General features: G+C 48.8%; 3 protein-coding genes and 1 pseudogene across 11 annotated transcripts in view; 2 read left to right on the top strand and 2 right to left on the bottom strand.

The window, feature by feature from the left end:
* The first annotated feature begins 20,963 nt into the window (after nucleotides 1-20,963).
* On the top strand, nucleotides 20,964-37,664 carry RABL2B (RAB, member of RAS oncogene family like 2B). Of its 6 annotated transcripts, none has more exons than XM_029205824.1 (9): nucleotides 20,964-21,019; nucleotides 22,686-22,847; nucleotides 30,051-30,080; nucleotides 31,251-31,330; nucleotides 31,971-32,050; nucleotides 34,220-34,331; nucleotides 34,673-34,770; nucleotides 35,171-35,254; nucleotides 35,439-37,662. In XM_029205824.1, exons 2-9 carry the CDS (start codon nucleotides 22,741-22,743, stop codon nucleotides 35,517-35,519), a joined length of 672 nt encoding a protein of 223 aa, XP_029061657.1. In that variant the 5' UTR covers nucleotides 20,964-21,019; nucleotides 22,686-22,740; the 3' UTR covers nucleotides 35,520-37,662. The 6 variants fall into 6 exon arrangements, with proteins under 6 accessions (XP_029061657.1, XP_029061653.1, XP_029061656.1 ...); XM_029205825.1 differs by lacking the exon at nucleotides 20,964-21,019 and adding an exon at nucleotides 21,312-22,539 and having other exon boundaries at nucleotides 31,944-32,050; nucleotides 34,643-34,770; nucleotides 35,439-37,664; XM_029205820.1 differs by having other exon boundaries at nucleotides 35,171-37,664.
* LOC114886219 lies at nucleotides 36,752-44,142 on the top strand (annotated as a pseudogene).
* A 3,085-nt stretch (nucleotides 44,143-47,227) lies between these two features.
* Nucleotides 47,228-53,192, bottom strand: ACR (acrosin). The gene is made up of 5 exons (XM_029205808.1): nucleotides 53,116-53,192; nucleotides 51,886-52,092; nucleotides 51,399-51,682; nucleotides 48,356-48,501; nucleotides 47,228-47,851 (listed from the first exon to the last, which is right to left on the bottom strand). The coding sequence occupies exons 1-5, from the start codon at nucleotides 53,181-53,183 to the stop codon at nucleotides 47,324-47,326; spliced, it is 1,233 nt and encodes a 410-aa protein (XP_029061641.1). The 5' UTR covers nucleotides 53,184-53,192; the 3' UTR covers nucleotides 47,228-47,323.
* Nucleotides 53,193-59,981: 6,789 nt separating this feature from the next.
* SHANK3 (SH3 and multiple ankyrin repeat domains 3) overlaps nucleotides 59,982-70,118 on the bottom strand; it is a 49,137-nt gene continuing 39,000 nt past the window's right edge. Inside the window, exons 20-22 of one of the 4 annotated variants that reach the window (XM_029205729.1) lie at nucleotides 68,896-70,118; nucleotides 61,910-61,937; nucleotides 60,655-60,805 (exon numbers count right to left, since the gene is read on the bottom strand). The exon at nucleotides 68,896-70,118 is cut by the window's right edge and continues 1,028 nt beyond it. In XM_029205729.1, the coding sequence (XP_029061562.1) occupies nucleotides 60,785-60,805; nucleotides 61,910-61,937; nucleotides 68,896-70,118 (1,272 nt within the window). In that variant the 3' untranslated portion in view covers nucleotides 60,655-60,784. Of the gene's footprint in view, nucleotides 60,806-60,911; nucleotides 67,632-68,895 lie in introns of those variants that run through there. The other 3 variants (XM_029205727.1, XM_029205730.1, XM_029205728.1) reach the window with 3 other exon arrangements.

Raw genomic sequence — 70,118 nt, 5'->3', positions numbered from 1 at the left:
CAGCAAAGAAATTATTTGAGCTAATCAACTAATTAAGCAAAGTTATAGAACAAAATATCAATTCATGAAAATCTGTCTTATATGTATATGCTAGCAAAAAATAATCTGAAAAAGAATTTATGAAAACAATTCCATTTTAAATAATGTCAACATCAATATTTAGGAGTATATTTAATCAAGGTACAAGACTTGTTTTATGCATGTAAAGTTGTATGTTTGAAATTACTGGAAAGTAAATTACTTTTCAAAATATCATGTATGCCAATAGCACGCCAGAAAAGCAGAGAAAACATCAAACTTCCTTATAGAAGCCAAGATTTACCCAGATCCAGTTCACCCAAAGTCCACATGTCATTTAGAGGCACTGTGGGAAGGTTATATTAGGAGTCACTGTCCTCCGTGTTGTGGACGACCTGGATACGGTAGAAACAGTGGGATTTTTGAATTCCAATTTTCCACCTCATTCCACAAAAAAAACTATTAGAACTAATAAATGAATTCAGTAAAGTTGCAAAATCAATACACAGAAATCAGTTGCATTTCTAAACACTAATAATGAACCATCAGAAAGAGAAAGAAAGCAACCCTATTTACAAATGCATCAAAAAGAACAAAATACCTGAGAATAAAGTTAATCAAGGATGTGAAAGACCTGCACACTGAAAACTTTAAGACATTGATGAAGAAATTGAAAAACACAAGAATAAGTGGAAAGACATCCTGTTCTCAGGGAATGGAACAATTAATATTGTTAAAATACCCATTCTACCCAAAGCAATGTACACAGTGAATGCAATCCCTCCCAAAATTCCATTTCCCCCAAAATAGAGCAAATCCCCCTAATATCTGTGTGGAACCACAAAGGACCGCAAATAGCCAAAGCAACCCTGAGAAAAGAGAACAGGCTGGAGGCATATCCCTCCCTGACTTCACACTACATTACGAACCTACAGTCACCAAAACAGTGTGGAAGTGGCTTAACACAGGCACAGGGACCATAGGAACAGGACAGAGAGCCCAGAATTCAACCCACACGGACGGGGTCAGTTAATTTATGACAAAGGGACCAAGGACACACCACGGAGCACGACACTCCCCACAATAAATGGCGCTGGGAAAACTGGACACCCCATAACTCATGCTGGCTACCCTGCACACAAACCTGACCAAAAACCCAGCTTTCCACACCAAGCCCTTCCTCGGTCACATGAAGAGGGACCCCCTCAGCCGTCAGTCGCCCACAGGAATCTTCTCCCCACTTTTCCTCACTGTCTCTTCTCCTTTCCCTCAGGCATCACCTGGGTCCTCAGGAAACGTGTTCCCTAGTCAGCGTGGACGCAGCCCCACTTTGTCCTGAAGTCGAAACCCCAGCGAGTCCTAAGGAGACGGAGACCGAGCTCCACTCAGCAGAGACGCTGATCCGGGCGTCCCCCCGAAGCCCCCGCCCCCGCGCCTGAGGAGGCACAACTCCTCTCAGCTGCGCTCAGAATCGAGTCCACAGGGAACGGGCATACGCTGTGGGTCAGAGAGGGGAGCTTGGCGCCACCATGTGGTCGGTGCAGGAAGTGCAGGCAGCACCTCCCTCACAGGTCACTGGAGACAGCGCCCGCCCCCTACTGACAGAACTGCTGAATTCATTAAACTGGAAATTCAAACTGCAATGGAGTCTCTACCCCAAACGTTTTCTAAAATTAGTTAAGGAACAATTAATTGGAAACCATTTGGAATGAAATGAATGTAGATGCAAACTTTACAACTTATACCAAATTCACTCAAAGTTATTCAGAGGCAAATTTTATTTTATTTTATTATTTATTTTTGACTACGTTGGGTCTTCGTTGCTTCATGGGGGCTTTCTCTAGTTGCGTCGAGCGGGGCTACTCTTCGTTGCGGTGCACGGGCTTCTCATTGCGGTGGCTTCTCTTGTTGGGGAGCACGGGCTCTAGGCGCGCAGGCTTCAGTAATTGTGCCGCGCAGGCTTAGTTGCTCTGCAGCATGTGGGATCTTCCCGGACCAGGGATCGACCCCTTGTTCTCTGCATTGGCAGGCGGACTCTCAACCACTGCGCCACCAGGGAAGTCCCCACAGGCAAATTTTAAATACAAAACTATTCAAAATTATAGAAGAAAATTGACATGAGCTTGGGTTTGCCCGTGTAAATCATGAGCTTTGGAGTTTTAACACACAACACAAAAAGGCAATCTAAAAATGAAAACAAGCAATAACATGGACTTAATTAAAGATTTGTACTCTGTGAATGACCTTACTCAGAAAATCAAAAGACAAGTCACAAACCAGGAGAAAAATATTTGCAAACACATATCTAATAAACGTTTTGTATCAAAACATACAAATAACTCTAACACAAACAACCCAATTAAAATAGGGAAAGATCTGAATGGACACCTGGCCAAAGAAGATACACAGACAGTACACAAAACTATGCCCAGGACTAGGGGGCAGAAAAACAATGGTCCAGCTCAACTCCCTGAGCCATTTGTAACTGGACTAGTCCTGTCCTTCATGGAGGTGTCAGAGACATGGAGAGAGAGGAAGGGGAAGAGGCCCAGTTATGCTTAAACCTAACTCTAACCCTGACCATTCCGGCCACTTTCATTTGACATGGTTTAAGAAGTCCTAGTCATAGTAATTAGATTTTAAAAAAATAAAAATAAAAGAATCTCATGGCAGAAGAAAAAGTAAAACTGTCACTCTTTGTAGATGACATGGTACTCTATACAGAAAATCTTGAAGATGACACCCAAAACCAAATAGAACTCATCAGAAAGCACTGTTAAGTTGCAGCATACAAAATTAATCTACAGAAATCGGTTGCATTTCTATACACTCACAACAAAATGTCAGAATGAGAAATTAAGAAAACAACCCCATGGACAATGACATTAACAAACATAAAATGCCTAGGAATACATCTAACTGAGGAGGTAAAAGACCTATACTCAGAAAACTGGAAGACATTGATGAAAGAAATTGAAGACGACACAAACAAATGGAAAGACGTGCCATGCTTATGGATTAGAAGAATTCGTATTGTTAAAAGGATTCCACACCCCAAGGCTATCTAGAGATTCGATGCCATTTCTAGCAAAATACCAATGGAATTTTTAGGAGAACTAGAAGAAGACATGAAGCCATAAAACCCCTAGAAGAAAACATAAGCAGTACACTCTTTGACATCAGTCTTAGCAATATTTTTTGGACCTCTCACCTCAAGCAAGGGAAACAAGGGCAAAATAAAGCAATGGGACTCCATCCAACTGAAAAGTTTTTCAATGGCAAAGGAAACCATCCACAAAACAAAAAGGCAGCCTACTGAATGTGAGAAATATTTACAAACGATATGTCTGGTAAGTGGTTCATACACAAAATAGACCAAGAACTCACTCACACAAGTCAGCCTCCAAAAAAAAAAACCCCAAATAAAATATTGGCAGAAGACCAAACATGTTTCCAAAGAATATATAGAGTTGACCAAAAGACACATGAAAAGATGGTCAACATCACTCATCATCAGGGAAATGCACATCCAAACCACAGTGAGATTATCACCTCACGCCTCAAAGAATGGCTACCATCTAAAAGACAACAAATAACAAGTATTGCTCAGGATGTGGAGAAAGCGGAACCCTCATGCACTTTTGTTGGGAATGTTCATTGGTACAACCACTATGGAAAACAGTATGGAGGTTCCTCAAGTAATTAAAAATAGACCTACCATATGATGCAGGAATTACACTTGGGGGTATCTTTCTGAAGGAAACCAAAACACATATTCAGAAAGATACATGCACCCTTATGTTCATGGCAGCTTTATTGGCAATAGTCAAGATGTGGAAGCAACCAAAGTGTCCATCAATAGACAATTGGATAAAGAAGTTTTCATATATATGTATGAAAACTGGAAACACACACACACACACACACACACACACACACACACACACACTGGAATATTACTCAGCCATAAAAAGAATGAAATCATATGGCAACATGAATGGACCTAGAGGGTGTTATGCTAAGTGAGATATAGCAGACGGAGAAAGACAATTACCTTACGATATCACTTATATGTAGAATCTACAAAACAAAACAAATGAACAAACACAACAAAACAGAAATGGACTCATAGATGCCAAAAACACGCTGGTGGTTGCCAGATGGGAGGGAGTGGAGGGATGAATGCAATAGTTGAGAAAGATTGAGAAGTTCCAAATTCCAGTTATAAAACAAAAGTCCTGGGGTGTGGTTTACAGCATAGGGAATAGAGTCCATAATACTGTAATAACATTGTATGGTGACAAATTGTAACTAGACTTATCTTGGTGATCATTTTGTAGAGTATAAAAATATCAAGTCACTATGCTGTGTTCCAGAAAACTAATATATAATATTGCCTGTCAAGTATACACCAATTTTAAAAAACAAGAAAAAATACTACCTTAAAAAGAGGAGGGGGTTATAAAGCAGAAACTAACACACCATTGTAAAGCAATTATACTCCAATAAAGATTTTTTTAAAAAAACCTCAGGTATAAAGAGTAAAAAAAAAAAGAGGAGGGGGATCTTCCCTGGTGGCGCAGTGGATAAGACTGTGCTACTAATGCAGGGGGCCGGGTTTTGATCCCTGGTCAGGGAACTAGAACCCACATGCATGCCACAACTAAGAAGCCCACCTGCTGCAACGAAGTAGCCCACATGCTGCAACTAAGGAGCCCGCCTGCCACAACTAAGACCCGTTGCAACCAAATATATAAATAAATATATATTTTTTAAGTGTTGGGGAATTCCCTGGTGGTCCAGTGGTTAGGACTCTGTGCTTTCACTGCTGAGGGTGCAGGTTCAATCCCTGGTCAGGGAACTAACATCCGGCAAGCTGCACGCTGCAGGCAAAAAAAATTTTTTTAATTAAAAATGTGTAAAAAAGAGTGTAGTGAGATAAAGAGCGGGCATCAGATGAAACTTTGAAAGGATGCTGATTGAAAGGCCAAGTGCCTCCTGAAGTTTGACTCTCAAGTGGTCCAGACAAACTGAGGACTTGAAGAGGAGGAGTCATGTGATGCTACTGGAATGTTCATTTGTTTCTTTGTTTAAATGGGGTTTATTATTTTTTTAAAGAAGTTTTGAATTCACAGCAAAATTGGGCAGAGTACAGAGAGGTGCCACATGCCCCTGCTCTGCTGTTACTTCTCTCTCCATCCACCCCCTCTCCGCCACCCACACAGGTGCTCAGAGTTTCCCTCTCCCCAGCTATCCTATCAACATTCTGTGTGTTGGTCACTATCGCTGAATCTACATGGACACACCATGGTCATCAGAGTCCAGAGTTTACACTAGGGTTCACTCCTGGTGTTGTACATTCTATGGGTTTTGACAAATGTATCTCACCATGAATGTATCACAATGAATAGTTTCACTGCGTTGAAAGTCCTCTGTACTTGACCTATTTATCATACCCCACCCCTTAACCCCGCCACAAACCCCTAGCAACCCACCCTTTCTGTGGTTTGCCTTTTCCCAAATGTCATAGGTAGTTGGTACCCTAAGATATGGCACCTTTCCAGATTGGCTTCTTTCAGTGAGTGACATGCAGTTAAGGTGCCCCACCTGTCACCCCGTGGCTCCCTCTCTCTCTCATTTTTCTTTTCAGTGCGAAGAACATTCTGCTGCGTGGATGGAGCCCCATCTATCTGTCCATTCACCTCCCGAAGGACATCTTGGTTGCTTCCAAGTTCTGGCAGTTATGAATAAAGCTGCCGTAAACGTCCAGAAGCAAGTTTCTGTGTAGATGGAAGCATTCGACTCGTTTAGGTCCATCAGTACCAAGGAGTTTGAGGGCTGGATCGTAGAGGAAGAATGCGTTTCATTTTGAAAGACACAGCCCACGTTCACAGAGCTTCTGAAGATGGTCGCTGAGAGCATGTCAGCATGCTGAGGAGTCAAGCCAAGGAAGGAGGTAGAATTCAAAGATGCCGGCAGGGAAGATGTGGCCGAGACCGAATCTGACCTCCACCCTCTTAGAGCTGACGGCTGGTCCTGAGAATTAAATGGGCATGAAACAGACTCACAGGACGGAACCATACACATTTATTTCCCACAAGTTTTACCTGACCCAGGGCGCCCTCCTAAGGAAATGAAGAAAGACCCAGAGAAGTGGCAGAAATTCTTTTCTGTTGGGTTGAACACAGAGAGGCGATTGTGGAAAAGGAACTACACTACGTGAGGAGGCTAAGGAGGTTGAGAATTAGGTTGAACAAGGTCTGTTTGTACAGAATTCTTTCACTCTCCACTGTCTGCCCTTGACGATTGCAATGTCACTCTACTTCCAGCAGAGGGAAGGCGTCTTGCTGGGGGTGGGGCGGGGGGACATGTTATCTGCTGCTTCCAGGAAGGAAGAGGAGAAGGCTCAGAACGCCCTTCTGCACCTGCTGTATTTGGGGGGGGAGTTGTTTTTGCTTTGTTTTTTGTTTGTTTGTTGTTTGTTGTTTTTTTTTCTGCGGTACACGGGCCTCTCACTGTCGTGGCCTCTCCCGCTGCGGAGCACAGGCTCCGGACGCGCAGGCTCTGCGGCCATGGCTCACGGGCCCAGCCGCTCCGCGGCATGTGAGATCTTCCCGGACCGGGGCACGAACCCATGTCCCCTGCATCGGCAGGCGGACTCTCAACCACTGTGACACCAGGGAAGTCCTGCTTTGTTTTTTGAAGTGTCCGTAGCTCAAGACAATATTCTGGTTTCCTTTACATCTAAGTCCTTTCCCTGGGGTTAGACTTCTGACAAGAGGAGGGACACATGTTTCTGACATGACGGGCTGGGCAGGCAAGGAGGGATAAGATGGGTGCAGGCCTGTGCCTGTTCTCTTCTCACGTGTTGGGAAGATGATTCTGCTCTTGCCAAATGGGATCTAACTTCTCCATGAACGATCTAGCAAGATATCAGCTGAAAAGAGGAAGAGTAAAGGTCAGTAAAACATGGAGAAGATTGCTGATAGATGCTGGGGTCTCCTGAGCAATGATTTTATCGGAGACACATGCACATCTCTGGTCTCTGAACCACCATGTTTAAGGCCGATTTGGTGTGTAGGTCATTTTCAATGTACGGTGGTACCATCAGGCCACTTTGGGGTACTGTCTCCGGCTAACCTGAGTGGTGCCGTCGTGCCCACATAAGACGGGGCTCACCCAGGGTTGGCATGGTGCCAGAGAAAGGGAGACAGCGGTATGTCATTGAGCTTAAGGTATTTCTAAGAGAGTGGCTCTCTGGAGAGGTTGAGGTAGAAGGAGGCCAGCTGGATGTCTGTCTGCTTGTTTGTTGGGGATTGGCGGGGGAGGGGTGTGCTGTTTATTTTCTGGATGAGGCGAAAGAACTCTTCAAATAGAGGTGTTTGTACAAGGGGTCTGGCAGGATGGGAGGGTGGGGCTCGGTCCATGTGCCAAGATATCTAGAGAATCTATAGTGGCTCAGACTCAGGCCTTTTCTCATAAACAGGCAGGGAGAGGAGTTGGCTTTGTCATCACAAAGCTAACTAGCACCACAGTAGTCACGACAGAAGGTTCCCAGAATGAACTGATTTGCAGGAGCCAACACACACAAACTGGAAAAGCATTCCTCATAACCAAGGCCGGAGAATACCTGTGGTCCAAAAACCTCTTGAAAATCAACGTTCTAAAAAGAGAGCAAACACATGAAATTCCAGTGAGAGGCCGTGCATATGGCCAGTGTATGTGAGAGATGCTCAACCTCTCAGATGAGGACACATGCAAACATAAATACTGTGGAGACAGCTTTAGTCACCACCACACTGGCAGGTTTCTAGTCTGGTGACCGCCAGCCCAGGGGACAAAGTGAGGAAGAAGAGGCCCCAGCAGATCCCCTAGAGGGACGAGTGACCAGACACTCCTCTCTGGGAGAACAGTGTGCAGGACCCATCAAAGTCCCACAGGTGCGACCCTTTACTAGCAGTGCTGATTCTTAGACTTGATCCCACTAAAATTCTTGCCCAGTTGTTCAGAGATGTCATTTCAAGGGTATCCATCCCAGTACTGGTTGAAATAGTAGGGAATTGGCGACAACATGAATGTTCATGGAGAGGGGATGGGATCCATCATTTCTGGTCCACATGGACGAATGAATGCTTTGCAGCTAGGAAAGTGGGGACAGGGTGTCTACCTCATGAAAGGGGAGACCTCAGGATTCTCTTAGGTGGGAAGCATGAGGACCAACCATCTGCAGCCTGGATCCCATCTGTAAGACCACAAAGAGGTGAAATAAACAGAGATGTCAATAAATCTGCTTGTGTGAGAGACAGAGATAGAGAGAGACAGGAGAGAGACCGAGCCTGAGAGAGATGCACCAAACCATTCATGATGGTCACCTCTGGGGGTGGGAATTGTAAACCTCTTCTCTTCTCCTTTAGGTGGTATTTCAATTCTTTATAATATGTGTATATCACTTTATAATATGTGTATAATTCTAAAAAGATTAAAATCATATGTTAAGTGTGATCCATTTATCACTCATCGTTGGAATAATTAAAATAACATCATTTCATGTTTTAAAGATTTATTACAAGGACAGTAACCACTTATGAGAGTAAAATAATGAATTCTAAAGGAATTAAGAATGAAATAGGGCTTCCCTGGTGGCGCAGTGGTTGAGAATCTGCCTGCCAATGCAAGGGACATGGGTTCGAGCCCTGGTCCAGGAAGACCCCACATGCCGCGGAGCAACTGGACCCGTGAGCCACAATTACTGAGCCTGCGTGTCTGGAGCCTGTGCTCCACAACAAGAGAGGCCGCGATAGTGAGAGGCCCACGCACCGCGATGAAAAGTGGCCCCCGCTTGCCACAAGTAGAGAAAGCCCTCGCACAGAAACGAAGACCCAACACAGCCATAAATTAATTAATTAATTAATTTTAAAAAAAAAGAATCAAGTAAAGAACAAAAGCTATTGGTGACTCAGTTCCAGGCCAGCTAGGCAGCAGTGAATGGCAGGGTTGGGGCCGGTTTCTCCCGGAGGTTGTATATGTTCTGAATCAGCATCCAGTAGAGGTGAGGGAAATGTGTGTAAGACTTGTACACTGAAAACAACAATTGCTTGTTGAAAGAAACTAAGAGAGAGCTAAATTCATGGAAAATAATCCCATATTCATGGATCAGAAGGCTTAGTTCTATTAAGACGGCAATACTCCACAAATAAAGATTCAAGTCAATCCCTACCAAAATTCCAGGTGGTGTTTTGCAGAAATTGACAAGCAGTCTAAAGTTCATGTGGAAAAAGGGCTCAGAATAGATCAAAGAATCTTGAAGAACAAAGTTGGAGGTATGGAGAGCCAGACAGAACCCCATGGTTGGTATAAAGACAATTTAAGCTGAAGATACATGAGATTCAATAGATGCAGGAAAAAAAGAGCTTTCTTGGAGCTTCCCTCATCTGAATAAAAGCAGAAACTTCTGAGAAATGACCACTGCTGTAAATTCCCTCTTCAGGGTGGCTTCTATTCCCAGGAGAGAGACCAAGAGTAAACCCCACCATAAGTCCCTTCTGTGAGGTGTTTTATGACCCTGAAGAAGACGCAAACATTATCACAAACTTTCTCATATCCCATTGTTTTCCAAAGAACCTGTTTGCCTTTCCTGAAGAAACCTCTCTGTTCTTCCCATAGAAGCCAATTCTCCCCTCACCCTTTCCCTGTTCAGTTAGGTTATAAGCCTTTGACTCTCATTATTTAGCATTGAGTGACTTTTTTGGTTGGCTCCTGTGTGCATGGAAACAAACATTTTCTCCTGTTAACCTGTCTTCTGTAAGTTTAATTTACAAGCCCCAGCCACTAATCCTGAGAAAGTTGAGGAAATTGTTTTCTTTTTTCACAGTTTTGGTGAACACAAAGGGAAGGCTGGGGCACACCACTCACTCCAGAGGCTGTGATGGATTCTCAGGATGTCTGAAAGAACAAAGAAAAGGTAATAATTCTGACCAAATCAGCCTCCCAGATATCTGCTCTGACTGGGTCAAATGAGGGCAGTGACAATCTCTCCTTGTCTTCTCCTTTGCTAATCTAGACTGGCATGAGGAAACACTTGGGGGGACCTCTTCTCTGGACGTTGTGATTTTGCATGGCCCTCAGTTCTGGGTCCTCTCAGTGTCCTTTCCCTCCAGGTACAGCATTGCTTTCCCGTTTGCCCCATTTGGTATCCTGGGAGATTGGCCTGGATCCATTGAGAGTGTTCCCTCTGTGTCTTTCCTCCTGCAAGGAACACTGGTTGTATAGCCTGAGTGTACTGGCAGCCAACTGTCACATTTAGGTCCTTAGAATTTGTAGCTGGTTGTCCAGAAATGTGGGTTGCACCCCACTTGAGGCTGATGTGCTACTTAAGGAGGCTGCCAGCTCTCAGGGACTCATGTAGTCTTTATTTCTTTTGGCTGTCTTTGGGAGTGACTCTGTATCACGGCTGCTCTTTTTTCAACCTCTTTAGTGACATCTTTTTGTCCATTGTTAAGCTATAATAAGGCTTATTGGTTTTGAGGCATGTTTAGGAATAAGTATACCTTTGGAAACCGCCTGGGAGGGGAAAAAAAGGGTTCAATACAGGAGAATTTACTGGTTGTCCTGGCCAAACACCTGATAAGATATTTGCAAGGATATTTTTAAAAGGTTCTCACCCCCTAACTGTCCATCGACAGATGAATGGATAAAGAAGATGTGGCACATATATACAATGGACTATTACTCAGCCATAAAAAGGAACGAAATTGAGTTATTTGTAGTAAGGTGGATGGACCTAGAGTCTGTCATATAGAGTGAAGTAAGTCAGAAAGAGAAAAACAAATACCGCATACTAACACATATATATGGAATCTAAAAAACTGATGCTGATCAACCTAGTGGCAGGGCAGGAATAAAGACGCAGATGTACAGAATGGACTTGAGGACACAAGGCTGGAAGGAGAAGCTGGGACGAAGTGAGACAGTAGCATTGACATATATACACTACCAAATGTAAAACAGATAGCTACTAGGAAGCTGCTGCATAGCACAGGGAGATCAGCTCGATGCTTTATGACTACCTAGAGGGGTGGGATAGGGAGGGTGGGAGGGAGGCTCAAGAGGGAGGGGATTTGGGGATACATGTATATATATATATAGCTGATTCACTTTGTTGTACAGCAGAAACTAACACACATTGTAAAGCAATTATACTCCAATAAAGATGTAATAAATAAATAAATGTTCTCACCCTAAAACAAATATCCTATTGAAACCTCTCAGATGATCAAATTTTTTAAAAAGACATAGAAGTATCATAGCGAGCCTAAGATCACTTCCTTAACAAAACAAAAGAACGGAAATCAGATTTCGAGGAAAAATAAAATCCATGTACACAATCAACCATCACCCCCATATATACACACTCTGCTCATGCCACTTTCCAGATGCCCCTGGAGAAAACCCTCTCCGAGACTGCAAATGGCCAGATCCTTGGCCAGAACCTCCTGCTAATTTTCAGAACTTGGCCCCGTTGGAGGCTGCTCTTCAGGCCTGAGAGGAGCGATTTGTGAGGCCTCCTCTGCTAAGACCACTTGGGCTAAAATGGAACCATGCGCTCTGAGCGAGACAGAGCATGCCAAGCCTTTGTGGAAGGATTCGTGAAAACATCCCAAAGGCACACAGCTCTAATCCGCACACAAGAATTCTTTGATTTACATCTTAGTTGGAAATCTTCTTCTTGTTATAAAGAGGCAAATCCAAGATAGTGAAGTTGGATGGACAGTTCAGCCTCTTGAAATGATCACTGAGCAAGATATGCAATTCCTTGAAGAATTAAAAACAACCATCCTTGCTTTACTAATCTCATCTGCACGAAACAGAAATGCAGCTGTAGGAGGAATTCAAAGCCCACCCACCCTTCTTATCGATATGAAAGTCTCCACTTTCTTCTCATGTCTGGGCGTTGGGAAGAGAACTGTCCTACACTCCAGAATGAAGATAAACTTAAATAGTAATTGCCCTACATCTCTGATAACAGGAAATATGCCCCAGAAATTCTTATTTTAAATGCTTCCATCCTTCCTCAGGCCCTTCTCCCAGCAAGAGCTGTGTCTTTAAATGTGAACATCCAAGGAAATAACTCTAACTTGAGGGTGTCTTGCCTTTAATTGTGCTTCTTGTCTCCTGTCATAAAACATGAGACATTTCGAAAATATATCATGGACTTTCCTGGCAGTCCAGTGGTTAAGACTCCGGGCTTCCACTGCAGGGGGCACGCGTTCGACCCCTGGTCGGGGAAACTGCATGCCACTTGGTGCAGCCAAAAAAACAAAAACAAAAATATATTATTATTAAGGATATTTGAACACGATTTACAGTATTCAAGATATTCAACTAGTCTCAAGGTTGATAATGTTTCTTGCAAAAAAATTAGACATTTATTTCTTCACCTCATAAGTGCAATTAACACCCCCTCCCCCCCAAAAAAAAATCCGCAATGCTTTCTTGCCTATCATGCCCAACCATTGAACAGTAACTTACTCCACTAAAATCACTACCTGAGACCAGAAAGGAAAAAGCTAATTGTAGACAAACTAGATATTTTATCCACTCAGATTGATTTAAAAAAAAAAAAACCAAGATGGATACATAGTATTTCCAGAAATTCCATTGTCCAAAATTCAGTCCACAGCCTCCATAAGATTACATATCAGGGCAAATCAAAAATCTTAAAAGTCTTCTCCCCATATATTAGTGAAAAGCTTTAGCTCTCACTAGGCAAGCAATCTTTGTCTTCCCTCTGCCAGAAACACAATTCAGAGTCTACTATTTTACATAAACAGATGATTTTGTATTACTCCGTTTTACTGACTCACGGCCAAAATTTTTGAAATTTCTCTATATGCACTTGTCTGGATGATTATGTATGTCTCTTATTATGGGGGGGTCCTCATCCAAGAACCTAGGAGGGTAGAGGGAAAATTATTCTTCCTCCCATTCATATGTAATGAAATACTATTCAGAAATAGGAAGGAATAAACCATCAACCCATGCACAAAACATAGGTGAATCTTACATGTATATTGCTAAGTGAAAGAATCCAGTCTGAAGAGGCTGCACACTGTATGACCCCATTTGTATGACATTCTGGAGCAGGTAAAACAGAGATGGTAAACAAGTTATGGGGTGGGCATTGAAATATTCCATATGATAATTTAATGTTGGATACCTGCCACTATGCATTAGTTTAAACCCATGGATTTTTACAACCCAACAAGTAAATAATATATAATCAAATTTAGTTATTTAGGATATGGGAGTTTCACAGGATGGAATAGAGAATGTGACAAGGAATCTAACTGATTTAGAAGTATACAAAACTCACTGTTGGTGGGGTGAGGTATGGGGGGGGCAAAAGGTACTTGACCTAATTAACCATGGAAAACAATGGAATCTGTAGAACAAAGGTGAAATGTACCATACATAAATACTGGAGTCTAAGTTCTTTCCCATGGTGATAGAAGCTAACAATACTGAACCTACTAAATCTGTAATCTGGACTGGAACAAGCAATGAATTCAATAAATGACAGAGGTGGAAGCCAGTTATCTTACACTTGGAGTGGGAAGTTACAGATAAGCAAAGGAGGACGGTTACAGTATCCATGTAATAATGGACAGATTATATTTCCTCAATTTTAAAAACTTCTGTGCATCAAAAGGTGATATACAGAGAGGGAAAATACAGCTCACAGAATGGAAGAAAATATTTGCACATCATATATCTGACAAGAGTCTGTTCTTCAGAATATATCAAGAACGTTTACAAATCATCAACAAAAGGACAACCCAATTTTTTTAATGGAAAAGGACTTGAATAGGCACTTCTCTAGACAAGAAATACAAATAGTAAATTCTTAAAAAGATGTCAAACATCAGTAATCATAATGGAAATGCAAGTTAATACCGCAGTGCAATCCCCCTTTACACATACTAGAATGGTTATTAAAAAAAATAGAAAATATCAAATGTTGCCAACAATGTAGAGAAATTGGAACTCTTAAGCATTGCTTGTGGAAATGGAAAATGGTGCAGCCTATGTGTACATTTTTGACATTTCCTCAAAAAGATAAAAATACAGTTACCAGGCTTCCCTGGTGGCGCAGTGGTTAAGAATCTGCCTGCCAATGCAGGGGACACGGGTTCGACCCCTGGTCCGGGAAGATCCCACATGCGGCGGAGCAACTAAGCCCGTGCACCACAACTATTGAGCCTGCGCTCTAGAGCCCTTGAGCCCCAACTACTGAGCCCTCGAGCCACAAATACTGAAGCCCGCGCACCTAGAGCCCGTGCTCCACAACAAGAGAAGCCACTGCAATGAGAAGCCCGCGCACCGAAACAAAGAGTAGCCCCCACTCGCCGCAAGTAGAGAAAGCCCGTGCGCAGCAACGAAGACCCAATGCTGCCAAAAATAAATAAATAAACTTATTAAAAAATATATCTATACAATTACCTTATTACCTTATGGTTCAACAACTCCACTCCTAGATATAGACATCAAAAAATTGAATAATAGGTGTTCAAACTATATATATATATATATATACACGAATATTCATAGCAGCACTGTTCACAAGAGCCAGAAGGTAGAAATGACTGAAATGTCCATCAAAGGGTGAATGGATAAACAAAATGGGTAGATCCGTAAACTATCCTATTATTCTACTATACAAAGAAATTAAGTAAAATGGCGCAGCCGCTGTGGAAAACAATATGGCAGCTCCTCAAACACTTAAGCAGTTAACATACGATCTGTCAATTCCACTTCAGAGAATAGACTCAAGTATTTGAAAGCAGTAAGTAGAACGGTTATTTGTACAACCATATTCATACCAGCATTATTCACAATGGCCAAAAATGTGGAAGCAACCCACGTAACCATCGACTGATGAACAAATAACAAAACGTGGTATATGATATGATTCAGCCTTTAAAACTAAGGTAATTCCCACACATCGCACACATGATGAAACTTGAAGTCACCATGCTAAAAATAAGTTGGTCACAGGACAAGTATTATATGATTCCACTTATATAAGGTATCCAGATAAGTCAAATTCGGAGACAAAGACAATGTGGTTGCCAGGGACTGAGTGGAGTTAGTGTGTAATGGACAGAGAGTTTCACTTGCGGAAAATGAAGAAGTCCCAGAGACGGATGGTGAGAATAATTGCACGACAATGAGAGTCAGCTAATGCCGCAGGACTGTACACTTAAAACGCTTAAATGGTAAATGTCATGTTACACATTTCTAATCACAATGAAAAAAAAAGTTAAGTACTGATATGTATTACAACATGGATGAACACTGAAATCATCCAAAGTAAAAGGCGCCATACAGAAAAGGCCACAAAACACAGACTCGTATCATGTGCTCTAAACCCATGAAGACTGTAAAAATAAGGGGAAATCTCAGTAACGATTCCAGAAAAAGAAAACTGGATCAGGATGCAAAGAGACATTTTCAAACAGCTGGAAAACCTGCTGAAAGTTGAAGTGGGCCTGTGGATTAAATTATAAAGTGGAAACCTTTTGATTTACTCATTTTGGGGTTATATGCTGGCTCCTGGGGAGAATGTCCCTATTTTGGGTAAAATAAACTGGAATATTTCATGTGAAGTGGCAAATGTGAGCACTTTTTACTGTTACTGAAAGTGTTCTGTATGTTTGAAATGACTGGGAAGTAAATTACTTTTTAAAACAACCATGACAATACCATGTCAGAAAAGCAGAGAAGATATTAAACCCTAACTCTGACCCCTAACCCTAACCCAACTAATGGTCCAGTTCAACCTTTCATTCATGAGTGACCCTTAGAGAGTGCTGTCCTCCTAGAGGTCTCAGGGAGATGGGAAAAAAAAGGAGAGAAATGTGGGCCAGTTACCCTTAACGCTAACATAACCCTCAAACCCTAATCCCTAATCTCTATGCCTAAATTCACTACTCCTAACCCTAACTCTAACCCTAACCCTGTAACCCTCTAACTCTAGCCCCTAGACCCTTTCCCTTGGCCCTAGCCCTAGTCCTAAGCCCTAAATCCTAAAACCTAGCTTTTGTCCTAGCCCTAACCCTAGCCCTATCCTGTACTCTAACCCATACCCAAACCCATACCCTAACTAACCCATACTCCAACCCAAACCTGAACCCTAGTCCCTGACTCTTAACCCTTGAACCCTATCTCTAACTTCGGATCCCTGAACCCTATCCTAGATCTTGGACCCCCGACCACTGTCTCAAACCCTGATCCTGACCCTAACTACTAAACCCTAACTTCTCACCATAATCCTAATCTAAGATAATTAAAGAGAATAAGAAACAGCCAGAAAAACAAGAAGGAAACCAAGAGAATGCGGTATCGAAAAAAGCAGTCGAATGCTGCTGAGAGTCTGGTATAGCTAAGCCTGGAATGTACTCACTATATTTGGCACCAGAGATGTCACTGATGACATTGGCATGTGCAATTTCTGTAGTGTTGGGCGTTCAAAGTAGGTTGGAGTGGGCTTGAATGAATGGGAGTGACCAAAGAAGACAGAGGCTCAGCTGTGATGACATGCAACTTCAAAGAGTAGCAAAATTAATAATAATAATAATAATAATCTATTCTGGGGAAAGGGGAGCAAAGATGTTGGTATCAAAGTCCGAAGTGTCTGGCTGTGAACTTCACCAGCCACCAATGAAAATACACCCCCAAAACAGAGTACCTGGTAGCCTTCCAGTTTACAGTCCAGCATGCAAGGAGTTCAGAAGTTGACACTCTGTCCTAACAAGTAAGAAGCTAAACTGAAAAATCACCAGCTATTCTTAGAGAGGTGAGGTCACAGAGCAAACCACTGCCCCCCAAAATGAAGAGAAAGACAGGCAGAGCAGAAACCCACAAGTAGAAACACATCGCAGGAACCAGCATCAGGAAAGGTAAACCTACCTACTGTAATTGACAAGTCACTGAACACTCAGTGTGGACAAATCTGAGAGCTAAAAACTCCAGGGTGGGCCCAGTCTTAGGGGAGCTCCCACACTTTTGTGAGTTTTACCTCCAGGAGAGCTCCAGGTCTTCACAGTGAATATTGGAGAAAAATCCCTCATGCTTCCAGCAGAAGGAAAGGAAAAATAACTACTTTAAAATACACCAGGGCATTCTGTTCTTAACAAGGCCTGCCCTCAGGAGAAACCATTTTGCCAGAGCCTGACCTGTTAGGGTTTTATGAGAGCTCAACCAAACTGACAGAAGAGAAATACTCAACTCCAGCTAGCTCTATCCATCCTGTCCTGCCTTAGGAGGGAAAAAACTGGTGAAGTTCACAGTCCAGGGGCACAGGCTCACCAAAGACTGAGGCCTCGTCACAGGACTACAGAACACTTCTGTTCTCCCACATCTAACATCACATTACTAAGGCCTATTTCCTACAGTTCCTTTTACTTAGTACATGTCCAACTTTCAACAAAAATTACAAGGCATACTCAAAAGCAAAACGCATAGTTTGAAGAGACTGAACAAGCATCAGAACCAGAGTCAGATATGGCAAGAATTTGGAATTATCAGATTGGGAATTTAAAACAATATTTATTAATATGCTAAGGGATTTACTGGAACAAATAAATAACATGGATAATGTAAGAACAGAAATGGAATTTTTAAGAATTAGTTAAAAAGAAATGTTAGAGATCAAAAATACTGTAACAAAAATGAAGAACATTTTCGATGGGCTTATTAGGATATGGGTTGTGGCTGAGGAAAGAATCTCTGAGCTTGAGGATATAAAAACCAGGACAGAATATCCAAGACAAAAGGTGTAACATACACATAATGGAAATACCAGAAAAAAACCCAGAACAGAACAGAAGCACTAAAGCCTGAGAATTTCCACCAAATTAATGTCAGACACAAAAACAGAGACCCAGGAAGCTCAGAGAACACCAGGCAGGATAAACGCCACCAAAAAAAAAAAAAAAACCACCTAAGCATACCATATTCAAACTTCAGAAAAACCAACATACAGAAAAAACCTTGAAAAAAACCACAGGGAAAAAACATCTTACCCATGAAGTAACAAAGGTAAGAATTACATACTTCTCAGAAGCCAGGAATGCAAGAAGAGGGTGGAGTGAAATACTTAACAGTACTGAGAGAAAAAACCACGAAGCTAGAATTCTATGCTCTATGAAAGTACCTTTCAAAAGTGAAGGAGAGGGCTTCCCTGGTGGTGCAGTGGTTGGCAGTCCGCCTGCCGATGCGGGGGGCGCGGGTTCGTGCCCCTGTCCGGGAGGATCCCGCATGCCGCGGAGCGGCTGGGCCCGTGGGCCATGGCCGCTGGGCCTGCGCATCTGGAGCCTGTGCTCCGCGGCGGGAGAGGCCACAGCAGTGAAAGGCCAGTGTACCGCAAAAAAAAAAAAAAAAAAGTGAAGGAGACTTTTTCAGACAAACAAAAATTGACCTGCCTTGCAAGAAATGTTATAAAGAAGTTCTTCAGAGAGAAGGAAAATAATGTAGATCATAAACTTGGATCCACATCTACCATCAGAGGATGAATAAGTGAAGGTAAAACTTTTAATTTAATTTTTCTTTTTCTCAGTTGCTCTAATAGATAACAGTTTATTCAAAATAATAATGTCAACAATGCATTCAGTTATGTGTGCTTATATATAAGTGAGATAAAGGACAGGCGGGAAGAATAGGAGTATTTCATTATTATAAGGCACCTGCACTACCTGTGAAGTGGTATAGTGTTATTAACTGGACTTGAATATTTTATAAATGTACATTTCAAACTCTAGGGCAACCATCAAAAATGTAAAAACAAAATAAGCATGATTGATATGACAGGAGAGGGGAGGAAATGGAATCATATAAAATTAAAATGCTCAATTAAAACCCCAAAAGGCAAAAAAAAAAAAAAAAAGTAGGAAAGACAAAATAGGAAAAAAAGAACAAGGGCAACAAATAGAAACTAGGAACAAATAGGTAGATATTAATCAAATAATATCAATAATCACTTTGAATATCACTTGTCTAAATATACCAATTACAAGACAGATTGTCAGAGTGAATCAAACAAGACCCAGCTATCTGCTGTCTAAAGTAAATGCATGGAGAAAGATATATCATACTAACACCAATTAAAAGAAATCAGGAGTAGCTATCTCAATTTCAGATAGAGAGGACTTCAGACCAAGGAAAGTTATCAGAGATAAAGAGAGGTATTACATAATGATAAAGGGGTCAATATTTCAAGAAGACATGCAGTCCTTAATGTATGTACCAAACAACAGGGTGTCAAACTACTTGAGGCAAAAAGAAGAACAGCAATGAGAAACAGATGATTCCAGTATTATTTTGAGACTTCAACACCCCTCTCTCAGAAATGGACAGAGCCAGCAGGCAGAAAATCAGTGAGGACGTAGGTGAACTCAACAGCACCTTCAATCAACTGGATATAATGGACATCCATACACTACTTCATCCAACAACAGCAGAATACACATTCTTCTCAAGCTCACATGGAACATATACCAAAATAGACCACATTCTGGGCCATGAAACACAACTTAACAAATTTAAAAGAATACAAATCATACAATGACTACTCTAATTCCGTTCCAAAAGGCTCTTTTGCCAGACAGCCTTTGAGTGGGGCCTTTCCCTAGGTTAGCACCTAATTACCCGCTGAAGCCCAGCTCACTTCCCCTGTTGCTTTCTCTCGGCGTCCTGCGCACTTTCTTCAGAGGATTTGTCTGTAATTTTATTACAACAGCTAGTTGATTTACACGTCTGAGCCACTGGAAGTTCAGCTCCAAGATGGCAGCTCTGTTGCTCTCCGCTGTACCCTCAGTCCCCAGGAGGAATGCCTGTCTTAGCCCACAGCTGCCCTCAACAGGTACTTCTTGAATAAATCAGTGAATGCCCCTGAGCCGGCATCTCACTGCCGAGCTGTGTGGCGGGAGAACTAGGTTCCCTGATAAACCTGGCTCAGTCGTGGCTGTCGCAATTCTCGGTTAACAACAATGGAGTAGAAAAATATGCTCATGGGGCTTCCCTAGTGGCGCAGTGGTTAAGGGTCCGCCTGCCAATGCAGGGGATACAGTTTCCATCCCTGGTCCGGGAAGATCCCACATGCCGCAGAGCAACTAAGCCCGTGCGCCACAACTACTGAGCCTGCGCTCTAGAACCCGCGAGCCACAGCTACTGAGCCCTCGTGCCACAACTACGCAAGCCCGTGTGCCTAGAGCCCGTGCTCCGCAACGAGAAGCCACTGCAATGAGAAGCCCGCGCACCGCAACGAAGAGTAGCCCCCTCTCGCTGCAACTAGAGAAAGCCCGCGCGCAGCAACAAAGACCAAAAATAAACTTTTTTTTAAAAAAGAAAGAAAAATATGCTCAGAATCGCCCCAAGAGAGAATTACAACCTTTAGAAATCACCTAGTCTTCTGCCTCCCACACATGAGGCCCCACCCCTCCACTTTCCCCAGCGATGCTCTGCGCCCCTTCCATCACCCCCAAAGAAGCCCCCGCACTCGGGCACCAGCTCCCACACAAGACTCCGGCCCCACACCTATGGTCCACCCACCGCACCTGAGCACCCTGCCCCCGTGCCTGCACCCCGCCCCACACGCCGCAGGCCCCGCCCCCACGCCTCAGGAACGCTTCCCCAGTCGTTCCCCCCGCGGCCGCCCAGTCACTCCCCAAGGCCTACAGCCGCTTGAACCCTGGCTCAGCCCCGGGGCCAAAGCCCACCCCAGACTCCGGCTATTGGAAGCCCCAGGCCGGCCCGGTCCGGGTACTCATTGACCGGCAGTACTCTCGCCCGGCACTGGACTAGCCAGCCAGCCCCCGGCGAGGTCCTTCAGGCCTTTGGCCGGGCAGCCCGCCTAGGGTCCTTGCGCGGTTGCGTAGCATCTGCGAGGACGCGGGCAGCGCTGGAAGCTGAGTGAACCGTGGTGGGACCCGGGCTGACTCGCGGGGTCCGAGACAGGGCAGGGTCCGGGACGGGGCGGGATTCGAGGGGGACTCGGGGCCCTGAGGGCGGCTGGCCGTGGGCGGACCGACCTGCGGCGCTCCTGGTCTCCAGCCCTCGCCCGGGAACGGCCGAGAAGACGAAGTCGCGCGGGTGGCGGCCTCGCATGTGGGGGCCGTCCTCGGGCCCTTGGCCAGTGCGGGGAAGAACGGGACAGTGGGTTCTGGCAACGGGGGGGGGGGGGGGGCGAAGGCAGCCCAGCCTGGCTGCGGGGGTATAAAGTGGTTCTCAGACCTGTTTGGTGCCCGAAAACTACTTGAGTGAAAGAGAACTTATCCACTGGGTGGCGAGGACATCGACACCTATTGAAGGTCTTTGAGAACGGGTTTGGCCGCGTTTGGCTTCCGAACAGGTCGCTCCAGCTACAGGGTGGAGGTAGAAGGGACAGCCCCTCATTATGCTTGTCAGGCATCTGCCACTTCCTAGTCACTGCTTTTGAGGCTGAGGGTACCTATGTAAAGAAGGCTGAGTCCCTACCTGAGCAGAAACAGTAGCATTGCAGTTAGGGAAACTCAGGGGTCCTGTCGGTATTTTCCACCCTTGTGTGCACGTCTATCATAGCTCTTGCCACAGTAGACTTTGCCATCGTGTCTCCTATCCGGGTGCAAGATGTACCCGTGATGAACCCTCAGTAAGTGAGAGCACTGATGCTGCGTTGTCGTTGCATCATTTTTGTGTGCCGAGTTAACTCAGACTGTGGACTACGGCACATTCCCAGTAATGTTTGTGAAGTTATATTTGGGCTTAAGGACATGAGGATAGTGGAATAGAGCTAGAGATTGTTACGCCTCGATGTTGGCATTGGGTGGCTGGTGATGTACAGACAGAGAACGTGAGGAGCGACTTTGGGGTGGGCAGGGCTTAGGTTTCCCAGGTTATTTTTGCCTGTGTGGAATAGTTCGCTATTCAAAATCTGGTAGGCAATTGCATACGTGAGTCTGGCACTGAGGGAAGCGATCTCTGTGGAGATACAGATTTGGCATCATCAGCATTTAGGAGATAGCTGAAACTAGTAGAGGTTGAAATAACCCTAGAGAAGAGGGTCTGGGGAATGCCTAGTTGAGAGAGGAAAAGGCAGCTCCTGATGGCAGTATGATGGAAAATGAAGTGGAAGTGAGAAGCATGAGGTAGAGGATCAGGAATACAGGTTAGCGTTCTTTGGCTGTGTGAGCGGTCATTCAGTGATGAGAATTCAGGCTTACAGAGCCCTGTCTCTTTCTCAGACAGTGTCTCAACTCAATCATGTGATGTGGGCAGTGAGTTTTGTCCCTGCTTTACAAGTGAGAAAACGCTTGTAGGTAAAACTTGTAAAGCTTCAACATGGCTTTAGAATAGTCTCTCCAGGTGGGAGTGGGAGTTGTGGTTCTGAGCATAGCTGAAGTAAAGAGATGACATAGGGTAAACCACTCTCAGAAGATCTGGGTGGGGACAAGATTACAGCCCCATGATTCAGCAAGTGCTAGCCAGGTGAGTGGTGAATAGAGAAGGATGTAAGTGTTTCCTTGGGCCCCTCTCTTGTCAGCTCATTGTCTCCCCTGTCCAGGAAGAGGAAGTGGATTTGGTGGAGGGGACTTCTCATCTCTTTAACAACAGCCTCTTCTTGATCTTCCCAGACGGTGACAAGACCCCCCTCCCCTGAGCTGATCGCCTTTCTACAGCCAGGAGCCAATGGCCGGGGACAGAGCCAAACCCTGTGAGCTGGACCAAGAGAAATACGATGCCGATGACAATGTGAAAATCATCTGCCTGGGGGACAGCGCTGTGGGCAAGTCCAAGTATGTTGGGAGATTAGGGAAGAAATGCCAGGCCCAGAGTGGGTCTGGGTTGTTAGAAAAATCCTCCAGAGGCATAGAGGAGCATAGCTTCTATGGGAGTGGTGAGAGAGTAGTCTTGGCTGGAGCCCAGGTCTGCATGGGGGAAGAAGGGAGCGTCACATCAGCAGCTGTGTGTGTTTGGGGAGGAGGGCGTCCCCAGGGGCAAGTCACGGGACTGAGGAAATTGAGCTTTATCTATGAGTCCTGGCAGAAAGTATGGGACGGGTCACCCTAGAGACTACTGAAGCAGTCCTGGTGAGGTGAGAGCTGGGGTATTCCTGTGTGTGGTATGGGGCTGAGAGACTGCAAGATGCAGACAGTGGGAATGGGGAGAGGAAAGTGTGAGAAGTGTGACTGGCACAACCAGCGACAGGTCGAAGAAAGGTGGTGAAGATACTGTCTTGAAAGAACTCAGAGTTGAGAAGAGTGGATAGAAATGATGCCTGACTATAATCAGCGTAAAGATTTTTTTTTCTTAAAAGATTTAATTTTTATTTATTTTGGGCTGTGTTGGCTCTTGGTTGCTGCGAGCGGGCTTTCTCTAGTTGCAGTGAGCGGGGGCTACTCTGTTGAGGTGAGTGGGCTTCTCACTGCGGTGGCTTCTCTTGTTGCGGAGCGTGGGCTTTAGGCGCGCGGGCTTCAGTAGTTGTGGCACACGGGCTCAGTAGTTGTGGCTCGTGGGCTGTAGAGCACAGGCTCAGTAGTTGTGGCGCATGGGCTTAGTTGCTCTGCGGCATGTGGGATCTTCCTGGACCAGGGATGGAACCCGTGTCCCCTGCATTGGGAGACAGATTCCCATCCACTGCGCCACCAGGGAAGTCCCAGTGTAAAGATTGACTCACTCTTTTAACTGACTTCAGTGCCTCTGTGCACAGGCGTGGAACTCCCCCTGAAGGGAGGCTCTGCAGTGCTGGCAGCTTGTCTCCACAGGGTGTGAGCCTGTTTCTCAGCTGTCTTGGACCAGTGGGGCACACATCCATTTCTGCCTTCGCAGGATGAGGGTAAACTTGCCCCTAACCAGATGCCTAGTTTAGTCTTATACCCAGGTGCCCCAGTTCCACCTTGGTTTCCACTTTTATCTGTTATTAACATATCCTTAGACCCAGGTAGCTGTCAGTAATTCCCTAGGGGCTTTGCTGATTGGGGCAGAGGTCACTAACTTTTCTTAGCCTCAAGTCTGTTTATTTTAAAAGGTGCCCTGGGAAAAGCAAAGCAGGAACTTGTGGCGGGAATCCTAAACTCAGGTCCTCATTTAAATGTCCAGACTTTAGGTGTGAGCAGGATTGTCATGCTGTAAAATGTCTAGGAAGCAACTCACAATAACTGTTTTCTCATCACAGTGCTCTGGCTAGAACTGCCAGTACTGTGTTGAATAGAAGTGGCAAAAGTAGGCATCCTCTTGTTTCTCATTATAAGGGAAAGCTTTCAGTCTTTTGCAATTGAGTATTAACTGTGGGGTTTTCATATATGGCCTTTATCCTAGAGGTAATTACCTTCTATTCCTAGTTTTTGTCATGAGATGGTGTTGGTTTTTGTCAAATGCTTTTTCTGCATTTATTGAGATGAATATGTAGGATTTTTCCTTTGTTCTATTAATATGATATGTTTGATTAATTTTTTTAAGTTGAACCATCCTTATACTCTGAGAATAAATCTCCCTTGGTACTTTTGATGATGTATAATCCTTTTAATATGATTTGGTTTGCCAGTGGATTTTTTTGAGGATTTTTACAACTAAATTCATGAGGAGTATTGGCCTGTAGGTTTCTTTTCTAGTAGTGTCATTGTCTGGCTTTGGAATCAGGGTACCACTGGCCTCATAGAAAGAATTATGAAGTGTTCCCTCCTCCTCAATTTTTGGGAAGAGTTTGAGAAGGATTGGTGTTTGTTCATGAAATGGTTGGTAGAATTCACCAGTGAAGCCATCCAGTCCCGGACTTTTCCTTATGGGAGATTTTTGAATACTGATATAATCTCCTTACTTGGTATAGGTCTACTCAGATTTTCTATTTCGTCTTGAATCTGTTTGGTAGTTTGTGTGTTTCTAGGAATTTGTGCACTTCATCTCAGTTATCCAGCTTGTTCGTTCATCGTATTCTCTTGTAATTCTTTTTGTTTCTGTAAAATTGATGTTACTGTCCCCAGTTTCAGTTCTGATTTTGATCATTTGTGTCCTCTCTCTTTTCTTAGTCTAGCTAAGGTTTGTTGATTTTGTTGATCTTTTCAGAGAACTAATTTCTGGTTACACTGATTTTTGTCTGTTGTCTTTCTATTCTGTATTTTGTTTATCTCCACTCTAATCTTTATTATTTCCTTCCTTCTGCTAGCTTTGAGTTTAGTTTGCTCTTTCATGTCTACTACCTAAAGATGTACAGTTATGTTATTGATTTAATTTGACTAAATCTTCCCTATTTGATTTAATTTCCACCTTTTTGTGAATTTTCTTGTTTTTCTTCTGTTATTAATTTCTAGTTTCATTCCATTTTATTTGAAAAGATACTTTGTATGTTCTAAGTCTTTTAAATTTTATTATGACTTTTTTTGTGGCCTAACTCATGTTCACTTGAGAAGAACATGTATACTACTATTGTTGGGTGGAGTATCCTGTGTATGTCTGTCAGGTCTAATTGGTGGTTAGACCTAGTTAGTGTGGTTCAAGTCCTCTGTTTCATTGTTCTACTCATTATTGAAAATGGGGTATTGAAATCTCAATATATTATTGTGCAACTCTCTATTTCTCCCTTTAGTTGTGTCAGTGTTAGCTTCATATATTGTGTCAGTGTTAGCTTCATATATTTTGGGACCCTGTTGTGCGGTGCATATATGTTTATAACTTTTATATCTTTTTGATAGATTGAACTTTTTATCAATATATAATGTCCTTCTTTGTCTCTTGTAACATTTGTCACTCAAAAGTTTATTTTGTCTGACTGTAGTATAGTCACCCCATTTCTCTTTTGAATACTGTTTGCATGCAATATCTTTATCATCCTTTTGTTTTCCAACTTCTTTGTGACCTTGTATCTAAAGCAAGTGTCTTACAGTTAGGACATACCTGGATCATGTTTTTTTAATATACTCTGCCAATCTCTCACTTTTAATTGGAGAGTTTTATCTATTCTCACTTGCAACAACAATAATTAAAGCTATTACTGATAAAGAAGGATTTACTTCTGCCATTTAGCTATTTGTTTTATGTCTCCAGTTTTTTTTCTTCAAGTACTCCATTACTTTTTCTTTTTTTTTTTTAATTTTTTGTAGTGTACTATTTTGAGTCCCTTCCTGTCTTGTATAATTTCTTTAGTTGTTTATTAATGGTTGCCTTGAAGATTATAATTAATATCTAAAATTTATAGCAGCCTATTTGAATACCAGTTTAGTTATAATAGTATACCAACACTCTGCTCCTATATATTTCTATCCCTCCCCTTGATATTGTTTTGTCACAAATTACAACTTTATACATTGTGATCATTAACATAGATTTACAATTATAGTTTTACATATTTGTCTTTTAAATCATGGGAAAAAAGAGGAGTTACAAACCAAAAATATGAGAATACTGGTTTTTGGGTTTTTTTTTTTTTTTTTGGCTGCGTTGGGTCTTTGTTGCTGCGCACAGGCTTTCTTCTAGTTTCTGCAAATGGGGGCTACTCTTCGTTGTGGTGCACGGGCTTCTCATCACGGTGGCTTCTCTTGTTGCAGAGCACGGGCTCTAGGTGCGTGGGCCTCAGTAATTGTGATACACAGGCTCAGTAGTTGTGGCTCGTGGGCTCTAGAGCGCAGGCTCAGTAGTTGTGGCACACAGGCTTAGTTGCTCTGCAGCATGTGGGATCTTCCTGGACCAGGGTTCGAACCCATGTCCCCTGCATTGGCAGGTGGATTCTTAAGCACTGCGCCACCAGGGGAGCCCAAGAATACTGGTTATTATATTTACCTGTGTAGCTACCTTTACTGAAGATCTTTATTTCTTCATATGGCTTCAAGTTACTGTCTAGTGTCCTTTCATTTCAACCTAAAGGACTTATTGTACCATTTCTTATAGGACAGATCTACTGGTAATAAGCCACATCAGCTTATGTTTATCTGGGAATGTCTTAATTTCTCCTTCATTCTTGAAGGATAGTTTGCTGAACATAGAATTCTTTTTTGACAATTTTTTTTTCAGGACTTTAAATATATCATTCCACTGCCTTCTGATCTCAGTGATGTCTGATGAGAAGTTGGCTGTTTATCTTATTGAGGATTTTGTCTTTGAGTTTTGTCAATTTGCCTATAATGTGGATCTCTGTGAGTTTATCCTGTTTGGAGTTTGTTGAGCTTCCTGGGTGTGTACATTCATATCTTGCATCAGGTTTGGGAAGTTTTTAGCCATTATTTCTTCAACTAGTCTCTCTGCCCCCACCCCTCTTGTATTTATGATGCATGTGTTAGGATGATTTATGTTGTCTGATAGGCTCCTTAGGCACTGGTCATTTTTACTCGTTTTTCTTTCTGCTTCTCAGACTGGATAATTCCAGTTGCCTTATCTTCAAGTTTGCTGATCCTTTCTTCTGCCTTCTCAAGTATGCTGTTGAAACTGTCCAGGGAGTTTTTCATTTGAATTATTGTACTTTTCAGCTCCAGAATATCCGTTTGGTTTCTTTTCATAATTTCTATCTCTTTATTAATACTCTCATTCTGTTTATATGTTGCTTCCTAATTTCCTTTAGTTCTTTGTCCATGGTTTTCTTTAGTTTTTTGAGCATATTTAAGATAATTGATTTAACTTCTTTGACTGGTAATTCCAGGATCTGGATTTCTTCAGGTATTGTTTCTGTTAAATTCTTTTTATCATGAGAATAGGCTATACCTTCCTGTTTCGTTGTATGCTTTGTAATTTTCTGGTTGATAATTAGACATTCTGAGTATTTTGATGTGGTGACTTTGGAACTCAGATATTCCCACTCCTCGGGTATGGCTGATTTCTGCTTGTTTAGAGCTGGAGTATCCACTTGTAACTTTTCCATATACTATTTTTGCCAAGTGTATATTCCTTCTTGTGTGTGGTCACTGATATTTCTATTCCATTATCTGTGATCAGACAGTGACCTGATAAAGATTTCCTTAAATATTTGGCTCCAAAAGGGGAAAGAAACAAAGAGAATAGTATTCCTATCCCTTTACATTTCCAATAGATGCCAGCAGGGGAAGACTCTGGAGCCTGAGAGAGCTGAGATCCGGCTCCTCGGCCAAACTTTTTGAGGAAAGTATCTCTACTGAAGCCAGACATTTGGAACACGGGTCACTGCCTAGCTGCAGTGGGCCTGAGGAGTGGGTGACCATTGCTGGTTTGTGCGTGTTGTTCTTTTGCACAAGACCAGCACTCTCCTTTTATCCAGCACTCTACTGGTCATTGTGTCCAGTCAGGTTCCAGAGTTCTGAAATAGTTGATTCTGATCATTTTTTCCAGTTATTGGTTGTTTCAGTTGAGGGAGTGACCCATAGAACTTCATACTCCACCATTTTAAGTAATGTCCTCAAGTAATGTTCATTTTTTTCCTACATAGATATCCAATTGTTTCCACACCATTTCTTGATAAAACAACCCTTTACCCCGTTGAATTGCAGTAATGCTTTTGTTCTAAATCCAGTGACCATACACGTGGCTTATATATTTTTTAAGTGTGTGTTTACTGTCTGTCTTCACCCACTAGACTGTAAGCTCCATGAAGACAGGAATTTTCCTCTGTTTTGTTAAATGTTATATCATGGCACCTAGCATAGTATCTGGCAAATGGCAAGCACTTAGTAATTATTTTAAATTTTTTTGTACTAAAATATATTTGTCCATTCTTCTGTTGAAGAACAGTTATGAAAGTACAATTTTTATGGTATTAGACACAATACTGCAGTGAATATTTTTATGCCTATCATCTTGGGCACACAGTCTATTAGACTTGGGGTGAAATTGCCCAGTTTTAGGATTAGCTCAAACTTTGACTTATCCCAGTTGCTCTCCAAAGTAGTAGTATATTAAGTTCGCACTCCTACCGGCACAGTACAAGAGTTTCCACAAAATGTGCAACATTTGGTATCATACGACTTTTTCAACTTTGTTAATCTGAAGGATGTGTGTGCTACTTCATTTTATTTTAATTTGCATGAAAATCATTAATTTACATTAAAATCATTCAAGATTGAGCATCTTTTCATATGTTTTTTAGCCATTCTTCTGAATTGCCTGTTCATATTCTTAGGACCCAGGTTGTGTGTGTGTTCTCTTATTCACGTATCAGAGCCGTTCATGATCTCTGTATATTAATTCTTTGTCAGTGATTGGCATTGCACGTAGCTTCTCCCAGTCTGTGTTTTGTTTTGTTTTGTTTATTTCTTAACTTTTCATTTTGAAATAACAGATTTACAGGATGTTGCAAAGAGAATACAGAGAGGGCCTGTGTACCCTTCACCCAGTTTCCCCAGTGGTTATATCTTACATAACTGTAGTACAAGATCAAATTCAGGAAACTGGCATTAGTTCAATGCATATGTATAATTCTGTGTCATTTTGTCACATGTGTAGATTTGTGTAAGCATCACTGGACTCAAGATACAAAACTATTCCATCACTGCAGAGGCCTCGGTCCTGCTGTCCATTTATAGTCACACCCACCCCACTTCACCTCCTACCACCCCTCTTAACCCCTGTAGCCACTAATATTCTCCATCTCTATAATTGTGTCATCCTGGCAACATTGTATAAAAGGAATTATACAACGTGTGACCTTTTTCACTCAGCATGATACCCTTAAGATTTGTTCAAATTGTTGGGTATATCAGTAATTTTTCCCTTGCTATTGCTGAGTAGTAGTCCATATTATGGATGTACCACAGTTTGTTTATTCCCTAAAAGGAGGAAGCTGGGGTCCCTGCCCACAGGGAAAGCATCTGTGGATGCTGGGTCAGCGTTATAGCCGAAGGGTGTCAGGAACTTAAGGGGAGTCAGAAAGAGGGTGGGTGGGTGGTTCCTGGGCATTGTCCTTGAAAGGAAACTGTGTAGCTGTGGAAGGAGTGGGAGTGGGGAAGCCACAGCTGGCTTCCAAGTTTTCAACCCTTGGGTGGTGCAACAGGGGCAGGCAGGAGCGTTGAGGGATGCACCTGACCACTTGCACATTCTCCTTACAGACTTATGGAGAGATTTCTCATGGATGGATTGTATCCTTCAAGTTTTGAAATGCTCCTTGTTCCTGTGGCCCTTTCCACCCTCAGGCCAGCTCAGCCCCACTGCCCACCCCTTTGCTCCAGCGGTCCAGGGAGGAGGGATAAGTGAGTAAATTCGCAGGTTTCGTTTCATGCTGGCTTCTCACCAGCTGACCCACGTGGCATCACATGTAGTTGGTGCTGCATATTTTCAGGCTTACTCACATTTGGATCTGCTTTCTATTAGGAAAGCAGTGGAATGGCTAACAGTAAGTACCTCGTCAAATGCCTGGACTCACACCCCACCTCTTCCTTCTTAGTAGCTCTGGCGCTGGGCAAGTCACTTAACATCTCTGACCTCAGAGCTTGGGCTCTCTAATGTTTAAACATGCTCTGGTATGAGTCAACTTTGTAAAATAGGAACCGCCAGCCCCACCCTCCTTCCGTGAATCGTTGCATTGTGCAGGTTTGGAATGAGACAATTGGGATGGCTTTTAAAAGCTTCCCGAGTGAGTCCGTTGAGAACTGAGGGTGAGAAGAGCCCCAGAGCCCCCTGCTCCCTGCCCGGGGCCCCAGCCCCCCCGTGGTAGACTCTAAGTGTATCTTACTTCACCTTCTACCAAGTTCTCCTTTGCACCCACCCACCTGCATCATCCCAGCTCTGATGGTTAAACCACACAGCATCTTGCAGCTTCAGGAAATGTTATTCCCCAAGCTTTTTGATACGGTTGCAAAAAGCAAACTACAGTTCATAAACAGTTTGTTAGCTGTCTGGCTTATGAAGACTTTTTTTCCCTGGAACTGTCATGTTGCTTCTTATGGCTGGGTTTCCTCTCTGGCCTGCAAGAGCCCCATCCATGGGGAGCTGGGGCATCCCCGCAGTCTCATTGGCCAACTACGTGATGCTGTTTCAAACAGCTGCTCTGTAAAATTCCATTCCATGTTTTCCCTTGGACTTAGGTGGCCAGGACATAATCCCAACCTCTCCCACCCGTCACCTTTCCATGGAGCTTGTGCCTGTGATATTTGAAGTTGATCCTCTGTCTGCAACACTCATTCAATTTAAAATCTAAATAACTTCTTAAAGAAGGAGAGAGAGAGCCCATTCCATCCCCCCAGCAGCCGCCCCCCAGCACCTTGCTTACGTCTCTTTTCATTCATCTTTGCCCCTTAACGTAAGTGCAGTCAGCCCCGGCAGCTGTCCACACACGCCCTGACCCTGTACAAGCACACGGCCACGGTGGACGGCAAGACCGTCCTTGTGGGTGAGCAGCACAGTGCCGAGCCACACCACCTCTCAGGAGGGAGAAGTAGTGGGGGAGAGAATCAAGCAGGGGGATGTGAGACCCCAGGCATGGATGAAGGGTGATAGGTACAACCCAGAGAGCCCGGAAGCCAGGGAGGGTGGGAGGAAGCACGCGGGGTTCTGTTCCGGTGCTCTTCAGCCAGTGTAAAGAAATAACAGGGTTGGTCTGAGTGTCATCTGCCACAAAGGGTTTGGCTTTAAATGTGGTCACAACCTTCCCCTTGGCCAGGCCACACGTCCGGCCTGACTGTGTCCACCCTCTGTGATCAGCACACATGGGAATTGGACCTAGTTGTGACCTTGGAGCGTCCTGCATCTTATAGGTGGGGGAAGGAGGTCACTGACCCTCTCCCTCTTGGGGCTCCCTGTCTGTACTCTCCTTCCCCCTGGCCCTGGGTCTCCCTCTCACCCGCCCCCACGCACGCCCAGGTGCGTTACATCCTGACAACACACCCGCGAGCTGTGTGGTCTCCGTTGCTCCCCATCCTCCCACGGGTGCCTGTGTTTCCGAACACAGACACCGCACAGAGATGCTCAGCGTCTGGGGCTCTCTGCCCTTCATCCCCCATCAGGCAGTCAGAGCTGTGTTCACATTGCAGACTTTTGGGACACAGCAGGCCAAGAGCGGTTCCAGAGCATGCACGCCTCCTACTACCACAAGGCCCACGCCTGCATCATGGTATGAAACCAACTGGAGGGCAAAGGCTCTGGGCAAGTCTGGCCTGAGGGGTGAAGGGATGAAGGGCCCAGCAGGACTGAGCCCTCCTCACCAGGGCTGGGTGCTGGAGGGAAGGATGAGTGCAGGCTTCAGACTGCATGTGCTTCCCAGAGGTTCGGAGTGAGAACACGCCAGAGCCAGCTTCTCTTCCAGGGGTGGGGGGTGGGGGGATGTGTGGAGCCACCATTCCAGCGGGAGGAGCAAGTTCAGGGCCTCATCATCAGGCAGAGCATCTAAGAGTCCAACACAGTCCCTCCCTGATGGAGGCCTCCCTCATCCGCTGCTCTCTAGGGGCAGATGCTGGGGCTGAGCAGGCTCTGGTTCCCAGGGAGCTTTCCCCTCCAAAATGGCCCCCTCCTCCGTCTCAGCCTCTCACTTTGCTGTCTAGAGCACAGCCCTCAGAGGTCCAGCCCAGTAGCCAGTGGGTGACAAGTGCCGCAGGAGAGCCTGACACTCAGCTATGGCAAGGGCCACGAATAGAGAGAGGAACTGTAAACCTGTGTCCTTTAGGACCTCCTGCCCACAAACTCACTGGCTCCTTTCTCAGGCTCTTCTGTCCCTTAAGCACAAGATCTCTTGAAATTTTCCAAAACTTAATGCTAGTACCTATAATGGGACAAAACAAAAGAGGGTAACAGGGTAAGGCAAATGGGGGCAGACTAGTGCCAGCAGTTGTGACCTCTTGCCTCTGACACATCTCCACTAGCTCCTTTTGGGCCCTCTTCTGAGACCTGGGGTGTTCGTCCTGCCAGCCTCCCTGCATACCTGTATGTGCAGGTGCCTACCACCAGCCCCAGCCTGCTGTAGGGGGCCTTGCCGGTAGAAAGCGCTCAGCCTCTCGTGACCACATGGGGACCTGATAGTCCCAGAGGGAGCTGGGGTTCCACCCTCCACCTTGAAACCCCAAAGGGTATGCTTCTCAGCCTAACCAGCTCCTCAGCTCTCAAAACAAGGAAAGGAAGCTCAGGAAACCAGACCTGGACAAAGTGTGACTAACAGTCACCATGGAAGGCAGCCACGGGAGGTGTGAAGCAGATTCCGGAAGTTTCATTACAAGCGTATTTTAAAAGAAGTGTTTATTGGGAATTCAAGACAGAGTAGTCATTTATTGAAATTGGGCCTGGAGAGTACCATAGAAGAGCCTCTCAGGTGGACCTCCTGCTGCCTCAGGTGTGACAGCTGCTGACCAGAGCCCACTGCCATGCAGGGGGAATCCCTGGCCCTGGACATGGTTACTCCCATGAAGGGCTGGGTTGTTTAGAAGTAAGATCTGCCATTCCAGCAGGTTACAGGGTTGTGCATCTCAATCCACTGTTGTGCTGGGGCAGTTTGGACATGTGAGTCTCTTCTGGAGGGTGTCTGGGCAACAGAAAGCTGGCCTTTGAGGAGCTCCTGCGAGGGGCTTGAAGGATCCCTGTAGCAGCAACTTGAAGCATCTTAGGGCTTCTGTCCTCCCCGCCCTAGAGCCAGTCACAGTGCTCATTCTTCTTGCGGGTACTTTTCAATAGGTAAAAACTATAAATTATAGAAAGTTAATAAAATTATGATAAGCTACAAAATAATAAAAGACAAAAGTACTTCTACAAAGTCTAAAATACAAAATTAAAAGTTTATAATTAAAAGTAAATCAAAATAACTGAAAGGAAATTCTAGAAACATTTAAGATTATCATAGAGGAGGTGTTTTGGGTTTTTTTGGCCACACCACGCGTGGCATGTGGGATCTTGGTTCCCCAACCAGGGATGGAACCCACGCTCCCTGCATGGGAAGTGTGGAGTCTTAACCACTGGACCAGCAGGGAAGTCCCATTATAAAGGAGTTCTTAAACAAAGTTTAAGCAGTAGTTAGACTACGAAAAAAACAAAAAGCTTACCATTTGTAACGGACTTATCAATAAGTAAAATGATAAAATCTGGTTAAAATAGGTAAATAAGGTGACAAGATGAAGGTTCTAGAGGGTGAGAAGGGTGGGCAAGGCATAGCCCTTGTGGTTAGAGGGGAGTCCGCTCAGAGTGGTGCGTGGTCCGAGTTGCCAAGCCCGTGTTTGCCTGCTTGTGTGTGTGTCACCTGGGGGTGGCATGCAGAGACACTGATGCACTTGGGCTGTCTTCTTTCCTCTGCTAATTGCAGGTATTTGATGTGCAGAGGAAAATCACCTACAAGAACCTGAGCACCTGGTATACAGAGCTTCGGGAGTTCAGGCCAGAGATTCCATGCATTGTGGTGGCCAATAAAATCGATGGTGAGGCCACCCTACATCTGGGTGCCAGCAATTCATGGGGGGACCCACCATCACACGTTTCCTCTTCCTTTCCTGGGCCAGCGAACCGTCAATGGTCCATTCTTTTTCCCGACACACGGCCCTTGGTTTCTTGCCATCACTGCCCTCCCAGTAAGGATCCAAGTGAGCCAACCTGCCTTCTCGAGACACAGATCCCAGTGAAGTGAACTCTTTCTAAGACACGTCCCCTGGTTGTCCCTGCTCATCCCTCTTCCTAGAATGGGGACCTCCAGTGACCCACCCTGCAAAATTCTCTCCCTTTGCCTTTGTAGACAGGCCCATGTCCTACCTTCTCTCTACAGCAGACATAAAGATGACCCAAAAAAGCTTCAGTTTTGCCAGGAAGTTCTCCCTGCCCCTGTACTTTGTCTCAGCTGCTGATGGTACCAACGTTGTGAAGGTAATGGGAGACTGCAGAGACAGTCTCGTAAGGCCGGGGAAGGCCTGGTGCTGAAGTTACCAGGGAAGCGATGGAGAGAAGGGCTGGCTGCAGGGCTGGTGGAGAGGACGGGCACTGTTTTGGGGGCTGTGCTGAGCATGTGGTGACAGGAAGGGGTCGTGTGAGCATTGACAGTAGGGGCGGTGGTGGGTTGGGCTTGGTGAAGAAAAGGTACGTTGACCATGCATGGGGTCAGGGTGACAAGGAAAAGGTGAATTGAGGAGTGACCTTGCTGATTTTAGGGTGGAGTACTGTGTGGACATATGATGGGAATGGGGCCAGTGGGTACAGGGCAGGCAGAGTCCAGGCCACTGGCCCCACGGCCTTGTTTTCCTTCCCACCACCTTCACCTTACCTCCAGCTCTTCAGCGATGCAATTCGATTAGCTGTGTCTTACAAACAGAACTCCCGGGACTTCATGGATGAGGTTTTGCAGGAGCTTGAGGTAGGTCAGGCCCGGATGTCAGGTGGCGTAGAGGAAGCGGCTTCCCTTCATACGGCTGCAGAGCATAACCCAACAGACCGACTTTGCAGGCCACACGTGCTCGTCGAGGGCACTGCCCCTAGAGGTGTCAGAGCTACAGTTGGGCAAATGCAAGGCCAGGCCTCACCTGCAACCTTGTTCACAGAGCATCAGCTTGGAGCAGAAGGAGGAGGATATGCTGGGCAAAGAGCAGCGTGGCCGCGTCGAGAGCCCGTCTCCCTCCTGAGCCACAGAAGGATGCCTCTCTCCACGGCCGACTTGGGGAGGGGGGGAGTTCAGAATACCCCTCCCTTCGGCAGTCCTTCAGCTCTCACGTGAGACATTCTTCCAGGCCATCCCCTGCTATGCCTCCTACAGACCCAACCATCCCATTTGCTCCCCCACTGCCATGGCCCGTGAGACCTGACCCTTCACAGTTGTTCCCTCCCCTGTAGTCGGGCAGGGAAGGGGTCAGCACCAGCAAGTGCCATCAACAGGTGTAAGGGGTCCACACCAGACCCTGAGGCAGAATTAAGGATGGACCCTCCAGGTTATGTGGGACGGTGAAGAAAATCGGGGAACATTCTGTGTGTGTCTCTTAAATAAAAGGAAATTTAGGCGGTTTTTTTCCCCCTCCCAGAACTGACCTCAGGGCCTATTCGTTGCATTTCTACCAAGGGAATGATTTCTAATTCCTGACTATCCTTTTTCCTCTAGTCTCCCAACGAAACCAACCATTTTAAGAAAATGGTTTTGAGCAGAGAGCTGTTCATTCCGTAAGTTTTTCCAGAGTTCTTCTAGGTACAGCCAGTACATTGATGAACAGCGAGGCCAAGATCACAGGCCCAAGTTTGTTGTTAACATCATGTGAAAGCAGGCGACTGGTCTGGCCATACTTAGTAATACACAAACATCGTAGTTGTAAACATCGAGGGTCAATACAGCCACACCACAAGGCACACCTGTTTGCTTTGTAAAAAATTGACTTTCGGAAAGCTTTCTTTAAAACTCCTATTTCAACAAGGGAGGATTTCCTTCATTTTTCTTGAGGATTAGTGTGGACATTGTACCTCCTTGGGTGGCAAGGGCTGCTGAGAACTCTCATGCTGCCTTTTCCATTTATCTGCAGGACTTGTGGTTCACTAGGATGCTTTTATGATCATCTTGTACATCATTTCCATTTTTAAAATTTATTTTTATTTACGTTGAATAGATGTGCATGCTTTGTGGGCATGGATTTCTCTGAGCAAAGAGTCACAAGAGAACGAGCGGATCATCGGCCACGTTAGTAAGGGGAGTCTGCCGTGACCTGTCATGTTATCTCTAGATTTATTGTCACAGAGACCATTTCTGTGGAATTTAGTGTTTTTAAAAGAATGGGTATTTGTTTGGGAGTCAAGAACAAGCATTTTTACCCCTTAGATTACTGATGCTTACAATTTCACTTCACAGATTTAACCCGACCAGGAAATTTCAGGAATGCGTTACCCTGGTGAGATGTACTTTTAAAAACAACAACAGAAACAACCCTTTAGTTATTATAAATGATTAATAAGTGTTTTTTAAATATAATGGCTTCACTGAGATATAATTCAAAAACCATATAATTCACCATCAGTATTGGCTTTACGTAACCATTTTGCATCAGGTTCCCTGGAAGCAAAGCCTGAGAAGGCAACTCTTGTTCAGATGACTCATTGTGGCAGTTTTCCGTCTCTGCTGGGGACCAGCTTCAGTCTCCCCCTTCCTAGGGAAGCTCTGGAGGACAAACTGCCCTACAAGGACGGTCCCACTTTGAGACCAGGGCCCTTTTTGTGCCAGTTGGCCAAGTGTGTGAGGAGGAGGTGGAAGGGGTGACTCGTAGTGTCCAGGGCAAAAGGGCTCCTGTTTTAGCAAGGACAGTTCCCTGGGGAAAGGGCAGCTGTGAGTTCCAACACTCAAAGTAGGTAGGGGATAAGTGCTCAGGCAGGGTGCCAGCAATATCCATGGCCACCTACCCATACATTGCTCAAATCCACCTGCTTCTTAAAGCAGCATGTCATCCTGACATACAGGAACACCACCCCTGCGTCTTTTTTAAATAATTCATTGAGGTGAAATTACAGAACATAAAGTACACAACGCAGTGCCATTTAGTACAGTTACAGTGTTGTGCAACTGTCACCTCTATCTAGTTCTAAAACATCTCCATCGCTCTGAAGTAAAACCCCTTACTTGTTAAGTAGTTTCTCCAACACTCCCTCCCCTCAGCCCCTTTGAAACACTGATCCACGTTCTTTCTGCCTCTATGGATTTATCGACTCTGGATATTTCATATAAATGAAATAAAACGATATGTGACCTTTTGTGTCTTTCACTCAGCATGTTTTCAAGATTCACACATATATCATGTACTTCATTCCTCTCTATGGCTAAATAATGTTCCATTGTATTAAATAACACAAGTTGTCTATCCGTTCATCCATTGATGGATGTTTGGATCCATCTTTCAGCTATTGCGAATAGTGCTGCTATGAACATGCTTACACATGTGCTTATATGAGCAGTTTTCAACTCTTTTGGGTGTCAGAGTCTGCTCAGGCTGCTGTAACAGACCACTGACTGGGTGGCTTACAACAGGTATTTATTTCTCACAGCTCTGGAGGCCGGGAAGTCTAAGATCAAGGTGCTGGCAAGGTAGGTTTCATTCTGAAGCCTCTTTTGGCTTGTAGGCAGCTGCCATCTCACTGTGTGCCCACATGACCTCTTTGTGCTCAGGTAGATTCCTCTTAAAAGACTATGTCCTGGGACTTAGCTGGTGGCGCAGTGGTTAAGAATCCGCTTGCCAGTGCCGGGGCCCGGGTTTGAGCCCGGGTCCAGGAAGATCCCACGTGCCACGGAGCAACTAAGCCCATGCTCCACAACTACTGAGCCTGTGCTCTAGAGCCTGTGCCCCGCAACGAGAAGCCAACGCAGTGAGAAACCCGCGCACCGCAACAAAGAGTAGCCCCCGCTCAGCAACAAAGACTCAACGCAGCCAAAAAATAAAGTTTTTTTAAAAAGACTATATCCTGTGACCCCCCCATAATGACATCCTAATTAGGGCCCCACCCTTATGACCTCATTTAACCTTAATTACTTCCTGAAGACCATGTCTCCAAATACAATCACATGAGGGTAAGGGCTTCAACATTTAAATTGGGGGGTGGGGGAGGAGGGCATAGCACAGTGATCTAGGAGTGGAATTACAAGATCATATAGTGGGACTTTCCTGGTGGCGCAGTGGTTAAGAATCCTCCTGCCAGTGCAGGGGACACAGATTCCGTCCCTGGTCCGGGAAGATCCTGCATGCCACGGAGCAACTAAGCCCATGTGCCACAACTACTGAGCCTGTGCTCTAGAGCCTGCGAGGCACAACTACTGAGCCCGTGCGCCTAGAGCCTGTGCTCCGCAACAAGAGAAGCCACCACAATGAGAAGCCCAGGCACCCCAATGCAGAGTAGCTCCCGCTCGCCACAACTAGAGAAAGCCTGCGCGCAGCTTTCAACACAGCCAAAAACAAATTTATTTTTTAAAAAAAAGAATATCATATAGTAATTTTATGTGTAAACTTTTGAGGAATTGCCAATGTGTTTTCCACAGTGGAACCACCATTTTACATTGCAGTCCTACAAGCAATGTACAAGAGTTCCAATTTCCCACATCCTTGCTAGCACTTGTTATTTTCCATTTTTAAAGATAAGCTATCTTAGTAGTTATGAAGTGGTACTTCACTGTGGTTTTGAGATACATTTCCCCTTCATTTGTAGTATTTATTTGGAGAAACAATTATTCAAGTATTTTGCTTTTTTTTTTTTTTCCCGGTACGCGGGCCTCTCACTGTTGTGGCCTCTCCCGTTGCGGAGCACAGGCTCCGGACGCGCAGGCCCAGCGGCCATGGCTCACGGGCCCAGCCGCTACGCGGCATGTGGGATCTTCCCGGACCGGGGCACGAACCCGTGTCCCCTGCATTGGCAGGCGGACTCTCAACCACTGCACCACCAGGGAAGCCCCTATTTTGCTTATTTTTAAATTGAGTTGTTTGACTTTTTGCTGTTGAGTTATAAGAATTCTTTACATATTCTGGATATTAAATTCTTATTTATGACTTTTACAAATATTTTTCCCATTCTACAGGTTGTATTTACACTTTCTTGATAACGTCCTTAATGAACAGAAGTATTTAATTTTATTTTTTTTTTTGGCCGTGCCTCGTGACTTTCGGGATCTTAGTTCCCCAACCAAGGGTCGAACCCGGGCCCTTGGCAGTGAAAGCACCGAGTCCTAACCACTGGGCATCAAGGGAATTCCCTGAAAAGTATTTAATTTTGATCAAGTCCAATTTATCTTTTTTTTTTCTTTTATTGCTCATGCTCTTGGTGTCATATCTAAGAATCCATTGCCAAGTCCAAGGTCATGAAGACTTACTCTTATGTTCTCTTTTAAGAGGTTTATGGTTTTAGCTCTTATATGTAAGTCATTGATCCATTTTGAGTTAATTTTTATATATAGTATAACGTAGGGATCCAGCTTCCTACCTTTGCATGTGGATATCCCGTTGTCCTAGCAATATTTGTCAAGAACACTATTCTCTTCTCTCTGAATGGTCTTGCCACCTTTGTCAAAAATCAATTGGTCATAGTTGTATGAGTTTATTTCTGGACTCTCAATTCTATTCCATTGGTCTAGATGTCTATCCTTATGCCAATACCACACTATTTCAATTACTGTAGCTTTGCAGTACAGTTTTGAACTTGGAAAGTATGAGTCCTTCAACTTCTTTCTAAAGATTGTTTTGACATCTTAACAATATTAAGTCTTCCAATTCATGAACACTGGATGTCTTTCCTTTTTTTTCCCATTTATTTATATCTTTAACTTCTTTCATCAATGTTTGTACTTTTCACGTATGAATCTCTCACTTCTTGGTTAGATTTATTTCCAGATTTTTTTAGATGCTATTTACTTTTTTATTTATCCCTTGCTGTTTATAGAAACAGCTGACTTTTGTGTGTTGATCTTGTACCCTGAAACTTTGCTGAATTCTTTTATTAATTCTAATCGTTTTCCTGCGCATACTTTGGGGTTTTTCTATAAATAGAATCATATCATGTGCATATTGAAAAGGTTTTACTTCTTCCTTTCCAATGTGGGTGACTTGTATTTCCTTTCCTTGCCTAACTCCTCTGACTGGAATTTCCAGTACTATGTTGAATTAAATAGTAAAAGCAGCCATCCTTGTTTTGTTCTTGATCTTAGGGGGAAATTTTTCAGTTTTTCACCACTGAATGTGATGTTAGCTATGGATTTTTCATATGGCCTTTATCATGTTGTAGAAGTTCCCTTCTATTCCTGATTTTCTGAGTGCTTTCATTATAAAAGGCTGCTGGATTTTGTCTAATGCTCTTCCTGCATTAGTTGAGATGACTGTGTGGTCTTTCCACCTCACTTCTATCAATGTAGTGAATTACATTGATTGATTTCTTATATTTAGCCACCCTTTGCAAACCAGTAAACAATGCCAAAACAAAAGAACAATTTGAAAATCTGTTACTGAATGAGACAAACAAGGAGTTTCTTTGTTGCTGGATGACTTTTGGAGCTGCAGGACTTGGTTCTGCTCTGGTGGCAGGGTTTTGCTATATTAATGTCCTTACAGTAATCCAATCAACACAGAAGATGCACAAATACCTTGAGAGATGTTGAGAAACTTTGTCTTGGGTATGACAGCTGGGGTCAAGTAACTAACAGCTGCAGCATCCAAAGACTTCCTAAACTCACCGTTTCAGTCTTGCTGGCTAAAGATGTTTCTGTGTACCTTTTTCCGAAATAAGTTCCTACATCATATGCAGTCCAGGAGCTCAAAGCAGTTGGAGGTGTGATGATTACTGCCTCTCACAACTGCAAGGAAGAGAACAGACAGAGGGTCTATTGGGAAACTGGTGTTTAGATCACATCTCCTCATGATGAAGAAAGTCCAAAACGCATAGAGGACTGTGTGGAACCCTGGAATGCTTCCTGGAATAATGATTTAGTGAATGCCAGCCTACTGGAGAGAGACTCTCTGCAGGACATTACAGGAGACACATGGAAGATCTGAAAAAGACTGATTTTCACAGGGAATCAAACTCAAAGACCACCTTGAAATGTGTACATATATCTTTTCATGGGGTTGGACATGACTATGTGCAGTTGACTCTGCACGTGTTTGGTTTTAAGATTCCAATTCCGTTACCAGAACAAAAAGATCCTGATCCAGACTTTTCTACCATTAAATGCCCAAATATGAAGGAGAGTCTGTGCTGGAAATTTCCCGGAGACTGGCAGAGAAAGAGAACTCTCAGATAGTGCTATCTACAGGTCCCAGTGCAGACCAGCTGGCTGTGGCAGAACTCCAGGAGGATGGTCAATGGAAAGTTTTCACGGGGAATGAGTTGGCAACTTTGTTTGGTGGGGGGGTGGGGGGGGGGTGGGGGTGGATATTTGATTGCCGGAAAAATAAATCAAGAAATTCTGATGTGAATAATGTTTATATGTTAGCCTCAGCAGTCTCTCTTCCAAAATTTTGTATCCAGTTGCACTTAAAGAAGGATTTTAGGGACTTCCCTGGTGGTGCAGTGGTTAAGAATCTGCCTGCCAATGCAGGGGACACAGGTTCGAGCCCTGCTCCAGGAAGATCCCACATGCCATGGAGCAACTAAGCCCGTGTGCCTCAACTACTGACCCTGTGCTCTAGAGCCTACAAGCCACAACTACTGAGCCCACGTACCACAACTACTGAAGCTCACGTGCCTAGAGCCCGTGCTCTACAATAAGAGAAGCCACCAAAATGAGAAGCCCTCACACCACAACAAAGAGTAACCCCTGCTTGCCACAACTAGAGAAAGCCCGTGTGCAGCAACGAAGACCCAACAGCAGCCGAAAATAAAATACATAAATAGATAAATTATTTTTTTAAAAAAAGAAGGATTTTTATTTTGAAGAAATATTACCAGACTTTAAATGGCTAGGAAGTAGGATAAAAGACCTGGAAAATGGGAAAGAAGTCATTATTGCATTTAAAAAGTCCATTGCTTTTCTGTGTGGAACTTCAATTTTGAATAAAGATGGGGTGAGTACAGCCATTGTTGTGGCTGGGGTGTTATCTTAACTGGAAACCATAAGCATAACACTGAGCCAGTAACCGATTAAGGTCTGTGAAAAATATGATTATCATATTTCAAAAACTTCATATATCTTGTGTTTTGATCTGACTACCAACAAATGCATATTTGAAAGTCTTCACAATTTTGATTCTCTGAAAGAATATCCATCTTATTGCATACATGGGACATTACCTGTGAATATGACAGCAGCCAGCCTAATAAGAAGTCAATGCTGGACTTCCCTGGTGGTGCAGTGGTTAAGAATCCCCCTGCCAATGCAGCGGACACGGGTTCAAGCCCTGGTCCAGGAAGATTCCACATGCCACTGAGCAACTAAGCCCGTGCGCCACAACTACTGAGCATGAGCTCTAGAGCCCGTGAACCACAACTACTGAGCCCACGTGACACAACTACTGAAGCTTGCACACCTAGAGCCCGTGCATCACAACAAGAGAAACCACTGCAATGAGGGGCCCGCGCACCACAACGAAGAGTAGCCCCCCACCCCCGCTCGCCGCAACTAGAGAAAGCCCACGTACAGCAACAAAGACCCAATGCAGCCAAAGATAAATAAATAAATTTATAAAAAAGAAAGAAATCAATGCTGCCTGTGAATAAAAATAACCAAATGATTACATTTGTTACCAAACTCAGGTTCAGCTGTTCACCGCTCAAAAGCCAGTAATCGAGAGGCAAGTGTCAGTAGACAGGAAAGATGTTTTAATCAGAAAAGCCGGCAATCTGGGGAGAAGGCAGACTCATATCCCCAGACCAAATCCAAAGATTCTACTCGGCCATGACAGTTTTTAAAGGGAAAAGCGAGAGGGGGGAGAATCTCAGTGAATCATCGAGGCAGGAGGCTGTGTTCTGCATCCTTCCCTATTGCGTGCAGGCTGGCTGACTCTCCCTTCTGACGCCCGTCTTGCCCGTGTGATCTGCCTGCAGGGTTGCTGAGGGGGTTGTTGGGGATAGAGAGCTGGTCATTCTTTACTTAATTCTTTATTCTTAGTTCTTTTTATCTAGGAAAAGAATAAACAGGTTAATTAGGTTCTTTCAAGTTTAGAGGGGAACAGAAATGGGCAAAAGAGCTACTTTCACACTTGCTTTTCAAAATGCTGTTTTGCTATTCTTCAGACAAGCAAGACAAAACCAAAGATAAAGTATTATGCAGAGAAGCGCACATCATCCAACCAGAGTGTCGCTGCCTTACTGAAAGAAGAATTGAAGAAATTCATTGAGGCCCTTCAATTAATTAATCAATTAATCAATAGCTGATCTAAGGAAGGAATGGAAAATTTTACTTGAGCCAATTTGAGTATTATTACCCAGGAGACAGTCTTGCAGAAAGCCCTGAGGGCTGTTGGGCCCATTTTTGGTCAAAGAACAGTTATATACATTTTTGAGACAAAGTGTTATATATATCAAATGACATATTGATAGTTTACACAATCCAGATCTGCGTGTACAGAAGCAGTAGTGGGTCGTCTTTGCTCCTTACAAGATTAGGAAGGAAGGTTCTCACCTAAGGAGGTCTGGTTAATGCAGACGCACAGCACACACTAAAGGGTCTGAAGAGGCCCAGACCGGGAGAGAGAAATTTTACGTTTAATTGTTTCTTGTCTTGCCACAAAATGTGAATTTTATTTCATCACTCTGATTAAAAATTTTGAGCCCAGTAAAAATGGACTGACCTGGCACTCTGTTTAGGTGTACACCTGTCTGTCGTTGCTTTCGCTGGCACTTGGGACAGAAAACCCAAGCCGCGCCTGGACCTCGTGTTAGCATTCTTTATCTCATCTGGCTGAGTGTCTTTTTTCCTTTTATTTTCTTCTGGCTTGGTCAAGTAACTAAACAAGCTGTATAAATTTGAAATGAAATGGTCTGGAGGGAAATTATTCAAACTTTTCATAATCTTGAACAAAACTCATTACATTAGAAGTGTCACAGCAACACATTGTTCTTCCTTTAACAAAAACATAACAAAAGTGAGTGTACTGATTAAAGTGTGATTAAGCTTAGTTCCAGTGTCTTGTAATTGTGTATAGCACATTTTATTTATTTATTTGGCTGCGCCGGGTCTTAGTTGCCGCACATGGGATCTTTGTTGCTGGGTGTAAGATCTTCGTTGCGGCACACGGTACCTTTTTAGTTGCGGCATGCGGGATCTAGTTCCCTGACCAGGGATCAAACCCAGGCCCCTGCATTAGGAGCGTGGAGTCTTAACAAGTGGACCACCAGGGAAGTCCCTATAGCACATTTTTAAAAGAAGCATGTGTTATGTATTTAATTGTAGAGTTAGTTAAGGAAATTAATCCATTAAATTGGCAAGAAAATGGCACTGTTCCCAGATCACTGTGGAAACGTGTTATTGTTACATCATAGGTATTTATTTACAAATTAGAATATCTGAAGCAGGGCATTTCGCACTTCTATATGTGACTTCAGCACCTCTGTTGATACTCTTGGTGCAGTGTACATTTATTGTATATTTTAAAAATCCCGATGTTTACTGAACATAAAACAATAGGGGACACTCCTGGTGGCTTTGTTCTTGTCGCATTTCTTGGAACCTTCTCAGGGCCTGGTGTGAACTGAAATGATGTTCCTGCATTGAATATGATTTAATCAGTTCATTTTTAGGCAGCTAGAGAAAAATCTTTTGAACTATTTAGGTGCTTCACCTCTATGTTAAATGGATTTGCTGATTTAAGTAAAGAAAAAAATCAGAGCTGAGAAAGGAGCTGGAATTTATTTAGAAGTCTAACTTTTGAATTATATTTTTGTAAGTAGATTTATGCTAATGTTACTAAGAAATAAAACAAACAGATTTTAGGTGTTATGGAACACTAAAACTCCAGTTTACTGTAACATTTTTCTGACCTGAACAAAATTTCTGATCATATAAGAACCATTTATCATTTTTAATGTGGAAAAAAATTTATGGAAGGTCATTTTTGGTTGATTCTGCAGTCTTCTGAAAAAAGACTTAATAGAGAAGTGCTGTTTAATCTTAAAGTATATTCTGTCCTACATAGTTCACAGAATACTTAAACACACGTGGTATAGTTTAAGAGGTAACAATCATAAGGCCTTGAATGTAATCATACTAAACAAATTACCTATAGGAGATAGCAGTGGTATAAGAGAATTTATTTCCTAACATAATAATAATATAAAGTTTGAACTGATTAGAATGTTCAGTAAATCATGGTTTGGTTTGTTGCAGCTGTCAGCTAACATTTGGTTGAATGCACATAATTTTCAAATTATTATATTGCCACCATTGTTAATTTTTTCCTTCTTTACTTTCTCATAGCTGTGTCTTGTATGATTTAGGTAATAGACAGCTAGCCAAACGTAAAGCACCACTTTTCTGAATGAGTTTGTTTTCAAAGGCTTTGCACTGAAGAAGAAATACGTAGAATTTTTTATTTGCTTTTAAGAATGTAGATTGTCATTTAGGAAATGGCCTCTATTTTACAAAGTGGTATAATACTGTATATGTGAAAAATATGTATATTTGGCTTGATATCCGTGTTTCAGTGACTGAAGAACAAAGCGGAGCTGAAATGATACAACAGTCCGTTCATCATCACTAAGCCACGTCTTGATGGTTACTCTCTATGAAGAGCATAGTTTTATTTGACTGCTTTAATATAACGCAAGATTTAAGTCATCTTAATCAAGGTGAAAAGTTAGAAGCTTGGATTCTTATCTCAAAAATTTTCAAATCCAGGGCTTCCCTGGTGGCGCAGTGGTTGAGAGTCCGCCTGCCGATGCAGGAGACGTGGGTTCGTGCCCTGGTCTGGGAAGATCCCACATGCCGCGGAGCGGCTGCGCCCGTGAGCCATGGCCACTGAGCCTGCGCGTCCGGAGCCTATGCTCCGCAGCGGGAGAGGCCACAGCAGTGAGAGGCCCGCGTACTGCAAAAAAAAAGAGTCTTGCTTCACTTATAAACAGCTTCATTCATAATTTTAAAAATGAAGATTAAAACATCCATTAGATTGGCAAGGATTGATGAATTTGTTATGAACCAGATGTGGGGAAACGTGCACACTGAGGGGGGAGCTAAAATGGAAGACTGGAAATTCCCTCCTAGGAAGGAAACGTGACACTATAGCTCATAAATGCCCATACTGTGGAGCGTGGTTAGAGAAGGGGTCCGTATGTGCTAATATGGAATTGTCTGTATTTGATAAATGAAAAAAAGGAAGTCAAAGAGTAATATGAACAGTGAAAATATAAGAAGGGGATTAGGTTATAGTCACGTGCATGGGAAGTTTGCAGAAGGTATACAAGAACCCGCCGCCTAGACTCTGCAGGCTCCCATCAGAGTGTTCCTTGAGCTCAGCCCTGTCTCTCCAGGAAGGAGACCCAAGTGCCAGCTACAGATCACAGGCCCGGGGCAGAATTTTCCACCTCGAGGAGGAGAGAAGAAACAAACTAAGGACAGATTCCTCTCGTGGGTCTGTCTCTTCACACCACCAGGAGAGCATGGCCTCCAGCAGACTTGGACGCACACCCTTCATTTCTAGTCAGCTCACCTCACGGGAGCTGAGAGGCCCGTTGATTTAATATGCAGAGACACTAAGTGCTAAATGATTACCTGGACCACAGCCCCAGGTCACCTTGTTCTAGTTTTTAAAATCAAGATTTAAAAAGAACCACAATTGACATCATTAATACAAGCAATTCCAACTTGTCGGGCGGTGAATGGAGGCGGCAAGGTAGTTGAGATGAGGGATTGAGTTGGGGAGGGCAGATAGGAAGAAGTCCAGAAAGCATCTCTTTATGTACATATATTTATATTTGTATTTATAATCATTTATTTCGACTTTTTTTCCTCAGGAGTGAGGGGTTCAAGGGGTCCGTTGAGAAGGGGGTCAGATCAGAAGGAGGCAGGCTGCTCTGGGATGTCTGTGGCCTCCATTTCATAAGTGCACTTTCTGTCAAAAAAGGCCTTCCCCTTCAAGGCCTCTATGAGCTGCTGTAGTCGCTTGGCAAAAGAAAGTGCTTGGGGAGGTTTAGTGGAAGGTGGCGGTGGGGGAGGGGGGGGCGGTTGGGGAGCGGGGGGCGGTGGAGCTGCGGGTTGGGGTCGGGCCACTGCAGCGGGGCTCTGGGAGGGAGGTGGTCGAGGAGGGCGTTGGAAGTACCAAGGTGGGCGAATAGAAGGCTGAGTGGAGGCGGGTTTAGTGGCGGGGGCTGGAGTAGGAGGAGGGGGAGGGGTGGGCAACTGAATCATGTGCAAAGCGTTAGAACCAATCTTGGAAGCAATCCAGTTCAGATAGGACCAGGTAGACGTGTAGACTCCGGGGCGCTTAGCTCGGGCACAGCCTACGCCCCAGCTTGTGACTCCCACGACCACGTAGCTGTTTTCCACGCTCTCTCTGCACATGAGAGGCCCGCCGCTGTCCCCCTGCCCAGAAGGACACAGAAGTCGCTCTCTGCCGGAGCCACTTTCCCTGCCCAGAAGCGTCATAGACTCTGGGAGGCATTTTTGCAGTCGTATGGTTCCCTGCTGCCATAAACACAGGCGGTTGTGGTAAAGTTGAGGTGCACCAACAGCTTCTTTGGGATGTGAGAAGGGTGTGGATTGTCATGGGTTTCCTCGCAGTGAGGGGGCAGGATGAGCAAACCCATGTGCCTGTGCACGTGGTTTTATGTGCATACGTGAGCATGTGTGTACAAGGGGATTTGACTGTTTTGCATTGTGGTGAAGAGAGGTAAGCATCCTCTTTGGAGCAGTGTTTGGACCATATGGTCTCTGCGTTAGGGTGGGATGAAGTTCTACAGATGGTGATTGACTCTTTGTAGGGGCAGCTCACTGACTGCAGGTGCTGGAAGACGGGACCGGGGAAATTTGCTCAGGGATCCAAAAAAGAGGTGTCCGCAAGGGCCTGGGCACCCAAAGGAAAGTTACCTGGCAGGTGTCAATCTTGCCTTCAGGATACCCTGAGCACACATTGGTTGAACGAATGCGCCCATTGTACCAGCTGGTCGAGTTACATAAGTTGAGGTCGATGATGTCCACACGTGCCTCCTGCAGTATAGGTGATATCCTGGGGGCTACAGCCAGGCGACTCAGTGGTCAGTGATCACAGAAGACGTGTTCTGGTAAAGCCTTCCTCCCTCCACTAAAACCCCATCTTCCTGAAATGCTCTGTTTAAACCTGAGATCCACGCAAGTCCATGCCCCCGGCCTCTCCTTACCCACTCCTGAAGGGAAGAAAACACACAGCTGGAAGAGCAGAGGAGAGACGGGAGATGGAGGTGGAGGAGAGAGAAGAGAGGAAGGAGGTGCACGTGGGCAGACGGCCGGTGGAGGATGGGTGGATACAGCTGGAGCGTCGTGTACATTAAAGGTAGGTGATGGCTTACAGCAGGGGTGTTAACAATTATACTGAGGATGCCCTGAGCACTCACTATGAATCACACAGGCTTCGTCCCATTCACTCCTCACAGCTGCCTCAGGAGTTAGGAACGGTTATTCCCCTTTTCTCCCATCAGGAGATTGGAGCACCGCTTGCCAGGGTCACGGCAGGGACCTGGTGCGGCTTGGATTCACACCCAGGTTTTCCCCTCTAGACTCAAGTCCAGGCCATGCCTTTCGTTCTGGCTATAGGTCGCCCCCCTGCTTTTTATCCTCCACCCGGTTGTGGATGGGACCCGCTGGACTTGGTCTGATGAGTCCCTCTCCATGTGCCTCGTATCTGTTTTGAGATGTGGAGAGAGCAGGGCTATGCAGGGCCTCCACACACAGGCAGACCTGTCAGGGGCACGGGTGGTTGAAATGACCCCTGAGGCCATGTCAGAACTTCCTTTATTGCCTCAGACGCTCAGCCATGACCAGGGGTTAAGAAAGGCCCAGCCTGTGCTGGGGCCGGAGCAGCCAGCTCCATTGCCTCTGGCTTGGAGCCCAAGAGCCCACGCGACCGCCCCTCTGCATCACGTGGTCCCACAGACAGGAGGGTTCCACTGGCCCTGCCACAGCAGCACCCACAGCCCAGCCACAGCCCAGTGGGCTTGACCGTCGTCTGCAGTACAGATGGGAGCTGCCAGGTCAGACCTGTCGGAGGGGCAGACCCGGAGCGTGGCTCCGAAGGCCGAGACTGGACGGCAGGCGCCCCGTGGAGCGCTGCGGGGGGGGGCGGGCACAGGCAGCATTCAGTAGATGGCTGCTGAATGCATGTGTGCGTGGCTTTGGTTACGCTTCCAATCTCCTCAGCCCCCACCTTTCCTTCCCATCCAAGCAGCAATGAGGGTTTTGTACACGCACTGCCCTTCGGGTAGGGGTAACACGGAAATAACAATGGCAAGCCTGGCTCGTTGGCCATTAAGGTGACCTTTTAAATCTATGGCAGAGCCCACAGTCTTGAAAGCCATGAGATTCACTGTTAAGAGCCAGGTGTCCTGAAACACAGAAGAGTTTTCTCAGTCCCAGCACCTTGGCTTTAAACATCAAATGCCAAAAAAGCCTGCAGGAGCTAAAAATTCAATGGAAAAAGAGGCCGATTCCCAAAAGTGCTCTTCCAGCCCCAAAGCATCCGAGTTCAAGGAACAGGTAGGTCAAGGAAAAGAAAGGTCGGAAGGAATATCACAGGAGGCTGGGGGTTTCTTTAAGACTTGGCCTTAAAGGTGGGGGATGTGCTTGCAAAAAAAAAAAAGATAGAAATCTCATTAAATTTAAGGTGATTCTAGAACAAAATAGGTCTTGCATGACGTCCAGGGTATAGGTGGGAGCCCACAGTTCTCCTGAGCAAAAGGACAGCAGAGGTGGGGTTGGCGGGCGGGTGGAGGGGGTAGCGGTCACCGGATAGAAATCCTGAGATCAGCCTTCCAGGGACTGCAAGAACCCCCAAAAGAACCCCCGTTGGACGGGTGGGCAGAGCAGGGCAGGCCAGGGGATGAGAAAAGAAGAAAGTGTGCACTTGCTCTAGAGATGATGGCAGAGCCACGGACACCAACAGCCGGACAGGGATTGACACCCCAGGCCAGGGAGGAAAGGTTGTGAGTCAGCAAAGGCCAGTGAAAGCACAGGCGGCTGGGAGGAGATGCCCTTCCCCGAGGGACAGCATAGGTGGCAATCCTATCAGAAACTAAGAGCAAACTTTGAGAGAGGAGAAGACGAGTTAAGGGAAGAATCCAAAATTACCAATTTTTGTTACCAAAAAAAGAAAAAAATACTGAGTTTTAAACCCCAAATGATTGAACTGCCTTGAGTTAGGAATCCCAGATTTTCCATTATCAATGAACAAAAGAGATTGAAAGCTAAGTTAATTTCAATCACATCTTCACATCCCTAATGTGACTCACGCACGCACCTACGGAAAGCTGAATGGGCAGCTCACGAGCAGAGGCCTGTCCTACTCCGTCTTGCCCCGCTAGCAGAACCTTGCTGCCCCTTGCTGACCCGCAGAAAGCCACACCCACCACCAGCCCCTCTCCCGGTCTCCAGAGGACACGCGCAGTAACGGCTGGGCAGGATGGGCTGCTGGGAAGCATGTGGAGCAGAGGTGGCACTAGGACAGAAGGGCCAGGCTCAGGAGTCGCAGAGCTTGGAGACCACGTGACCTGGCCCTTCCATATACAGATGGGGAAACTGAGGCACTGAGAGAGGGAAGCTCAGTCTAAAGCCCTTCTCCAAGTGCTGCTTCGGGGCACGTCCCCCACTTCCAGAACTCACCCCGGGGCTCCAGGCACAGCCTCGACCCCATGCTAAAGATGCCAAGGTTCTCCTGGCGCCTGCCATCTGCCTCTCCCCGGGGGGCACACCAGCCACCAGTGAGGGGCCCTGGGCAGGGAACTCTACTCTGTTTCTCTGGCTGTGAAAGGGGACAGTGACTGGACCCGCTCACAGCACCGTGCTGGGGACTGGGTGGGGCTAGGGCAGGCATCCACATATTTCCCCTTCACCTCAAGGACCACCAACGAGGTGACCAGCACCTCTCCCTGCCAGTACTCACCGTTGTCTTTTAAGAATCCCCAGCCGGCCACCCAGCATGTCTGGGGAATTCTGGGTGGGCCTGCCCGAAATTGGGGCAGGCAGCCTGGTCCAATGAAGTGCCCACAGGGAACAGGAGGGGTGATCTTCATGAGAGCGATGTCGTTTGCCTCTGAGCCCGGGGAGTATTTCTCGTGAATGATGATTTTCTCAGCGTATCTCTCCTGCAGAGGCGGCTTCACTGGCTTATTGCTTCCCCACACGACTTCCTTTGCTCCGAAAATCAGCCTCCAGTCGGTAACTTTGCTGTGGGCACAGAGGTAAGCCAGGTCACCCTCACTGTGGACTGGCTGGTGACCGTGACCCTTGGAGCACCCCATCCCCAGCGGGTGTGGGTCAACCACACGGGGCCCAAAGCATCAGGTTTCCCCGGCACACAGACCCTCGGAGAACGCCCAGTTCTGAGAAGAGCCTTTCTGAAGACCCCCTCCACGTGTTCCCGCACATACGTTTTGCTCCGGAAGCAGTGAGCAGCAGTGAGCAGCCAGTGGGCGTTCAGCAAGGTGCCCCCACACACGTGATACCGCCGATTGTCGTGGTACGTGAGGACCTGGAGGCTGACCATCCACGGCCAGGCCCCGACCGCTGCGGGCTGCCCACCGATGATACGCATGCCCCCTTGCTGGTTCTGCCTGAACCGTAGCCCGCAGGGGCCACTGAGGAGAGACCATGGGCACAGTTCGAATCAAGAATAGGCCAGCCTGTCCTCTTGCCTCCACAACTGGGGGAGAGGGGCATGGGGCTGGTCACAGTGGGGAAGAGCTGTGGGGTCCTGGGAAAGCAGGGGCAGCTCGAGGGTGTGGGATCCAGGGGGACGGCTGAGCAGTGGTGCTGTGGCGGCTGTGATGGGACAGGAAGCCACAGGCTCCAGGAACTTTTCCAGGGGTGGCATTTCTTGGGTCCTGTGAGTGTGGTCACAAGGTGGGGATAGAGGGGCCCATGGGTAGCGAGGACAGACTGTGAGGGCCCTAGAAGTATGGGAGTTCCCTGATCAGAGGGGGAGGCTAAAGGTGGGAGCGGAGGGGGGTAATCTTGTGTGGGAAACTCCGGGAAGAGCCAGCGGGTCCTGGGGCTGCAGGGTTGGGTTGGACAATGGTAGGAGGAGAGCAGCCGCAGGTAGATAAAGTGACCCCCAGGGGAGGGGGGCACACTGGGGCGGGAGCGGTCCAGAGGGGGAAGGTCAGGGCTCTGTGTCTCTGGTGGGAGTTTGGCAGCCATTGGCATTGCGGGGCACCTTGGGGGCTTGAGATTCTACACGTGGAGTGGAGGTCCCAGAGGTACCGCCTGACGATACCCTGGGGCCTTTGGGGTCACCCTCAGTGGGGGGGGGGGTCCCAGTATCTGCGGGAGGACAGGAGCTCCTGAGAATCAAGACTCCCGTTCAAGAGGCAGTGAAGTCCGTCACTGGGCGGGGAGGGAGCACAGGCCTGTGTGCTGCAGAGCCCCAGGAGTCAATCTCTGGAGGAAACCATGGACGTCTGGGGCCCTGGGGGCTCTGGGATGAGGATGCTGGGAGCACGGGTGGTCTGGGTTGGGGATGTGGGTAACAGGCGCTGTGAGACCTGGGGGACTGCTGAGGCCCCAGCTTGGCTTCCTCCAGAGCCCTGGACAGAGGGTGTCTGGGTGGGGTCTCTTACTCAGAAGACACCCTCCCCGCCCCTGGTGTCTCTGACACTTACTCACACGTGGTGTTATCTCTAGCGCCCACAGACACTGCCAAGACCAGCAGAACGGCAGTTGGCAGCATCTCTACCAAACTCCTGCCCCAGCCTGGCCTGGAAGCCCAGTGACCTCACAAAGCTCCATGGCCTTCTGACCAATCAGCAGAGTGACCTCCCACCCCCCACCCTCCAAGCAGTCAGGCCAGGCAGGAGGAGCCCTTTAGCTCAACCGGTTCATGCTGAAGTGACTTCCCAACTTCCTGCACAGGTTTCCCCCGCGCCAGGGTGACGTGGGTTCACATGCAGCCCCCTCCCTCTGTCCCAAGGCCAGGATCTTCAGTCCCAGTTATCTTCCAAGGTCCCACACCATCTGAGGTTCCAGCTTTATGCAGGTTCAGGGTCTGACCCTCATGCAAGCTGTAGCCACAGTCCCATTCCAACTCACAGACTGAGGGGCAGCTCAGCCACTCTGCGACAAGATGCAAAATGTCAGTGGTTCGAGGGAGGCTCCACGTGTTGACAGACCCTTAACACTGCGGGGGGAAATTGTCTTTCCCTCTTCCAAGTGTGTGCTATCAGCACGCTTTCTGAAGACCATTTTGAACTTACCCAGCTTAAGACTACAAAGCCCACCTTTCTGTCCACAGGGTCTTGGTATCTTCTACCTGAGTGTCTCCAGGCCTCCTCCCTGGGGCCATGTGCAGCAGGGTGTTGTCTCCTATACCTGAGTGTCAGGAATTCTCAGCACAGTTACCTGAATGTCATGAAGTCATGTTTCTTCTGATTGTCAGGAGACAGCATCTCACCTCCCAGAGTAGGAGAATGCTCACCTCACCTACCTGGATGTTAAAAAGTTTTACCTCCCCTGTAAGAGTGTGGGGAGGTCACATCTCTACCTACTGGAGGAGCAGTCTTAGCTCCTGTACCTGAGTATAAGGTCTCAACTGGCCTATCTGAATGTCAAGGAGTTGCACTCCACCTATATGAGTGTCACAAGGTCCCACCTCTCCCACCCGACTGTCAGGACACCTCATGTCCTCTTTCCAGGTGTGAAGAGTTTTCAGATTGTCAGACGATCTCGATTCCTTTACCCGAGCATCTTCTCTGATGAAATGTCCTACTTTCTCATTTCATGTAACTTTCAGGAGGTCACATCCCCCTCAACTGAACATCCAGCAGGTGGCATATATCTTACCTGAGTATCAGGGAGCTGCCATCTCCTCTCCCTGACTGTGACGATGTCTCTTTTCTTCCACCTTGGGGCCAAAGGCCTCAACTCCATCACCTGAGTGTCACTTTGTCCCATCTTCTCTGCCTGAGAACCGAAAGGTCTCACATCCTCTATCTGAGTGTCAAGAGGTTGCATCTCACCTATATGAGTACTCTGAGGCTTCAACTGCCACACTGGAGTGTCAGGGATGCGAGAATCCCCACTTGACTGCCAGGAAGTCTCCCAGCCCCTGCTTGAGGAGACCGTCATCTCCCTTCTGGAATGTCGTGAGCTTACATCTTCTCTACCTGAGCACCACAAGGTCTCCTCTCCTCTACATAAGTGTCCAAAGCTCTCCTCTCAACCCCCTGACTGTCTGAAGTCTTTCTCTCCCCTTCCTGGGTGTCTGGAGGTCTCATCTCCCCTACCTGAGGGTCATGAAATCTCTATCTCCCATGTGAGCGCAAGGAGGTCTTACAGGCCCTGAGTGTCGGGAGGTCTCATCTCTTCTGCTCTGTGTCTGGAGGTCCTGCCTCTTCTCTCTAAGTGACCGAGGGGTCTCCTGTCCCTTACTTTAGTACAAGCATGTCTCATCTTCCTTATTTGAGTGTCATGAGGCTTCGTTGTCCCCGGGTATCAGGCTTTTCCATCTATTCTACCTAATTGTCGGGGCATCTCACTTCCTCTCCAATGTCCAGAGACATCCTCTCACACACCTTGTTGTCAGGAAGTTATTTTCTCCACATGACTGGCCCCAAATATACTCTCCCTGCAGGTCAGAAGGTCTTGTTCTCTCCTATTACAAAGATGAGTTTGAGATTCATTATTTCCCTTCCTGCCAAGCGGGAGGTTTTATTTCCCTTATATAAATGCAATCAGGTCTCAAAGATATCAACTATTGGAGTGTCACGAGATTTTTCTCTCTGCTACTGCATGTCGGGAGGTCTCCCTCTCCGCTCCCTGAGCGTAAGGAGGATTCATCTCCCCTCCGTCCGTTTCAGGGCTCTTAGATACTTTATCTGTTAGGATCTCTTACTTCCCATACCTGAGTGTCACAGGACTTGTTTCTTCTACTTGACTTTCAGGAGGACTCTTCTGCCTTACATAAGTGTTCAAGGTGTCTCTCTCTCTCCCTCTCTCTCTCTCTCCCTCTCTCTCTCTTTCTCTCTCTCTCTCTCTCTCTCTCGCCTCTCTCTCATCTCAGGTGGTCTCACCTCTTCTATCTGAAGGTTTTGAGGTCCTATTTCACCAACCTGAGGCCTTGCTTATTTTAACTCAGTGTCAGACTGTGCCTGATAAAGTAACCAAAAAAGGCTTTGGAAATATAGTTCAAGAAATGGCCATAGGAACTCTATAAGTGATATTAAAGGTTTCCTTGTTAAAGAAAATGTTATTCAGGTGTTTTTACAGGATTTTGATGGGCATAAAATTGATACGGTACTTAGATCCATGAGAATCATTTAACAGAATGATGTAACCATTTATTTTAAATGTTAATATGTACAATTTTCTGGAAATCATAACTTTTGCAAGTTTCTCAAAATATAGGATGAAAATGTAACATATAAACTTCAAAATGAAAAGTGGTACCCAGTTTTTCAAAACATTTAGGGGTTATGCAGTAACAAAGATTGAAGACCCAATGTCTAGATCCTAGAAGACAATTATTGTTTGACTCTTCAGAGTAGCGCCCACTTCTGATTCTTGGAGGGGTTAGAGCACCTGCTCCCGGCCACAGTCATGGATTGAGCGATAGGCACACGGACCGGCAGAGGCTTAATTTTGTCGTTAAACCTAATGGAAGGGTGACTGCGTTTGCCTTCTCCACGCTGTTCCCAAGAGCAAAGGAGGGAGGTGGGAAGGTACAGGACAGTTAGGATTCCGGGGCCAGAGGATGGAGTCTCAATGGCTACTGGGGGCTGGGCTCAGGCCAAGGTGGGGCTCCCGTACCCCTCCCCGCGAGGTTCCTTCTCCCCAGTCTCCTGTCCCACTCCCTCCCCACCCCGACGTGGCCCTCTAGCTGACCCCAGCCCTCCGCCCTGCTCCTGTGCACTCTGCACCCCACTCACCTGAACAGTCCAACTCCCACCCCATCTTCCTCACGCTGACCCTTAACCTCTGCCGGCTCCCACCGGCCCCTGCCTCACTTCTCCCATCCTCTGTTGTTCTCCAGCACGGCCCCCCGGCAGAGAAGAAACCTCATCGTCCAGCCAGCCTTAGTGCCCCCAGGACCTTGGGGGTGGCTGGTGGTGAGGGAGGGTTGGAGCCACAGCCTCTGCTCCGGGTTCCAGAGAGAGCACTGGTGAGTTGCTTGGGGCCCCTGAGAGGATAAAGCTGGAACATTCTGAGGTCGTGACGAGGCAGCGGCGGGGCAGGGAGTTCGTAGTCCAGAGTGAGAAAGTGGCCACAGGCGTTTGGAGGCTTCAGCTCACTCAGCCCTGTGTCCCTCTGCCATCTCTCCACCTGCCGCTGCAGGCTTCTCTGGTATAGATCTGGAAGGTTCTGACCCATTTTCTGAGGCACTGGGGTGGCTTCCGACCCGTGGGGACATCGGTCTCCCCAGACCCCCGGGGGCCGGGACGGCAACGCCATTCCCAGGGAAGGCGGCTCCCACTGCCGAGCTCTTCCTCTCCTCCACTGGAAAGCTGGACTCGCCCCAAGTCCAGGGCCCAGTTCCGGGGAGGCCCAGGGTTCCACGCGCAGCTCAGAGGAGCCCAGCGCCCCAGCTGCCACAGCGCTCAGGCCCAGAGCGAGTCAGGGCCCCACCTCTGCCCCGCACACCCGGGTCCTCCCAGGCCCCCACTCCTCGACTCCCTTCTCGGCCTCTTCTGTAGGATGACCACTGCTTCTAACTTGAAAACGAAGCCAAAAATTTGAAAAGTGTTGAAAATTTGAAACTGGGGGGCTTTCTAGACAGACGGTGAGCCTCTCTCAAGGTCCCACTGCCAAGCAGTCGCCGTCGCAGCCTCACTGGGGCCTTCACCTTCCTTTGCAGGCTGTCCAGACCTTCACCTGCTCCTCAGAGCTTCTCTGCCTTCCCCCCACCTCCGGGTAAAGACTCCCGAGTCCACCCCCCTTCTGCCCACAAGGCTTCACCCATCCACCGTTCTTACTCTCCCTGGGATCCTCACCCTTCCCTGGAGGCGTCGCCCAGGCCCCATCCTGAATCGAGGTCTACATTTGTCGTGTGTCACATTCACATTCCACCTTGACCCAGCGTGGCCAGGCTCTGCACCCACTGCCCCTCCTAAAACCCCACCGGACGACTGGTGCCCAACTGGTCTGATATCCCACCTCTGCGGCTTCTGGCCCTCTCTCAGTCCTGGGCCCTGCAGTCTCCACCCTTTCACGGCTCCCTCTGGGTCTCCTTGGCCCTCTCGCCTCACTGTTCCTCCTCCTTTCACTCTTAGAGGTGCCTCTGCCCTTCCTGTGAGCTACCAGCCCCCACCAGGTGCCACACGGCACTTGCCCCATCAGTGGCTGGTGGCAGCTGGCTCAGAGGGGAGAAGGCCTGAACGTGGGCAGAAGCTTTGGGGTCTGGAAAGCACGGGTAGACAGAAGAGGGTTCAAAGACAGGAGCAGCAGAATTTAGGGACAACTGGATACCAGGGGGAAAAGTGGACAGAGGCCACGGAGGACAACCGGACTTATAGCTCAGGAGGTGTCATTCACTGAGCTGGTGAGCAGAGGGCGAAGCTTCCAGCTCAGGAAGCATGGGCTCAGGTCCAGCAGGACTTGGAGAGAGAGAGAGGCACGGAGAAGCCGGGCACGTGGGCTTGGAGCTCAGCAGAGAGCCTGGGTCAGAGACGGGGATCTGCAGGTGATCGCGGCGTGTGGCTGAATGCTTACTTGAGGCCGGGGAGGTTAGTGTGAGCTGTCCAAGGGACAGCAGAGTTTGTGCTCCCAATATCTCCTCTCAAGCAGGCAACAGAGAGATGGTTTCATTTCTTATAAATTTATTACATAATAATATTATAATAATTATTATCAATAATAATAATATAAGAAACATAGATCTCTGTGGGGTGTATCACAACGTCAGGGTCAGGAGGCCTCAGGACTGGAGCAGGGGGTGAAATCCCCCAGCTGGAACTCCATACAAAAGGAGGGGTGAAGCAGAACTGACCCTGTAAAGTTAAAAACCCAAATTGAACGGAACCAAAAACCCACAGGTGAGTGTGAGACAAGTGTGTATGTGGCAGTCTGTTACAGTGACTGCTGCTGTGTGTGTGACCTGGTCTCTTGGTGAAAGGGTTACTGGGTGTGAATCTGCCCAGGGAATGGGGCCAGCGGGCTGGGGGCGGGGCAGGTGGGCACAGACCGGCGTGCCAGGTCCCTGGGCTGTGAAAACTTCTGTTTTCTGGGTTTTTTAATTTTTATTAAAAAAAGCTAGAAATATAAACAGAAACTTGTGAGTGAAGTGGATGGAGCTTAGTCCAGACTCCACAGCCTAGGTTTAAAAACGTCCCGGGCCCCCCGCCCCACAGGCCATTGCTGGGTGTGAGTAGTCACAGTAAGGGGGCTGGGGTGCCGCCGGGGCCTTTGCCTCTCCCCGCGGCTCGCAGTGGCCTGGCTCTAGGGCTGCCCCTATGAAGCCCGACGGGGGGGAGAGCACTGCCTCCAGGGGCCCTTGGGGGCCTCTCCCAAGCAGCAAGCCTTCACCAAGAAGGCCCACGCAGGCTCGGCGAGGCTCTGGAGGGACAGGCTGGGCAAACAGCAGGTCCCAGTGTGCAAGACGACCTCTGACTTTCTTTGGAAGTGGAGACGGGGTGCTTTCACAGGCACACACCCATGCACGCACCCTGTGCACGCTTCCGAAGCCCCTACACTAGTCCAGAGTGGCCCCTAGGGACCGCTCTCCAGTCAGGCACACACGGGGCTCCGATGCACTCAGTCGCACCCCGAGATTCACACACTCGCACATGTGCGCACACACGCAGGGCGGAACTGGAGACTTCAGGTCTGAGGCAGGGAGGCTTCTTTGCTGTAGTCGCCCAGCAGCGTGGGGAGGAGGCTAGACCCCTACTGGGGAGGGACCCTGTGAGAGAGAGAGCTGGGGGCGGGTGCCAGGGCCCTGCCCTCCCACCCCACCCCCACCCCACCCCCGCTCCAGGGCCACGGTCTCCCAGGCCATCGGACCTTGCTAGTGCCCAGCAGGACTCGCTGCCTGCCGCCCCTCCTCCACGCAGCACCTGAAGGGTCGGTGGGGCACACTATAGCTCAGCGAGGGGAGAGGGCCCAGCCGGGGCCCCAGGGCGGGTTACTAGGACCCTGGCCAACCCCAGACCAGCTGGAGCGTCCCCCGCCCCATGTGGGGTGGCAGTGGCAGTTGAGGGGCCAGAGATGGAAGACTGGGCAGCCGCAGCGGAACCAGTGGGGGGCTGGAGGGGAGGGGAAGGGAAGCTATTGAGGACAGAGATATTTGTTCCTTTTCTCGTTCCAAATATAGAGTGGATTAAAATATGCAAAACAGGGGGGCTCCTTGGCCCCCAACCGAGAACCCCAATGTCTCCCCCCTCCCCCCGAGTCACCAAGGTGTGTCTTGACCTTGCATGCTGGACTAGGTTCCCCCCTCTGCGAAAGTAGCCACCAGGAGCTGAGCGGGAGATGGTCAGGCCGGAGCACCCCCGTCCCCAACCCCCTCCCGCTCCAGCACCCCCCCCCCCCCCCCCGCCCCACGGCCCGCGCCCTTCCTGACCGTGTGCTGGGTGGGGCTCGACGGCCTGGGAGGGCACTAAGCAATGTACAGGGCAAGTCTCCGAGCAACAGCAAACAGGACGATTCATGCAACATTCCTGGCCCGGGCGCCGTTGGGGTGGGGGTTAGGGGGCGGGCCGAGCCCGCGGCCCGGGGGCGGAGGTGGGGGACCCTGCCGGCAGGGCGCGGGCGTGGGGGGCGGGGGGGCGTCAGCTGCCGTCCAGCTGCCTGAGCGCGCGCTCGATGTTCATGCGGTGGCCCACGCGCGTGACGCCCAGCTCCACGAAGTCGTCCTTGGTGAGCGCCGGCAGGTGCGCGCCCTCGATCTCGTGGTCCTCGAAGCGGTCGCGGTGCTCGCCCAAGTGGATGCTCTCCAGCCAGTCGCCCACGTCGAACTTGCTCCAGAGTTGCAGGGGCTTTTGCTGGAAGGGCCGGCGCGGGCTGGGGGCCCCGGGGCCGGGGCCAGGCGCTGGCGAGGGCAGCGGCGAAGGCGAGGGCGAGCGGCTGCGCGCGCTCACACTGCGCACCACAAAGCGCACCTCCTTCGGCTCGTGCGGGATGGAGAGGCTGGACGACTTGAGGATGGTGGGGGGCGTGAGGCCGAAGGGCCGCCCCGCGCCCCCCGCGCCCGCCCCCAGCCCCTCCACCCGCTCCAGCGACGCGGGCTTCACTGGGCTCGGGGCGCGCCGCGCCACTGGGTAGCGGCCGCCGGGCCGCACCGGGTAGGAGGCCCCGCCGCCCGGGCCCCCAGGGCTGCGCTGCGCTGAGATGGAGCTCAGCTCACCGAGGCTGCTGAAGAGCCTGCGGAGGGAGAGGGGGTCAAGGCCAGGTGAGGGGCACTAGGCCAGGTGGGGGTGGGCGGAGGGGCGGGGGCCAGCGGCCAGGAGGACTGTGGGAGGGTGGGGGCGGGAGGGGGTGGCCTGGGACTCGGTGGGTAGCCTTAGGGCCAGAGGAAGAAAGGAGGGTAGGGTCCTGTGGTTACTCTGGCCTGGTCCTCAGACTCAGAGCCAGTGCCCTGCTGGGGGAGGCGGGGCCCTAGACTGAGCGGCCCACGAGGAGTAAAACCCCTGGCCCCCTCCACTCTTTGCGGGCTCCAAGAACAGGCTGCCAGAGGAAAGACAGCCGCTGGGACAAAGGGCTTCCCACCGCATTTCTGACAGCCCGGGACACCAGCTCTGGACACTGCCCCGTCCACCCACACCCTGGAGAGTAAGACTCCGGCAAGACCCCTCACCACTTCTCCCACACACCACTTCCCCCTCTGTCATCATGAGGGGGCCCAGAAAGACCTGGGCTGGCCACACGGCTGGCTGAGTCGTGGTACAGGCTGGTGGCAGCACAAGACGGAACAAGTCCATGAGGTCTGAGACAGACACGAGGCGGCGTTCACACCCACACAGAGCGGCGGCACGTGCAGGGCAGGCGTGAGGCAGCAACACACCCATGACACTCGGCCTCCCCGCACAGGACAGCGCACAGCAGCAGCGGTAGCACCCACGTGTGTTACATACATGCAGCAGCAGTGGCAGGAGTGGCAGTGGCCTGCTCACGACAGTGACAGCAGCACATGTGCACGCGCACACACACACACACACACACACACACACAGATGGGTCTTCACTTCCCAGCATCACCCGATAGGACCCCAGGTCTTCAGCCCCGCCACGCCCCCCAGCATGGCCATGGTGGGAGGCCTGGCTGGGGGAACTCCTCCAGAGAAAACCCACTCCTAGATCCCATGCCACCTCCACCCCGTTTCTTTCCCTATCCCCTACTGTGGCCACGGGAAGCCTCATGGGGCCGTCAGTGGCACCAAAGCCCCATGAAGCCACGCAGAGCAGAGATCCAGGCGGGCAGGTGCAGCGCACAGACAGTGAGAGGCATGGGATGGGCATGCTCACTTACACAGCCGGCGCTCGGGACCACCGCGCAGCTAGACAGAGCAGCCACATGCAGATGGGCGGGAGAGAGCAATGAGAGAGAGTGTTAGCGGCCCAGGCCCTCAAAGCAGGCACATGGCCCCCAGTCACGACCACAGTGAGGGCAGCCAGGTGCAGGGACCCCCTGGCCAGATACCCAGTCAGAGAGGGATTCAGGTGCAGTGGGCCCAGGTGCGATGGAAGGGAGCACATCGGGAGCTGCCGGAGGAAGGAAAGTGCAGGCACGACGTGGGCAGAGCTGGGTGGGCTCCTGCTTGCCTGTGAGCTGTCCTCTGGTCTGTGAAGCGCAGACCACAGGGGTGCCCACCCACAGGCTCTACTAAGAGCCCTGTGTGGCAGCTGCTCAGCAGACCCCTGGCACTTGGGGATGCTTCGTGTCCCCTTGTGTTGCTGCTGCCTGAAGGGCCTCTCTCCAGCTGCCATCGCACCTCCCTCTCCCTGCCCTTGCCCACACTGGGCTAAGGACCCCTCCCCTGGGTTCCCCCACCCACCTCTGTGCTACCCTGACTGGCACCTGTCCCACACTGCACGGGCACCCTGAGCATCCCTCCTCCCCTGAAAGCAGGTTTGGTCTCTTCCTGTCTCAGCCGTGCAAGGTGAGCCTCCCGCTGGAGACCCAACTCTGTCCCTCCCACTCAGCCTGGTTTCCACTGCCTTCCACTGGCTCCCTCTCCTCAGCCTCTGTCCCTGCTGCCTCGCCCACCTGCTCAGACCCAGAGCAGAGCCTCTTGAAGAGGCCAGACCACGCTTCCCCCACCCAGCAGAGAGGGACTCAAAGGACGCCTGGGGTGATGGGCTCAAGGAACAGGCACCGATCACCGGAAGAGACCCTCCCCTCTCCCACATCTGACCTCCACGGTACCGCCTGGGTTTCGGAGCAAAGTGGGGCGGCAGTGGAGGGTGGGGGAGGGTGCCAAGGAGGTGGTAGGTGCCCAAGTGGTCGTGATTGCTAGGGAGAGGGCGAGGGGGCAGTGCTGGGGGATTGGGCCCAGTACAGCACTCCCCTCCCGCACCCCGGGGCCTCAAGCATCCCACCCTGGCATGGGGACCTGCATCTCGGGATGCAGTTCTGCGTGGCCCACCCCCAGAGTCCCCTGGAGCACGGTCTGGAGCCCTGGCAGGGGGTGAGCTGGAGGCCTAGGATGAGGGCAGACTAGCTCAGAAGCACCAGGGAGACCCTGCCGAGGGGAGATACTGGGTGTGGGGAGGTGGGCACCTGCCAGAGGCTAGGGCTGGTGCCAGGAGGTGCCATGAGTGAGGGACTGATCCAGCGGAGTGCAGGGGAGAGGGCGGGTCACAATCCTAAGGCTGCCCTCCCAAGGCCCCAGGGCATAGCAGGGAGTGGCCAGGGATGCCCACGGCCCAGACGTCTGCTGCTTCTCCCCTTCCTCTTGGGGAACAGGGCACTTCCCACATTGTCCCAGGCCAGGCACCCCGGGAGTGTCCATGGTCAAGGTCCACATGTTCCCACACCACCTCTGCAGAGCCATTGCTGTCCATCACCACTCTGAGCTGTCTGACGGCCTCCCCAGCCAGGCTCTGACCACGGCATGGCCACATCACAACCCCTGCCAGCCTCCCAGAGGGCTTCTGGGCCACCCACTCTCTAACATGTGGTACCTCACTAGGCACAGCACCCCTGGACGCCTTCCGGTCTTTCCCCAGACGTCTCAGCCAGGCTCCACACTCCCCAGCAACTTTGCCACCAGTGTCTGAACCTTGCACTGCCTGCTTCCTCGTGACTCCTCGACCAGTGAGGTCTGCTCCTGCCCCACCACCCCTCGCCCGGCACCCTCTCCTCTACCTCTTCCTTCCTAGATAGGCTCCCCTCTTAGTTTGCACTTTCTCCCAGGCCGTGTCACCCACTCCCACCCTTTCCTGTGACCGATGTGCCCAAGAATGCCGCATGTGAAGCCAAGCCACTCTCCCCAGACCTCTCCTGCGGTCTCCAAACATGCTCTCCCTCGCCCCAGTCCTGCCCACACCAGAGGCCTGCGAGCCGCCATCAGCCGCTCCATCCTCCCCGCCATGGCCGACGCGCCACCACCTCCCAGCATTAACCCTGGCCCTCCTCGCCCGCAGCCACCTCTGGACCCAGACCTTCCGCGCTCTCACTCGGGACCTTTCATCTCACTTCCTAATTGCTATCCTTGACGCTTGGTGCCTAGCTCAAAGCCAGGAACACAATATGCACTGAAAAAAAGTGTTATAAAACAATGTGACATGTCACTCTCAGGCTCGACTGCCTGTCAACCCATTGGTGCCAACAGGCAAGAAAAAGCCCACTCCGGCCCTGGTCCCTGCCTGGCGCCTTCTGCCACTGCACTCACGCAGGGCAGGTCTAGGTCTGTGGCCTTTTGAAATTTAAGAACCTCATTAAGGGAAATAATCCTCAACAGGAGCACAAACTATATATGGGCTTGTGAGCGTCCCATTGCACTCTCTCTGGTCTCTGTGTCTCACTCCAGCCCTAACTTCTCACTGCCCACACTAGGTCATGGCTCCAACCTTGATGCACCCAGATGCCCCTATGACCCCTCCTCTGTGACCCCTTCCCGCTCCCCTAGCAGAGTTCCGTGAACTCCTGAAGCCCTGATCACATCTCCTGCAAAAACACACCTCACAGGTCCCCAACCTGTGAGGACCTCCGCAAGGACAGAGCACATCCTGGCCCCTGTGCCCTGCACTGGCCGGCAAACAACAGGTCCAGTTTCAAAAGAACAAGCCCTGAGGCACCTGCAGTCATGTATGGCTTCATCCAGATCCCTGTCAGATGGGCTAGCAGGACAAAGCTCACAGTAGGTCCCCAGGGCGGGGTTTCTCCACCATCGCAGAAACGTGCATCTTCTGTGGGATGCGAATTAGTGATCTACTAAAGAAGCTGTCCGAGACCACAGCACACAGCACATCGAAAGTTCTGAGAAGTACTGCAGGAAAGAAACCTCGTCAACTTTGGGTTTCCAAAGCTATTTCGCCATGAACTTTTTTCTGTAACATCAGATGTGACGGTCAGACAGGTGTAAAACTGAGGGCCACAGCAAAACTGAGTATTGCTGTGGGGCTCAGAGACATGTGCCCCTCAGACCACCCATGGGGTCTGGAAGACAAAGGGAGTTCAGAGCAGATGTGGGGCTCTGAACAGACAAATGTTCTGCCTATCAGGCTAGACCCAAAGCCAGAAGCATAAAGAGGTGGATGGTCTGGGATCAAAGTTCCAAAAAGCCAAAGACCATGGGCCTTCCGGATGCCCCAGTGCCATTTCCACAAGGTGCTTCAAGTCCATGACATAAGGGGTAACGTCCCCTTCCCCTTCTGAGATCTTCCTAGACCTCGGGCTGCAGAGTGTCTTGCGGGGGAAGGACGCCGGAGCCTAGACTGAGCTGCCAGCGAGGAAGGTGGGCAGAGCAAGCGCTTCCTTTCTGGTGGTGTCTGTCGGGTGAGGAGAGGGGCAGGCCCGCGAGGGAACACAGGGGGGGCCAGTGGACAAGGCACAGGGGCGTGACCCACTGGTGGCCATGCCAACTGCCCTAGGGCTTCAGCTAGGATCCATCCTGGGAAGGAAACAGCCCCGCTGGACATCAGAACTTCCTGCACTTTGGACATGTCTCTGAAAGACAGTATCACTAGCACTTTTATCGCTGTGTGAGAAATGAGTGTCAGACTCTAGCCGCCGCTGGCGGCAAGACAAGAGCTGCCCAGCAGCGCCGATGGGCAACACAGCCACTGCCGGCCACGTGCGGGGCTGACTGGACGTGGCCACAGCATCTCCGCTCAGCCGCCTGCCAGGGGCCAGAAGTAAAGGGTCCAGGACAGGCAGTGGGGCCCACTCCGGGGGCCATGGTTCCACCCAGGTCCGAGGGCAAGAAGGGGCGCGTAAGAGGACGGAAGGAAGGAAGGAAGTGTGAACAGGAGCAGAAGGAAATGTAGAAAGAAGTGGCAATGGAAGCACAGGGCAGACGGGTAGCTGCTGGGCCTCTCAAGCGGCACTGGCTGGGCTCAACTGCAGGTGATTTCAGAATCCACGTGCTGTCTGTTACACACCTGACTGATAGACAAAGGTGCGGTCTACAGAATGAACACACGCACTTCTGTGTGAGGGGAACTGTGGCACATAAACACAGTGTCTGTCACTAGAAGCGGCTGAATGACAGAGGCCCCAGATTCCAGGGGACAGAGAGTGGGGCCTGAGGTCAGATGCCACCATCTGCTGGCTGGAATGGATCTCCTTAGAAGCTCAATTTTATCGTCCGGAAAATGGAGATTCTATTATTATCCATCGAACAGAATGGCTCTGAAGAGGAGGTAACGTGACTTGGCCTTTTCCAGTGCAGAGCACTCATTTTCCCGTAAGGACCCTAAGAGTCCTCCTACCGGCCCGCCTGAGGGCCTGGTCACCCTCACCATTTCACAGGGGTGGGACTGAAGTTCACTGAGGTTAAGTGGTTTGTCCAAGAATACAAACTCAGACGCAATCTGCTGAGGGTGGGGATCCAGGGCCCCCTGACCCCAGGCCGATGTCAGGGAACAAAGCAAGGTGCTAAAGCTGGCGAATGCCATGGCACAGGGAGTCTCTTGCTTTAGGCTCTCCGGCATCTGGCACCTTTGGGAACAGCACCTGATGTTCCTTTGGATACCCGCCCCCCTCACTCAGCACCCATCCAGTAGCTCTGGCTGACCCCATGCCCTGGCTCCCAGGATAGCATATGAGGCAGGCCTGGCCAACAGTAGCCCTATGCCTCCCTGACCCCAGTGACCGTTTCAGGGGAGGCAGGGGATCCACACGAAGCCAATCAGAGGCCGGGATTCTGCAGGAACTCCTGAGGGAAAGAGGCTCACTCTCCCGTGGGCCTGCAGGACAGATGGGATGTACAGGTTGGAACTGCTGGCCTTGCCCCTCCCCCACACCACTTCCAAGAAAGGAAACAAACACAGGTTCTGGCATGACCCAGACCCACTGGCCAAGAGCGCCTCGCCGTGACAAAGGGGAAACGCTGAGGACGACCGTGAGGGACGTGGCGGCAGGTCCAGCCCAGAGACCACCTCCTCCTGCCCTGTGACGGCCCAGCGGCACCACGGGAGCCAGCAGAGCTAAGGCAACACCGGGGCTCTCCTGAGCTCGGCCAAGGGGCTCGACAACCAGCAAACCTCAACCAAGCGTCTGTCCTTCTGTGGCATTTGTCCTAAGCCACCTCCCTAGACCTCAAGTCACAAAAGACAGCACTTGCGTTTAGCTTTGTTCTTTCGTCCGTTTAGCAAATGTTTTATTGAGGCCTGCGCTGTGCCGGGCACTGTGCTACCCGCTGTCAATGGCTTTAATTTTCATCAGGACCAAGGGGCACAGAGGCAAGGAAGGGCTGGTGGAGGGGGGAGAGACAGAGAGTGAAGATGGGGACTGGTCCAGGCTGCATCAGGGATCCCCGCCCTCTGTTCCACAGAGGCCCAGGACCTGGGCTGCTCACTGCAACTGGACACTCCTGGCCACACCCCTGACACCCACTCGAAGGGCACTTTAAACATCGCCCTGCTGGGAAGAGGGCTTTCACATTCAACTGGGAGTTGGAAGAGGTGAAAAGGGGAGGGCCCCGGCGCAAGCCTGGGGTGACGGGAGCCGGAGGGCAGCGCTGCCCAACCACGCAGGAGAGGCGTCACTCGTCTCCCGAGCCCCCACTTATCCTTCGAGTCCTCAGCTGGAAGAAAGTAGATGAGACAAGCCCTTGTGCGCAAGACCTGGATGCCTCACTGCTCTGTGAACTCTGCCTCCCAAGGCTGGCAGGAAAGACTCACTAGGTTGGTCTTCAGGGTGGCGAGAAGGACTCAGGAAGTGGCAACCCAAGTGCTACCCACAAAGCCAGAGGTGGGGGAGGGCTACGGGGCACAGAAGGCAAAGGCAGACAAGGGCTGGCCAGGGGACGACCAGCTCTGCCTCAGACCACGCATGGGCAGGAACCAGCTCTCCCGCCAGCAAGCCTGGAGCCCACAGGCCCGAGGAGGCACCCCTTGGGGGCAGAGCCTTGGGAATGAGGTCCTCAAGGAAAGGGCCAAGGGATGAGCCCAGAGGCTCTGGCAGCTTCTGCCCAGCCAGAGCAGCACCCCAGCCCCCTGCTCGGCCCCTCCCCCCACTTCCAGGGCACCATGCAGCCTCTTTAAGTCCCCACCTTGTGTAGGAAGTGGGCGGGGAGGACAGAGGAACGGGTAAGGTATGGAGAAGAGAGAGCAGACGGAGGTACAGAAAAACGGCATGATTTCCGCCCAAGAATGGCTTCCTGATGCACTTTGAAAAGCACGCACAGGGATCTGTGCTTGAGAGACTCTGAGGCGGTGCTGAGAGACTGAACAGAAATGTTTCCGGGGCAGAAAACGGGAAACCGGTGGTGGGTCCTAAGAGGAAAAGGATCCAGTGTACTCCAGGTTTCAAAAGGAAGCAAGGCAGCTATGAAAGGAAGCGAGGAACGATGGCACCGGCCACGTGGGACAGCCATGTGGCCACAGAGAAGCCAAGTAGCTGGGGTGGGGCTGGGGGAGAGCCGCAACTTGAGTGTGGACCAGAGAACGACCCCTGATGGTAGCAGAGGCAGCTACGTCAGGTGTGAGAGTGAAAGCGCAGGGACCCCGGGGCAGGGAGCCTCCAGCAGGGCTGTGAAGGCGTTCATGGCCAGCCTGGGTCTCCGGTGGGTGCCCAGCTCCCACTGCCAGCACCGACAGGGACAGAGAAAACAGAACCCCTGATATTTCAGATCGCTGAAAGAGCCTTCGGTCTCAGACAGGTAAAGCAAGGCCAGATAAAGGACAGAGATGTGGACGGGAGAAGCACAGGGATGGGTGCCACGGACAGGTGAGGGAGGGGACAGCACGGGCTGTGGAGGAGGAACAGAGGGAACCGTGGAAGGACAAGAGGAAGAACGGGGTGGGCATGGACAGGGGACAGGACCCTCCCCACACCGCCCTGCTCACCGAGCTGCCGCGATGGGCGACTTCTTGGCAGGGTCCAGCAGGCCGCCCAGGCCGCCAACCGGCTCCTCCCCCAGGGAGCGGGTGTCTTTGTTCAGCTGTTGCAGGCGGGAGCTGAGCTCACTGATCACAGTTGGCTTGTCGTCTTCGGGCCCGGGGAGCCCCCGGCTCTCCACGGGGTCCCCCCACAGCTTGGACCTTCTCTGGAAGAGGTAGCGAGGGCGAGCAGGCCCGGCAGCAGAGGCCAGCCCGGCGGAGGCGGCATGATGCTGCTGGGCCATGAGCTCGCTGTCCGAGGACTGCTTCAGCAGCGGGTCCCTGAAAGTCACCGGCCCCTTCCCCAGCGGGGACTTGAGCTTGGGCTTGGGAGGCACTGGTGGCTTCTCGAGTAGAAAAGTATGTCCGTCGGCGAAGGAGGTGTGGGTGTCGGTGAGTTCCCCGCTCTCCGAGCTCAGGGTGGACATGCTGGACACTGTGGAGATGGTGCTCGTGGTCTCCAGGTGGGGGTCGCTGGAGCTGCGCGTGTCGGCCTCCTCCACCCCCGAATCCGCTGCAGACTCGGGGGCAGGGGGCGGCTCGCTGCTCGGCTTCCCTGAGGCCGGGCCTGGCAGCGTGGCGGGCGAGGGACCTGGGCCAGGGAGTGGGGTGGCCAGCAGGACCCCATTGGCAAACTCTTCAGGAGGCGGCACGAGTCCGATGCGGGCCAGCTCCTCTCTGGTCTCCTCGTCGCTGGAGGACAGCTGGGCCGGCGGCAGGTTCACGGCGAATACCAGCTCTGGCTCCTCCTCTGAGCTGCCCTGGCCCAGCCCGGGGTCTGTCGGGGTACTGCCAGGGGGCTGGGCCCGGGGGCTAGGCAGGGGCTCTGCCACCACAGCCGACTGCGTGGGGGCCGGGGCCAGCTCTGGGGTGCCCGGGCGCGCCTCTCCGGCCCCCAGCCCACTGGGCTCCTGCCCATTGCTGGTGGCGTGCACGACGATGAGGCCGGCTGGCCGCTGCAGGGATGTGTCCAGGACGCTGAGGATCATGGACTTCTTGTCCTCCGGTGACTTCCGCTCCTCCCGGGGAGCTTTCTCGGCTTCCCTGCGAGCAGGCACAGGAACCCAGGCGGGGCTCCTCGGGGAGAAGGCTGGGGAGGCCAGGGGCCCTCGCTCAGTGTCACGAGCCTGCACATCCACAAACAAGGGCCCAGGGCGGTCGGTGTCAGGGCTGTGCACAGGTGTGGGGGA

The sequence above is a fragment of the Monodon monoceros genome, unplaced genomic scaffold, assembly GCF_005190385.1.
Source record: "Monodon monoceros isolate NGI ecotype Baffin Bay Population unplaced genomic scaffold, NGI_Narwhal_1 Super_Scaffold_6, whole genome shotgun sequence".
NCBI lineage: Eukaryota > Metazoa > Chordata > Mammalia > Artiodactyla > Monodontidae > Monodon > Monodon monoceros.
Note: the sequence above shows the minus strand (reverse complement) of the source record. Positions and strands in the feature narration are given on the sequence as shown.

Bases quoted from the DNA above. Each gene is read 5' to 3' on its own strand.
- RABL2B (XM_029205820.1), top strand. From the start codon at position 22,741: ATGGCCGGGGACAGAGCCAAACCCTGTGAGCTGGACCAAGAGAAATAC. The intron at 22,848-30,050 runs GTATGTTGGGAG...TTCTCCTTACAG, and splicing joins AGCGCTGTGGGCAAGTCCAA to ACTTATGGAGAGATTTCTCA. The intron at 32,051-34,219 runs GTATGAAACCAA...TGCTAATTGCAG, and splicing joins AGGCCCACGCCTGCATCATG to GTATTTGATGTGCAGAGGAA.
- ACR (XM_029205808.1), bottom strand. From the start codon at position 53,183: ATGCTGCCAACTGCCGTTCTGCTGGTCTTGGCAGTGTCTGTGGGCGCT. The intron at 51,683-51,885 runs GTATGTGCGGGA...CTGTGCCCACAG, and splicing joins CACTGCTTCCGGAGCAAAAC to CAAAGTTACCGACTGGAGGC. The intron at 48,502-51,398 runs GTGAGTACTGGC...GCCTGGCTGTAG, and splicing joins GGGATTCTTAAAAGACAACG to CCCCCAGGATATCACCTATA.